This window comes from Mesoplodon densirostris, chromosome 2, assembly GCF_025265405.1.
Source record: "Mesoplodon densirostris isolate mMesDen1 chromosome 2, mMesDen1 primary haplotype, whole genome shotgun sequence".
NCBI lineage: Eukaryota > Metazoa > Chordata > Mammalia > Artiodactyla > Ziphiidae > Mesoplodon > Mesoplodon densirostris.
The window spans coordinates 26,221,365-26,292,446 of record NC_082662.1 but is presented as its reverse complement, the minus strand read 5'-3'; the positions used below and the strand labels follow the sequence as shown (position 1 = coordinate 26,292,446).

The window sequence follows — 71,082 nt, the reverse complement described above, 5'->3', positions numbered from 1 at the left end:
TGCCTGATTTGTAGGCTGTATTATTCCCATGTGATACCTGAGGAGACTGAGGTTTAGACTTGTCATCATTAAGCCTGGTGTCAAGGTCTCTGAGAGGCAAACCATATCAATGAAAGACAATGTAGCATGGTGGATAAGAGTTTGGGCTGGAGGGCTAGGCTAACTAGTCAGGTGACCTTGGGCATCCTTACCCCCACTCCCCACCCCTGAGTTCTTAAGATAATTTAACAAGATGATTGCGTATAGAACTGAAGACAATGCCTGGTACATAGTAAACACTAAACAGACAAGAGTTGGAAAACAGAATGGAACAAAACAAAACCCAGAAGGCTATTTGATGAACCAGGAATCAGGCCCTGGTTCAAGGGAGAAGAACTGTCCCAAGGATGACTCCTGCCGAGCTGAGGAAAAACCTCAGAAAGTATCTCTGCTCATAGCAGCACCCCCTCTCTGGCACCCACATCCCACGTACCTTCCAAATTCAGTACCCCTTGCCAGGAAGGAGCTGCAGGGACCATTGCAACAGTCAGCCTTCTGCCTGGAGACCCCAGATTCTCCTAAACCAGGGCCCTACATGTAGGTCCATCGTCGCCTGGGATTGCATTCAAACAAAGACTGTTGAGTCACCAAAATAAAAGCAATTGCCATTTTTACTGATGTGTCCTGAATAATGTAAAAGGGGTTCAATGAAGAAATCTCATACCTGAAGTGGCTTTCTCTCGCTCACACCTCCCAGTTGCCTTGAAGATTCAGCCCTTCACTCTCAACTCCCACCCTAGCTGGGTGAGCATCTTCTTTCTCCTTCCAGTCCTCCCACCCCCATTCCCTTCCTTCTCCACCCTGTGCCCACGCATGGCACCCAGCCCCCTACAGGACCTTCCCCAGCAAGGTATTTTGTCTTGGGCTCTGATCGCTCCTCCCACAAGAAGCAGCTATCCCTGGAATTTGTTGATGCTATCCTTTGGTGCCCTTGAGGATGATTTTTGTCTGCAGAGAAGACTATTAAGAAGGTTTATTTTTGTTTTTCAAAATGGAGTCAGTTTAGGGGCTTCCCTGGTGGCGCAGTGGTTGAGAGCCCGCCTGCTGATGCAGGGGACACGGGTTCGTGCCCCGGTCTGGGAAGATCCCACATGCCGCGGAGCGGCTGGGCCCGTGAGCCATGGCCATTGAGCCTGCGCGTCCAGAGCCTGTGCTCCGCAACGGGAGAGGCCACAACAGCGTGAGGCCCACATACCGCAAAAAAAAAAAAAAAATAAAAATAATAATGATAATAATAAAATGGAGTCAGTTTATTAAAATTACAAATTCACAAACTTTGGTTCCTTCTCAGGCTTATAAATCTTATTATTCTATTTATAAGCCTAATATATATATATATATATATATATATATATATATATATATATATATATATATTTTTTTTTTTTTTTGCTATACGCGGGCCTCTCACTGTCGTGGCCTCTCCCGTTGCGGAGCACAGGCTCTGGACGCGCAGGCTCAGCAGCCATGGCTCACGGGCCTAGCCGCTCCGCGGCATGTGGGATCTTCCCGGACCGGGGCACGAACCCATGTCCCCTGCATCGGCAGGTGGACTCTCAACCACTGCGCCACCATGGAAGCCCTAATTCTCACAATTCTTGACCACAAACTTCAAGTGGGCCCTGAAGGCTGCCTGGCAGTCACACTATATGGCAATGAATCCTTCACTTTCACATGCTTTCAAGTGACTATTTCATACATTCTTTCCAACCTCCCAACACCTCCTCCCCATCTCAGTCTCAGCCAGTGACCTGTCTCACAATGATTCGCTGGATTGTTCCCATCAGCAACAGACATACTGTGATTTCTCCCATCTTATAAAGTAAGATGAAATAAACCTTTTTTTTAAACCATATTTTCCCTGCGAGCTATCAACCCATTTAAAAAAGCTCAATTTTGCGGCCAAAATCCTCGAAAGCGTTCTTGTCCTTGCTCTCCATTCCTCTCCCCTCGTCTCCTCTAAACCTGCTCCAATGAGTCCTCCTCTCCCAGCGCTTCACCAAAACTGCCTTTGTTCATCTTGCCTGACCCATCAGCAGCAACTGACATGGCTGATCACTGTCTTCCTGGACACACCACTTCCAGGACCTCCCTCCCTCTGGCTTTTCCTCCTTCCTCACTGCTCTCTGTCTCCTTTGTGATTCTTCCTCTTTTCTCTTCTCTCATGTTGGACGCCCCAGTCTTGGGCTTTGCTGCTCCACTCTTTCCTGTGTACTTTCATTCCCTTGGTGTGCCTATCCAGGTCCATGGTCTTCAATATATTTATTTACATGCCTATGTTTCCCAAAATATATCACCCACCCAGAACTCTTTTCAACTCCATGCTCACGTATCCAACCACCTACTTACTCAACATCTGTACTTGGATGTCTAACAGACATCTCAAACTGAACATGTTCAAAACTGAATTCCTGATCTTCCTCCCATTCCCAAAGCCTGTTCCACCCAAAGTTCCCCCCACCTCAGTTGATGAGGCTCCTTCCAGTTGCTCAGATCAAAAACCGTGGATTCCTCTATTTCTCTCACATCCCATATTCCAAATGGGAAATTCACTGGTTCTGCCTTCAAAATATACCCAGAATTTGGCCATTGCTTACCACCTCCACTGCCATCACCCTTGTCTGAACCATGGTCTTTCGCTTGGATTGCTGCAATAGCTTCCTAGTTGGTCTCCCTGCTGCTACCTTGTCCACTCACATTCTGTTCTCCTCATAGTACTAGAGGGATCCTTTAAAATGTGAATCGGATAGTGTCAGTCCTCTGCTCAGAACCTTCAGTGGCTCCCCATGTCTCTCAGAGTAAAAGACAAAGTACTTACAGTGGCCTCTAGGGCCCTCCATGGTCCGGTTCCTTGTCCTACTCCTTTTCGCCTACTCAGCTCCAGCCACACTGGCCTCTGGTTGTTTCTCCAGCATCCCAAGCAAGCTCATGCCACCACCATATGGGCTTCACACCAGCTGTTTCCTGGGCCTGGAAAGCACTTTCTCCCAACACCTGCTTCCACTCATTCCTTCATCTCCTTCAGGTCCTCACTCAAATCTCACCATTTCCACGAGGCCAACTCCAAGCACCTTATCAATACAGCAACCTGCCCGCCCAGCCCTCGCTGCCTCTTACCCTGCTCTGCTTTTGTTCCCACAGCATTTATCACCTCCCAAAAGACATATAGCTTACTTACTGATTGTGCTTACTGTTTGCCCTGCTAGAGGCCAAGATGTTTGTTTTGTTCCCCAATGTCTCCTAAATGCCCAGAATGATGCCTGACATTTGGTAGGCACTCAATAAATATTTTTATATGAACAATTCCATTAGAGAAGTAGAATTTTAATTTGAATTTTATAGATGAGAAAGCTGAGGCACAGAGAACATAAGGAATTTGTCCCAGGTCACCCAGCCAATGAGTAGTGGAGTAGGATTTGAACTGACAATCCATGTGCCTAAAAACTACCCTAAACCACCTCTTTGAAACTTAAAAAATGGGAAGTTCCATGTAGGCTACTCCCTGGATTCAAGTTACTTATATTATCTAATTCTTTTTACTCAAAGAAGAGTGCACTCCTGGGAATTCCCTGGTGGTCCAGTGGTTAGGACTCCGTGCTTTCACTGGTGTGCCCCCCACCCCTGAAAAAAAAGTGCACTACCACTCAGGTTGGGACTGAATTTTGCTTTTTTATTTTTATCTTAAGTTGTGTAAACATGATTTTCTGTTTTACAGTAAAGACCTTTGACCTGGATGAGATCGCTCATTCTGTCATGTTCTTATGGTCACGTAACTCTAGGCACCAAACATAAGCTCCATGAAGACAGATATTCTTGGATACTCTGTACCTTTTGTTCCTTACTAATTCTCTAGTACCTAAAACAGTGCCTGGAGCAAGGTAGGCACTCCATAATTGTTTGTCAAATGTTGAATGGATGATATTTGAGATGATAACCAGTTAAATTTTAGCTATATTATATGGCTTTGTCTGACTCACAGTCACCATTCATCATGCCATACTCCAATTTATTGCACACACTACTTGTTCCTTCCTCTTTTCATTGTCTGAAAGTGCTAGAGTGCCTACTGTGGACTGTGATCCTCCACTGGTTTTACTTCCCTGGGTAACTCCTCCCAACTCCATGTGATCTGGGTGGAGTTATCAGTCATGGTGCCCAAACCATTAAGCCATGGATGGGTGAAGCATGGCCCAGCCCAGCCCAATCCTATGATTGACCCTGTTACTGAAGCAATCAGCTGGGAGTTTTTGTTATTGTTGTTATTATTACTACTATTATAATTAACAAGACGTTAAGGTACTCTTTCTTTAAAAAAATTTTATTTATTTATTTATTTATTTATTTATTTATTTTTGGCTGCGTTGGGTCTTCGTTGCTGTGTGCGGGCTTTCTCTAGTTGCAGTGAGCAGGGGCTACTGTTCGTTGCGCAGGCTTCTCATTGCGGTGGTTTCTCTTGTTGCGGAGTATGGGCTCTAGGTGCACGGGCTTTAGTAGTTATGTCTCGCGGGCTCAGTAGTTGTGGCACGTAGGCTGTAGAGTGCAGGCTCAGTAGTTGTCGCGCACGGGCGTAGTTGCTCTGTGGCATGTGGGATCTTCCCAGACCAAGCCTCGAACCTGTGTCCCCTTCATTGGCAGGCAGGTTCTTAACCACTGGTCCACGAGGGAAGCCCAAGGTACTCTTTCTTATGTTTCACAAGGGAATGAGGTGTAGGCTGTCAGTGAGGTTGCCCCTGAGGATACCAGTGGATCTTTTTCTGCTCACATAGAGACTGTGTGGCATGAGGGCATGGAGCCAACATACAAATAAAGGTAGAGAGATGGAGAGAGAAAGAGAAAGTGAGGAAGGGAGGGAGACAGAGAGACCTATGCCATGCTTTTTGTTTTTTAATATTTATTTATTTATTTAGGCTGTGCTGGGTCTTAGTTGTGGCACATGAGATCTTTAGTGACAACATGCATGTGGGCTTCTTAGTTGCGGCATCCATGTGGGATCTAATTCCCCAACCAGAGATCGAGCCCGGGCCCCCTGCATTGGGAGCATGGAGTCTTACCCACTGGAACACCAGGGAAGTCCCCTATGCCATGGGTTTTTTGTTGTTGTTTTTCGCGGGCCTCTTACTGCTGTGGCCTCTCCTGTTGCGAAGCACAGGCTCCAGACGCGCAGGCTCAGTGGCCATGGCTCACGGGCCCAGCCGCTCCGCGGCATGTGGGATCTTCCCAGACCGGGGCATGAACCCGTGTCCCATGCATCGGCAGGCGGACTCTCAACCACTGAGCCACCAGGGAAGCCCCCTATGCCATGTTTTAATGGTAGTTCTTCAATAGTCTTTAAAATCTTTTCTTTGATTATTGGTCTGTTCAACTTTTCTACTTCTACTTGAGACAATTTTGGTAATTTGTTTTGATAGATTATCATCTTCTTGTGGTTTTACACATTTGTTGCCATGGTGTTATCTTGTTATCTTTTAATTCCTTTAGCTACTTCTGTATCCATATATATATATATATGTTTTTATACTTAATTAGGCTTGCTAGTGGTTTTGTACTTTAAAAAAATGTTTTCAAAGAACCAACTTTAATTTATCCTTTTAACTGCTTTTTTAAATATATAAATTTATTTATTTAACCACTTAACCACTTTTTATTTCTTTCTTTTCTACTTCCTTAATTTCTTATTTTATTTTTATTAACCTTCTTCTACCTTTCTTCATTTTGTTATTTCTCTAGGTCTTAGGTTGCGTATTCAGTTCATTTGCTTTCAGCATTTTTTTAACAGTAAAATAATTTGAAGTTATAAATTCTCTTCTGAATAAAGATCACTATACCCCATATGTTTTGCTATAAAGTTTTCTCTTTTCCTTAATTTTATTATTATCATTTCTGTTTTTATTTCCTCTTTACTCAGGTATTCTCTTCCATCTACTTTTCCTGGCTAATTCTTACTTGTTCATCAGATTTCAGCTTAGGCATTATTCCCCAGGGAAGTCTTCCTGACCCTGCAAATCAGGTTAGAGCATCTTGTTATAAACTCTTACAGAATTGATACTTCTTCTTAATACACATCAGGAATGATTATTGGTGCAATCATCTGTTTACTCTCTCTTCCCTACTAGACTGAAAGCTCCTGGGTGCAAGGACCAGTTTATCTTGTTCTGTGTTTCAATATGTATTTACTGAATGAGTGACTGAAAAATGGTTATTAGGGAGAATGTGAAACAGTACAACTCTTTGGGTGGGGAACTTGAAAATACTTTTTAAAAATAAACGATTGCTTATACAATTACCCTTTGGCCCAGAAATCCCACTTCCAGTATTCTGACCTAAAGATATGCTGGGGGAAAAAAATGCTGCAATGATTTATGCGCAAGTTTATTCATTGTGGCATTATCTGAGATAACAAAAGGTTGGAACCAATCCAAATGCCCATCACTAAGACTGGCTGAATCAGCTGTGGTCCATTCACACAGTGGAATACTCTCCAGCTGTAAAAAGAAACGTGGAAGGTCACTGCAATGGAGTGATCTCCACGTATATTGTTAAGCAAAAAACACAAAGTGTAGAACGGAATATCTAGGATTCTATCTTCTGTGTAACAATGGGGAAGAAAAGGATATAAATATGTATACAAATTGTTTATATTTTCAAAAAGACAGAAGAATAAACCAAAATAATAAAAATGAAAATGATACCTTATGTGGGAAAGGACAGGGTACAGGGACAGCAATAGAAAGGAAATTTTCCACACATAGACTGTTATGTGGTTTCGACTTTGGAATCAGATAAATATTTTACACATTCAAAAATAACATTAAATCAGAAAGAAAGGAGAAAAAAGCAATCTCTAGAATTTGAAACAATCTGAAATGAAGAACCTTGAATGTGTATCAAGTTAGTGATATAACCAGTCAGTAAAAATGATTGTTTCAAGTGGCTTTACAGCACAGCATATCCACTACATCTTTTTTTTTAAAAATAGATCTTTATTGGAGTATAATTGCTTCACAATACTGTGTTAGTTTCTGTTGTACAACAAAGTGAAACAGCCATATGCATACATATATCCCCATATCCCCTCCCTCTTGAGCCTCCCTCCACCCTCCCTATCCCACGTCTCTAGGTCACCACAAAGTACCTAGCTGATCTCCCTGTGCTTTGCTGCTGCTTCCCACTAACTATTTTACATTGGTAGTATAAATATGTTGATGCTACTCTCACTTTGCCCCAGCTTCCCCCTCCCTGACCGTGTGCTCAAGTCCATTCTCTATGTCTATGCCTTTTTTTTTTTTTTTTGTGGTACGTGGGCCTCTCACTGTTGTGGCCTCTCCCGTTGCAGAGCACAGGCTCCGGACACGCAGACTCAGCAGCCATGGCTCACGGGCCCAGCCTCTCCGCGGCATGTGGGATCCTCCCGGACCGGGGCACGAACCCGTGTCCTCTGCATTGGCAGGCGGACTCTCAACCACTACGCCACCAGGGAAGCCCATATGTCTATGTCTTTATTCCTGCCCTGCCACTAAGTTCATCAGTACCTTTTCTTTTTTTTAGATTCCATATATATGTGTTAGCATATGGTATTTGTTTTTCTCTTTCTGACTTACTTCACTCTGTATGACAGACTCTAGGTCCATCCACCTCACTACAAATAACTCAATTTAGTTTCTTTTTATGGCTAATATTCCATTGTATATATGTGCCACATCTTCTTTGTCTATTCATCTATTGATGGACATGTAGGTTGGTTCCATGTCCTGGCTATTGTAAATAGTGCTGCAGTGAACATTGTGGTACATGTGTCTTTTTGAATTATGGTTTTTTCAGGAGATATGCTCAATACTGGGATTGCTGGGTCATATGGTAGCTCTATTTTTAGTTTTTTAAAGAACCTCCATACTGTTCTTCATAGTGGTTGTATCAGTTTACTTTCCCACCAACAGTGCAGGAAGGTTCCTTTTTCACCACATCCTTTCCAGCATTTACTGTTTCTAGATTTTTTGTTAATGGCCTTTCTGACTGGTGTGAGGTGGTGATACCTCATTGTAGTTTTTTGTTTTTTTTGTTTTATAAATTTATTTATTTATTTTTGGCTGTGTTAGGTCTTCGTTGCTGCACGTGGGCTTTCTCTAGTTGTGGCGAGTGGGGGTACTCTTTGTTGCAGTTCATGGGCTTCTCATTGTGGTGGCTTCTCTTGTTTTGGAGCACAGGCTCTAGGCGTGCGGGCTTCAGTAGTTGTGGCACGCGGGCTCAGTAGTTGTGGCTCATGGGCTCTAGAGTGCAGGCTCAGTAGTTGTGGTGCACGGGCTCAGTTGCTCCACAGCATGTGAGATCTTCCTGGACCAGGGCTCGAACCTGTGTCCCCTGCATTGGCAGGCAGATTCTTAACCACTGCGCCACTAGGGAAGCCTCTCATTGTAGCTTTACTTTGCATTTCTCTAATAATTAGTGATGTTGAGCATCTTCTCATGTACCTCTTGGCCATCAGTATGTCTTCTTTGGTGAAATGTCTATTTAAGTCTTCCACCCATTTTTTAACTGAATTGTTTGTTTTTTTGATATTGAGATCCATGAGCTGTTTATATATTTTGGAGATTAATCTTTTGTCTGTTTTTCATTTGCAAATATTTTCTCCCATTCTGAGGGTTGTCTTTTCATCTTGTTTATGGTTTCCTTTGCTGTGCAAAACTTTGAAGTTTAATTAGGTCCCATTTGTTTATTTTTGTTTTTATTTCCATTACTCTAGGAGGTGGGTCAAAAAAGATCTTGCTGTGGTTTATGTCAAAGAGTGTTTTTCCTATGTTTTCCTCTAAGAGTTTTTATAGTATCTGGTCTTACATTTAGGTCTTTAATCCATTTGGAGTTTATTTTTGTGTATGACGTTATGTAGTGTTCTAATTTCATTCTTTTACATGTAGCTGTCCAGTTACATGTAGTGGTGCCCATTTATTGAAGAGGCCTTCTTTTCTCCATTGTATGTTCTTGCCTCCTTTGTTGTAAATTAATTGACCATATGTGTGTGGGTTTATCTCTGGGCTTTCTATCCTGTACCATTGATCTATATTTCTGTTTTTGTGCCAGTACCATACTGTCTTGATTACTGTAGCTTTGTAGTATACTTTGAAGTTGGGGAGCCTCATTCCTCCAGCTCCGTTTTTCTTTCTCAAGATTGCTTTGGTTATTCGGGGTCTTTTGTGTTTCCATACGAATTGTAAAATTTTTTGTTTTAATTCTGTGAAGAATGCCATTGGTAGTTTGATAGGGATTCCATTGAATTTGTAGATTGCTTTGGGTAGTATAGTCATTTTCACAACATTGATTCTTCCAATTCAAGAACATGGTATATTTCTCCATCTATTTTATGTCATCTTTGATTTCTTTCACCAGTGTTTTATAGTTTTCTGAGTACAAGTCTTTTGCCTCCTTAAGTAAGCTTATTCCTAGGTATTTTATTCTTTTTGTTGTGATGGTAAATGAGATTGTTTCTTTAATTTCTCTTTGTGATTTTTCATTGTTAGTGTATAGGAATGCCAGAGATTTCTGTGCATTAATTTTGTATCCTGCAACCTTACCAAATTCATTGATTAGTTCTAGTAGTTTTCTGGTGGCATCTTTAGGATTTTCTATGTATAGTGTCATGTCATTGACAAACAATGACAGTTTTACTTCTTCTTTTCCAATTTGTATTCCTTTTCTTTCTTTTTCTTCTTTGATTGCCGTGGCTAGGACTTCCAAAACTATGTTGAATAAGAGTGGCTAGAGTGGACATGCTTGTCTTGTTCCTGATCTTAGTGGAAATGCTTTCAGTTTTTCACCTTGATGCTTGCTGTGGGTTTGTCATATATGAGCTTTATTATGTTGAGGTAGGTTCACTCTATGCCCATTTTCTGGAGAGTTTTTATCATAAATGGGTGTTGAATTTTGTCAAAAGCTTTTTCTGCATCTACTGAGATGATCATATGGTTTTTATTCCTTAATTTGTTAATATGGTGTATCACATTGATTGATTTGTGTATATTGGAGAATCCTTGCATCCCTGGGATAAATCCCACTTGATCATGGTGTATGATCCTTTTAATATGTTGTTGAATTCTCTTTGGTAGTATTTTGTTCAGGACTTTTACATCTATGTTCATCAGTGATGTTGGTCTATAATTTTCTTTTTTTGTTATTCTTTGTCTTGTTTTGGTATCAGGGCAGTGGTGGCTTTGTAGAATGAATTTGGGAGTGTTCCTCCATCTGCAATTTTTTGGAAGAGTTTGAGAAGGATCCGTGTTATCTCTTCTCTAAATGTTTGATAGAATTCGCCTGTGAAGCCATCTGATCCTGGACTTCTGTTTATTGGAAGATTTTTTTTTTGGCGGTACGCAGGCCTCTCACTGCTGTGGCCTCTCCCGTTGCGGAGCACAGGCTCCGGACACACAGGCTCAGCAGCCATGGCTCACGGGCCCTGCCGCTCTGCGGCATGTGGGATCTTCCTGGACCGGGGCACGAACCTGTGTCCCCTGCATCGGCAGGCGGACTCTCAACCACTGCACCACCAGGGAAGCCCATATTGGAAGATTTTAAATTACAGTTTCAATTTCATTACTTTTGGTAGGTCTGTTTATATATTCTAATTCTTCCTGGTTCAGTCTTGGAAAATTGTACCTTTCCAAGAATTTGTCCATTTCTTCATGCTTGTCCATTTTATTGGCATATAGTTATTTGTAGTAGTCTCTTATAATCATTTGTATTTCTGCAGGGTCAGTTGTGATTTCTCCTTTTTCATTTCTAATTTTATTGATTTGTGTTCTCCCTTTTTTTCTTGATGAGTCAGGCTAAGGGTTTATCAATTTTGTTTATCTTCTCAAAGAATCAGCTTTTAGTTTTATTGATCTTTGCTATTGTTTTCTTTGTTTCTATTTCATTTATTTCTGCTCTGATTTTATGGTTTCTTTCCTCCTACTGACTTTGGATTTTCTTTGTTCTTCTTTCTCTAGTTGCTTTAAGTGTAGGGTTAGATTGTTTATTTGAGATTTTTCTTGTTTCTTTAGGTGAGATTGAATTGCTATAAACTTCCCTCTTAGAGCTGCTTTTGCTGTGTCCCATAGGTTTTGGGTTGTTTTGTTTTCATTGTCATTTGTTTCTATGTATTTTTTTATTTCTTCTTTGATTTCTTCAGTGATCTCTTGGTTATTTAGTAGCGAACTATTTAGCCTCCATGTATTTGTGATTTTTACAGTTTTTTTTTTTCCTGTGATTGATTTCCAGTCTCATAGTGTTGTGGTCAGAAAAGATGCTTGATATGATTTCAATTTTCTTAAATTTACTGAGGCTTGATGTATGACCCAAGATGTTATCTATCCTGGAGAATATTCCATGTGCACTTGAGAAAAATGTGTATTATGCCACTTTTGGGTAGAATGTTATAAATATCAATTAAATCTATCTGGTCTATTGTGTCATTTAAAGCTTGTGTCTCCTTATTTATTTTCTGTTTGGATGATTTGTCCATTGGTGTAAGTGGGGTGTTAAAGTCCCCTACTATTATTGTGTTACTGTTGATTTCCCCTTTCATGGTTGTTAGCATTTGCCTTATGTATTGAGGTGCTCCTATGTGGGGTGCATAAACATTTATAATTGTTATATCTTTTTCTTTGATTGATCCCTTGATCATTATGTAGTGTCCTTCCTTTTCTCTTGTAACAGTCTTTATTTTAAAGTCTATTTTATCTGATTGGAGTATTGCTACTCCAGCTTTCTTTTGATTTCCATTTGCATGGAATATCTTTTTCCATCCCTTCACTTTCAGTCTGTATGTGCCCCTAGGTCTGAAATGGGTCTCTAGTAGACAGCATATGTATGGGTCTTGTTTTTGTATCCATTAGCCAGTCTGTGTCTTTTGCTTGGGGCATTTAATCCATTTATATTCAAGATTATTATTGATATGTATGTTCCTATTACCATTTTCTTAATTGTTTTGGGTTTGTTTTTGTGGTTTTTTTTCCTTCCCTTGTGTTTCCTACCTAGAGAAGTTTCTTTAGCATTTGTTGTAAAGCTGGACATCTTTTGTTTTTTTTTTAATTGAAAAAAAAATAAATTTATTTTATTCATTTATTTATTTGTTTTTGGCTGCATTAGGTCTTCGTTGCTGTGCGCAGGCTCTTCTCTGGTTGCAGCGAGCGGGGGCTGCTCTTTGTTGCGGTGCATGGGCTTCTCGTTGTGGTGGCTTCCCTTGTTGTGGAGCATGGGCTCTAGGCGTGCAGGCTTCTGTAGTTGTGTGGCACACAGGCTTAGTTGCTCCGCGGCATGTGGGATCTTCCTGGACCAGGGACCAAACTCGTGTCCCCTGCATTGGCAGGCGGATTCTTAACCACTGCGCTACCAGGGAAGCCCTAGCTGGACATCTTTAAAGAAACATTTTTCAGGGACAAAAGAACTGCAAAGAAATCTTAACACTTCATTTGGAAGTCTTATTGTTAGTAAAAATATTGGCATTATTTTTGAAACTATTTTATATAGATCACATGATAATGCAAATCAGTAATGATGTTAATACTGGAATCCAAGATCTTCAGTGTCTGAGAAAAGAGATATGAGGATAAGACCAAAGAAGTTAAATAAAAGCCTTGAATGTACATGTGAATTGGAAATATTAGCAGAAACTCATAATCCTTTTATTTTTCTGTTCAAAAGTATGTACTTCCCAGTTCTGTTCACTGAAAAATTTGGATGTAGTGACAACCCACTATCAATGAGCATACCTAGTGCCCTGATGTCTTTTCCAACTACCACGAACCACGGTTCCTTGGAGGATTGGCTAATTCCAGGTCTGGGGCAGGAAATAGAACCTGGGACATCTTGTTGGGTCAGAAAGCAAGGACATTTGTCAAAGAGTAATGGGATCACGTCCAAAGGAAATATAGAAGCCAAAAAGAAGAGACATCCACTGGTTAAAGATGGGAGAATTTGAATAGCAGAAAGAACAGTGACTGATAATGCTTGAAACACAATGAATATATAAACACTCATTTGTCCATATTGATGCTCAGAGAGAGAAAGCCGCAAATCAACCAAATATCATTAAATACCATTGAAGGTAACTAGAGCATAATTCCTCATCCTGAGGATTAGCAGTGAAAAGGAAAGAATTAAGACTTTATCCTGTCATTCTTCTACTATTTCATCTCAACCAAAAAGCCCTAGTTTATGAGAGAAAGTTCCTTATAAAAAATTCCAGCTAATAAATGTGGAAGGATTGATAGGATTAGAAAATCATCTTTTTTACAGCCCCTAATAAAATAATGGGTTCAGGCAATAATCACCAACGGATGAAATTATTATATGAAAAGTTGTTGGGGAGTTTTATCATGGGAGGGTCAGGCTGTCACCGCCTGAGCTCACTAGTTAATCTTAGCACCGCTATTTGTGTCTCCTGATGTGGTGTCATGTGACAGCCCCGCCTATCAAGTGTCTTCCTTTGCTTGGATTCCCTCAAAAAAGCAGACCCTAGGAAAAGGATTTGGGTTCAGGTAGTTTATTTGGGAGATGATCAGAGGAAGTACCTTTAAGGGAGTGGGGAGGTGAGGCAGGGAAGGTAGAAACCCAATAAAAATGAATTAATGAGTGGGATACCACTCAGACAGCTGGGACCCAGTTCTTCTGGGCACCCTCTGAAATGCTGTGCAGGACGTATGTTAGAAACCTCCTCTGAGAGGCAAGGAAGCTGGAAGTGTTGAGCCACCTGACCCCACCCTGCTCTGGTCAAAGATCGCTCCTGGGGTATTAATACCCTGGCTCCTCTCAGGACCAGAGAATGCCCTCAGGATGCAAGACTCAGAAGGGCACTGGGGGGACTCTGCACTTCCATTGCAGGGGACACTCGTTCGATCCTGCGTGCTGTGTGGTGTGGCCCCAAAGAAAAAAAGAAAAGAAAAAGAAAAAAAAAATGAAGGGCATTGGTACAGCCCATCTGCAAGTGGCCTCCAGGATTGGCCAAGAGGAGCTGGCCAGGCACCAATGCCAGCTGCTCTGGTGCCTTGCCAGAAGAGTTGACTTCTAGAGACAGGAAAACCTGGGGATGGAGGGACGAGGTGAATGATACACACAGAAGCAGGTAGACAAACCCAGAATGGAGGACATCCTACAGAACAAGTGATTTCTTCAACATGCTGTTCTCTGATCTGGTTACCACTGGGGGCAACAGGCCGGATCCCACTGGAGCCCCTCTGAGGACCCGCGAGGAGCAGGCCTTGGAGTTGTGCCTCTTAAGGCCAGAAGCTGAGGCGTTTATCCAGGACTCCCGTCCCCCACAGTGGAAGGTAGCTCCAGGGGTGTCAGCTTGATACATTTCCAAACTATGCCTGCTGGAAGGCTGAGAGTCCTTCCCCAGCTAAAGAGAAGGCCGAGGCAGAAAAGCCCAGGGAAACCACAGGGCGCATTTGAAGTGGGGGTCGGGGTGCGGGCAAGGTGCACAGAACCAGCCCCCTAGCTGCCAGGAGTCACTGGGCCAGTGGGATGTGGGGAGGGGCACCACCATGGTCTGTAAGCATCTTGGCAGATTCTCACGTGGGCTCACAAATGAAGAGCCAATGGCTAATGTGGCTCTTCAGCCAAGGTGGCCCCTGGTGCCCACTTAAGTGGCCCCAGAGCATCTACTGGTGACGGTCCAGTGCCCATAAAGCCCCCTGGTAGCGGTGATGGAGAGGGCTTAGCATTCTCTGGGCACTGACTCTCTTCCCTTCCTTGTGGTCCCACAGGTCCAGTTCCCTCATCCCAAGCCCCCCTGACCTCTTCCAAGGTCATGCCTCATCCTGATCCTTTTCCCTCTCCCAGCCCGGTGACCCCATTTACTTCCCAGGTGGCACATGGTGTGGGTCTTCTCTTTTCTCTTTTCAATCTATAGTTAAGGCATAAACTCTCTCTCCTGCTTCCTTCAGGACCTTCCCTTTTGATTTTCAATAGCATTTTCTTCTCTCGGCAAAAGCAGCCTCTTGAAAATCAAAGGCTCTGCCTTTCAAACGTGTGGTTTCTGATGTGAGCTTCAGCAGACTATCTGGGAAGTTAAAAAAACAATGACATCTGAACGTTGGCTGTTTCCCTCTCTTTATATTCCAGCTATAAAAGCACTAATTCTCCTGGAGATAAAGTGGAACCTCTGATTGACGTGAGGAAGTGGGGAAAATAAAAGCAAAATAGTTACTTTGAGATGTGCTTGTGTTACCTTCCTCCACGTCTATGGCAGGTTTGTTTCCCAGTCTGTTACATGTCTTTTAACTTTGCTCCTATAGTCTCCTGTCATTCAGAAGTGAAATGTTTCTATGTAGTCAAATCTATTCACCTGTCCCACTTTTCTTCTAATGGTTTATGAGGTTTTGTTTTTTTACATTTAGTTCTTTAAATCAAAGGTACTTTGTACGTGTGTCTGGTGTGAGGTAGAGTTCAAATTTTATATTTTTCAAATTGGACAGTCATTTGTCCTCATGCCATTGATTAAACAGTCTATATTTCCCTTGTGGATTTGAAATGCTACACTTATGATAGATAGATAAGATAATTTCTCTTGTTTTATAAGTATTTTTATTTCTGGATTGGCAGTTGTCCCTTAATTTTATTCATTAAATTATTTTTTCTTGTGGGGAAAGGGAGAGATGGTGAGCTATTGTTTAATAGGTACAGAGTTTCAGTTTGGGGTGATAAAATAGTTCTGGAGATGGATGGTGGTGATGGTCACATAACAATGTGACGGTACTTAACGCCACTGAACTATATACTTCAAAATGATTAAAATGGTAAATTTTATGTTATGTGTATTTTACCACAATAAAAAACTCTAAAATTGATTTCTACTTGTGTGTGTTTTCTATGTATCTTTTCTTCTAGTATAACTTGAGAATCAGCTTGTCAAATTCCATTTAAAAATACCTTCCAGGGCTTCCCTGGTGGTACAGTGGTTAAGAATCTGCCTGCCAATGCAGGGGGCACGTGTTCGAGTCCTGGACTGGGAAGATCCCACATGCCGCGGAGCAACTAAGCCCGTGCGCCACAACTACTGAGCCCGAGCTCTAAAGCCTGCAAGCCACAACTACCGTAGCCTGCGCGCCTAGAGCCCGTGCACCGCAACAAGAGAAGCCACCGCAATGAAGAGTAGCCCCTGCTCGCCGCAACTAGAGAAAGCCCACATGCAGCAAAGAAGACCCAATGCAGCCAAAAATAAATAAATAAATTTATTTTAAAAATTCCTTCGATATTTTGATTGAAATTTATAGGTTACTTAGGGGAGAAGTGACATCTTTATAATACCGGGTCTTTCCATCCAGGAACATGGTGCGTCTCTCCATTTATTCAGATCTCCTTTTATGTCCTTCAGTAAAGTTTTATAGCTTTACTCACATCAGCTTATTCCTAGATATATAGTGGCTTTAGTTGCCACTGTGACTGGAATCATGAGTGTAGCACAGGGCTGTCACTCAGGTCTGTCCCCAGCCCAGCCCCTGAGATGAGTGACAGCATCCAAAAGACACATGAGACAGGAAGAATTGCATGAGTCATTTCACCAAAAGCCTCTGCAATAGGCAGCAGGCAGATCCAAGAGAGCTGAGCCAAAGAGGTGGCAAGGGCAAGAGGAGGGACGACCCTCAGGATCAGAGAAACCTGAGTTTGTCATCAAAGGGGACAGAGGGGGCTTCCCTGGTGGTGCAGTGGTTGAGAGTCCGCCTGCCGATGCAGGGGACACGGGTTCGTGCCCCGGTCCGGGAGGATCCCACATGCCGCGGAGCGGCTGGGCCTGTGAGCCATGGCCGCTGAGCCTGCACATCCGGAGCCTGTGCTCCGCAACGGGAGAGGCCACAACAGTGAGAGGCCCGTGTACCGCAAAAAAAAAAAAAAAAATTAAAAAAAAATTTAAAAAGGGGTCAGAGGGAGAAACGGAGAAGCTGGAGGTTGGGACCGAAGCTCAACATTAATGCTGATGTAGTTAAAATGCCTCTTTTACTCTGCAGAGCAAATTGTGGCTTTGGAGCCAGGAGACCTGAGTTTGAACCCTGACTCTGTCACTCACTAGCTGTGTGGCCTTGGGCCAGTTGTTTAGCTTCTCAGAAGCTCAGTGTCCTTACGAGCAAAATAAGGGTGAATTCTAATTATATATTTAGCTGTTTAATTAATTGTCTCCCACTGGACTGTAACTCCACACGGGCAGGGTCCATATGGGTTTAATTCACCAATGTGCAGGGCTGCTGCTAGCCCATACGGTGCTTTCCAGGGAGTTCAAAAAAGGCATCCTTCTGAACAGACTCAGCTCTGTGAGCCCCCAACTTGGTGACTGGTTCATGTGCTGCAACTCAGCCCCCACTTGTCCCATACTGGGTGCCCTTGTGCAGTGGGTGACCTGCCCTGTGTGTATAGTCAGTGCTTAGCCTGGGCCTGGCACATGGGAGGCACTGAAGAAATTTATTGAATAAGTTGATGATTCGATGTGGGGTTTAGTGAGAAGGAGATGAGGAAGCCCCTGAGGGGTTCTCATTTGTGCTCAAAAAGAAGTTCTCTACAGGAGTTCTCTGGTGGTCTAGTGGTCAGGATTCAGCGCTTTCACTGCCATGGCCCGGGTTCAATCCCTGGTCAGGAAACTGAGATCCCACAAGCTGTGCAGTGCAGCCAAAAAAAAAAAAAAAAAAAGTTCTCTACTTTCAGGCACCAAATAACATGGAATTGTCCAAGTGCTTTACTTCCTGTATTTCTGCAGGGGCTTGGGATGGCGTCTCCTGGCACCCAGACTGGGACCCCTACAGGAATGGACCAATCTGATGACCTGGTGAGGTGGACAGCCCAGGGCTTCTTTGCATGAGGCCTAGGAAGCCTCCAAGAAACAGCCTCCCTAAGGGAGGAGGGAGCCTCACTTGGTAACAAAGCCTTGAGCAATCCAGGGAAGTAAAGATGAAGAGTAACTGGGGAAGCTCTCTGAGGAGGGGAATGAAGTGGTGACCTGAAGGATGAGGAGGTGCCAGGCACATGAAGAGCAGAGAAGAGCATTCTAGGCAAGAGGATGGCATGTGCAAAAGTCCTGAGGCTGGAGAGAGGTTGCTTGGTCCCTTTGGGGAGTTGAATATTGGCCAGAGTAGCTGGCCTTCCACCCATCTTTTTATAGAATCTTCACTGATTAGGTGCCCTTTGGGATTTCCTGCAACCATCCTCCTCTTCGTGAACTTGGTGAAGATCAAATGACTGAGTTACACCCTCACTACACCACCATCTCCCCAGTATGTATTCCTTCTCTGAGTACAGCCAGCCTAGGAGCTGAGAGTCATCCCATCAAGAGAGGTAAGACCCCAGCTCCACTGTGTATCAGCTGTGGACTTTGTCAACCCCTGCTTCTCCCTCTGTAAAATGCGGGTAAGATTATTGACCTGACTGAGTTGTTGGGAAAATTCTCAATAATAAAGGCAAGAACAAAGGAAAGATAATTTAAAATGCCAGGAAAAACATAAAGATGCAGAAGTAAGGAAATATACAAGCACACTCCTTGACTCAGCAATGAACAATATTTAGACGTTCACAGTAATCCTTAAGTTTTTACTTTTTTTCTTCTTTCTGTGCTGGCTGGAACTTTCAATACAACATAGAACAAAAACAGTAATAGTGGGCAATGTTGCCTTGTTCCTGACTTTCAAAAGAATGATTAGAATGTGCACCATCCGAGATGAATGCTAGAAAATGTGGGGATGGTGAAATCTGAGTCCTCACAGAACTTCTGATCCTTTACTTCTTGCAACTAAACAATGATTTTCATGCTTCAACCATTCCAGGATTCCACATTACCTATGGGGTAAAGTTTAAGCATTAAAAAACAAAAACAAAAGCCCAGCATTCGAGGCCTCTTACCCTTTCCCAATCCTATGTCTTCAGGGTTCACCCACTCTTCTCATTCCAAATGTCCGAACATTATAGAACACACCCTTGATGGTATCTTGAATTATATTTTATAATATTTGTTCTGTGCCTTTATGCCTGCCTGCCTTTGCATAATGCTCTTCCTTTTGCCTGGGATACCCTTCCTTTCATGTACTCCCACTCATCTTTCAAAGGCCAGCTCACCTCTCCAAGGATGCTTTCCTCCTACCCTCTCTAGCATTTGGTATAAGACTCTTTCACAGTCTGGGGCACAGGCCCCATCACATACAAGGGTCTGTAAGTGTCTGTTGAACATACACATAAATGAACCCTAAGACTCCAGGTCACCAAAAGGAAAAAAAAGTCCCATTCTTCCAACAAATCTAGGCCTCAGCCTCCAAACTCTCACATGTGTTCAAAAATGTTGTCTTCTGCCTTTATAGTGGATCAACAGTTTGGCTGAAAATAAAATTCTTGAGTCACACTTTCTCTCCTTGGCTGACATTGTAGGTGGTGCTCTATTGAATTCTAGTGCTGGATGCTGTCACGAAGAAGTCAGAGGCCAGCCTGGTGTCCCCGCCTTGTAAGTGACTTGTTCCCTTTCATGGAGTTGTCCAAAAGATTCTTTCTGAACTTTGAAATCTCATCACTTTATTAGAATATATTTGGTATGGATCATTTCAAGTCAGTTTCCCTGGGTCTCATTTACTTTTTAATGTCTCTTTTTTTTTCCTAAAACATTTTCGTGAATTATATCTTGTAATCATTGTTTGATGCCATTATTTTGGTTTACTTCTTCTGTTAGGTACATACGGTTTCTCTTTGTTATTTTCTTTCATCAGTTAAATTAAAAAGAAAAAAACCTTTTCAGTTCATTTTTCTCACTCTCCTTATTTCTCTCCCCTCTGTCCCTTATTGTGTTTCAGCAGAGTCTGTTTCTTTTGTGCTACTTTCACCTTGGCTTTCATTTCTGTGACACTGTAATTTCCCTGAACCCTGACAGCTTGTTTTATTTCCTTTTGTCATCTTGCTGTTATTTCCATGAGCTCTTAGATTTCTTCTCTGTACTCTTGTTTTGTAGAAATAAATGCTCATTGAGGATTTTTGTTTTGGTTTGGTTTTATTCTGGTGAATGTTCTTTGGTTTTTGTTTATTTGGTTCTTCATTTGATGCCTTTGCTTGCTCTTGTCCTCTTGTTTTTGTTTCTTGTATCTGGGTACTGCACTTGAAATGGTTCATTGTTGATTACTAATATTTGAGTGGTGCAAGTTTTCCCTGGACCAGCTGTTTGCAAGAGGTTTATGCTGGGGAGGGGCCAGGGCTGTTTCAGGATAGCAGGAGTTATTCTTTTGACTCAGGAGTGTGTATGAGTTCTTTGAGCCTTTATCAGGTTGCTAATCATGATAGGGCTTTTCACCGTTTAGAGTCCCTCCCCTGCCCCAAACCTCCTTTGTCTGTGTGATTCTTAATTCAGCCTCAACTTCTCTGTTTCATGAAACCCAAGCAGGTCCAGGGAAGCTCCTGATGTGGGCCTCTACCCACCCCATCCATTCCATTTCCCTGGTGGCGTGCCCCTCACCATCTCACTCTGAAAGATGAATTCTCTTCTTCCTCCTGAGCCCCTTTCCGACCTGCCCTGCAGTTATCTGCTTTTCCACCGAATTGTGATTCCATTGTCAGATTTCTCCTGGTTTCCTCAAAGATGGCCTTTGCATCTTTTCCCCCCTTTTTCTTGCTTTCTGGGAAGAGAAGTGGGGAAGGACCAACTTTATCATTTTCAAACAAGACGTTCCAACTGCATCATGAATACTTCCACTTCTCTCCTCTACGGTGGCTGCCCGTCGAGTCTGTGAGCTCTGCGGGATCGGCCTCTGTTGACCTCTCTGGTCTCGTTTTCATTGCCCTCCACTCTGTCCACAGTGCAGTCTTTCATTTCCTTGAAAGCCCAAGGTGTTTCCTGCCTCGGGGCTGTTACTCATCCTGCTCCCCCTTCCTTCTGCTCTTTACCTGGCTGACTCCTCCACATCCTCCAGATCTCAGCTGAAAGAGCCACCTCCCCAGGGAGCTCTCCCTGACTTCCCAGCTGGGGTTCCACAACCCTGTCAAATGCTCCAGTGCTCATCACCTTTCCTCCTGGTGCACAGTCAGGACACATCGTGATCTTTCCCCCCCACCATGCTGCTCTAATTCCATCCAAGCAGTGAAACTGGGCACTTCAGTAGCCCACGAGGCTTTGTTCAGGGTGAAAGCACAATTTCCATTTGGCCTTTTGAAATCCTGACAATAGTACTGGGATCCCCATTGCAGGGGTAGCCAGAGTTCCTGGGACTCCCAGGGATGGAAGGAGGGTCTTTGTGAAGAAAGGCCAGGCGCCTCCCCAGGAGTGTTTAATCCAAAGAAGAGGGACAGAAGATCCAGCAGGGTTGTTTCCTGGTATTGTTAGGGCGTCGGCCAGTGGCGGGGTGGGGCACTGGTCCACAGAACTCTCCGGAGGGAACAGGGCTAAGCTGCCTTCCTGAGACAGCTTCGGTTGTTCTTTTAATTGTGTTTTGATTGCACAAAGGGCCTTTAAACAGCACTAAAGGCAATGTTTAAAAAGAAAGAAAAGCCACTGGACCCCATCCATCTTACACATCTGATGTGCTGGAAAGAGGCCTGGGCTTGGAGTCCAGCACACCAGGCTTGGCAGCCCTCTTTGCCGATTCCTGGCTGTACCACCTCGGGCAGCCTGTTGCCCCCCTCTCTCTGCCTTAGTTGCCTAACCTGTAAAGGGGAACAGTTTCTACCTCATGGGGATTTGGGGACAGTTGGGGAAGTAAGTGCGATCACGTACGTGGAAGCCGTTTGGCATAGTGTCTGGTGTATGGTGGATACTTAGCAAAGCTTCTTTTTTTTTAAATCAAGGCAACTGTTTTCATTTTCTTGAAATTTTCAGAAAGCTTCTGCCAAGGCTTCATCAAGTCCAGATGAACGTTTTGCACTTGTGATCATGCTTTAAATTTAATTTTGCAGTCTGCTTGTACACTTACTGTAGCCTAAGCACTTGTTTCAACATTTTCATGATTATTTCATAGTGGACGTGCGACTGAATCAATGTGTCATTATTTATGTAGCCATTCTTCTGCAGTTGGACATTTTTCAGTGTTGTAAATAATTCCGTATCGAATTCTGTATACTATGTTATTGCTGCTTTCATTGGTATCTCATTTGTATTTCTCCTACTGAAGGTTGAATATTGTTGCATGTTTACTTATTCCTTCTATTTCCTCACCTGACTTGCCTGCTCATGACCTTTGTCCGGATTTCTCTTAGCAACTCAGATATTTTTTATTGCCGTGTATGAAATCTTTACATAATATAGACATTAACCATTTGCCATTTTCCCCACTCCATGGGGACAGTTTAATTTTAGTTGTTTTCTAATAGACAAACTTTAAGTGTTTCATCTATCAGTCTTTGTGTTTGTGATTTCCTTGGTTGAGTTCATTTTACCAACAAACACCATGTGTAAAAGAGGCACATGGAGAGGTGGGGGGAGGGAGTAAAGGACACCCCATCTCCTGATTTCCAGAAGGTCTCAAGTTGGGGATACAGACATGAACACAGTCACGATGTTGCCCAGTAAGTGCCAGACCAGTAAGGGTTGCACCAGCACCAGCAGTGGACTGAGCTTTCTCTCTGCGCCAGGCCCCCTTCTAAGAATTTGCATACACTCTCTCATTTAAGCCGCACAACAACTCTGTGACTCAAATACTGTTATTATCCCCATTTGATAGATGAGGAGAACGACCCTCAGAATGATTACAAGACTTATCCAAGCTCCAACAGCTAGTAAGAGCTGAAGCCAGTATTTGAAATCAGCCAGTCAGGCTGTAGAGCTTGCCTTCCTAACCACCAGACTAAACCAGCTCCCCAGGGCATCCCCAGAGTGGTGATGGTGGTGAGGACAGCAGTGGTAGGGATGGAGCTGTACATCAAGGAGGGCCTCTAGGAGGAGGTGTCGAAACTGAGAAATGAAAGATGAAGACAACTTCACCCTCAGGCAAGGGTCTGTGAGGAACGGGCATGCAATAAAGAAGGAGCAGCTTTTCCAAAGGCATGAAGCTGTGACTCCCCTGAGAGACTGTAATTTGGCCAGTAGCCTCAAAGTACAGGTGGTTCTTTCATTACCCACATTTTATTTATCTGTGTATTCATCACAGGCTCCATGTTAGGTGCTAGGGATACAGAGACGAACAGGACAGTCAAGATACCTGCCCCATGGAGCTTTCGTTCAAGGTGGGGGAAACAGACAAGAAAGACGTACTGAACATTTGTCATTCATCACTGCTTAACAGTTTAAAAAAATTCCCTTCTATATGTTGATGAACCCTTATATGTTGAGTTTCTCCTTTCCGAAGCAGAAGTCAGCCCCCCTTGAAGGGTACAGACGTGTGACCTACTTTCCTCAAATCACACTCACCCCCTGAGACCAACCAACCAGGAGATGGGCTATGTGTGGGAACAGCTACACGTGGGGCACACCTTTTGCTGGCCTGGGTGGTGGCCAAAGCAGTACTGGTTCCAGGGTCTGTGACAGCAGCAGCTCCCCCATCAGTCCAAGTTCTGCAACGTGCTTCTTGGAGATGCTCCTGAGCTGCATCTACAGCTCAGTTCTCCATTATCCAATGAGCCTAACATCCCTAAGTAAATTCTCTTTCTACTTAAATTGGCCAGAGTGGACTCCACTGTCTGCAAGCAAGAATACTGTGAATATGCCGACAAACAAATAAATATGCACACCGGGGAAACCAGGGGGTTTGCCCAGGGTTCCCCAGTGGTGGAGCCGAGATCCGAACCCAGGAGAGTGAGAATCCAGAGCAAGCATCTCCTCCTAGATGCCACTGGATCAGCGCCCCCTGCCTAGTGGGTTCAGTCCTACAGGGCTTGCTGGCCTTAGGTGACCATCCAGTCTTCCAACTTTCATGTAGAAGAACACGATTTCCTCTCCCCTTGTCAGGCGCACCGTTTGCGGGTGGCTGGGAAGGAAGCCTTTTCATGTGGCGCCCTGGTCCCAGGCTCTTGATCTCTTGCAGCGACTGCTGTACTATGTTCCTGCCCTGAGGACTGCAAGGCGATGGGATTGTGTATTTTCGTTAATGTTACTGTCACGCAATTCTATATCCATCTCATGGTCAGAAATAAGGGAGGGCTACAGGCTGACAGGGCCTGTCGCAGGAAGGGAAGAAGGGGAGAAACAACCCAGGTTGTGTGGCCTGGAGGTTGTGGGCCATCCGAGCCCCCCACGTCTGTGTCTTTGTGGAGAAGGAGGGCTCAATGCCCCTGGAAGCCAGCTGCTTGCCCTTGACCTCACTGTTAAGACTACTACTGCAGAAGGGAAAATGGAGACTCCTGCCCGCAATTCAGGATCTGCTTTAGTTAACTCAGCATCTTGTTCTGGGAGACAAGACAACTCGCCCAGAGCACTGAACTGACAGCGAGGGAAGTCGATTGCACACAAGTCGTCTATCCACGGCAGGGCCTGCCTGTTAGCAGCAAAAAACACGAGGTATTTTTCTCCTGGACGCATTTCTTTGCATTTTCCAAAGCTGGTGGATCAATAGCTACAGACAGCTCAAATGAATTTCTGTCTCAGCTCCTTATACCCTCAGGTGGGAAGATGCGCCATTAGATAACTCAGGTTCCCATCAGGTTCCACTGCTGTCAGCGACTGCTGGCCATGGCCTCTCTAGACCCTCATGACAGCCTTGTAGGGTCAGAACTACTGTGAGTATTTCAGAGATATGGAAACCGAGGCTCAGAGAGGGGAGTCATCACCCAAAGTCCTAGAGCTGGTCCTTGACTTCAATGCCCCTGTACATGTAAGCTGTTTGTTATTACCATTGTCAGTTTCCCGGGCTAGGAGTAATAATGATCCTCAGAGAGGGAAAGTTGCCATCCCAAGGTCACAGAGCCAGTGAATGTCAGCTCTGGAGTTAGAAGCCAGCTTGTGGGATTGCAGAACGCTCTGCTAGGAGAGCTCGTCATCCTGGGCTGGTCCAGCCTCCACATGCCTGCCCTGGGAATAAAGGAGAAAGGCCAGAGGCACTAAGATTTGTGTTTCTCTGAGCAGCCCCCAGAGGGAGAAGCTGTCTCCTTCCCCATCCACCGTACCAAGGGCATCAATTCCCAGCTCCAGAAGGACCTACTCCCCAAGGCTGCAGTTCTATTTTTAGCCTTGAATCCATCAATAAACAGAGCCCGGCAGAGCAGGCAACTTCTGGCTGCCTGATATTAGTAAGAAGAGAGACAGAGACCATTTATTAAGTATTTTCTGTGTGCTGGGCATTATGCGACATGCTTCACATGGATTATCTACTGAGATCTTTACAACATTCCTAGGAAATGACTACTATTATCATCATCATTTTATGAGTAAGGAAAATGAGGCTTGAAGAGGTTAGAGAATTCGCTTGAGGTCACATGGCTGATAAGCTGCAGAGTCAGGGTCCAAATGCAGATTACACCCAGGTCTGTGGGACTCGAAGTCCATGCTCTTTCCAACCTGGGAGTCTCCAGATAAGAAAGCCTGGCAGAGGGAACAGCACAGGCAAAGGCAGGGAAGTGTGAAGTGAAAGCCTCTTTGGGGAACAATGAATAGTCTAGTGAGATTTGGGTTGAGAAGGAAGATGAGCCCAAGGCCTAGAGCAAGGCAAGATTCTGTAAGATCTTGAATCCCAGGGGGTTCTGGATTCTGGATTCTGGAAAGATTGTGAATGGAAGAGTGATATTGTCATGTATGAGCTTTAGAAGTAGAGGATGGATTTGAGGGAGAGACTGGGACTACTCCCACTACTAATAGTGGTAATGGCTTCCATTTATTGAGCACCTACTATGTGTGTTAGGAGTATTAGGTGCATCTCATAAGTTATCACCTAATATACTTTGGGGGGCTCATTCAATGGTAGCTGTTTGGAGGCTATTATTATTTCTCTTTTATAGATGAGAAAACTGAGGTATTGAGAGGTCAAATAACTGCCCAGGGCCACTAGGATTGGAATCCGAGTCTGGTTGATTGCAGAGACCTTGATGCTACCCTGACCAGATGGGAGGGTGAGTAATAAAAACAGTTTTAGGCAAAAGGACATTTATCTAAAGTCCAGGAATGAAGAAGATAAGGTAGGTTGCAAAGATCATAGAGAGGCAGAATTTTTATTTTGTTTTGTTCTTTAAATAAGTTTATTCACACACACTGAGGACAGCAGTTACGTCACTACGGTTACAAAGTTTTCTGGGGCCGGAACTGGCAGACAGACTCAACCAGGGGAAAGGGCATTGTTTCTGCAGGGCAGTGGCTGGGGAAGGAGGAAAGGGCAGGGTCCAAAGTTCAGGTGTGTCCAGCAGCTTTGAGGTCCCCCATGGTCAGAGGTGCAGCCGGGGCTCTGGATGTGGAAGCCCAGTAGCAAGAGGCAGGGGTGAGTGAAGGGGGATGGGTCAGTCTGAGACTCAGCTGCATCTGATATCTGACATCAAAAGTCTCCAAGGAGATAGGAAATATACCCATCCCCTGACACACATACAATAATGGGGTACGTCAAATGTCAAAGGGACATAGGAGCCAATTGAAAGAGCTCCTGGTGACCAAAGCTGGACCAGTTTGAGTGACAAAAGAAATAAAGTAGCATTGGATTACAACCCAAAGTGTACAATAAATATCCATGGGTCCTTACTGATACAAATAAATGACTGAATAAATTATGTAAATAAATGATTAAGAAGAGACAAATGCCCCATGTGGAATTCCAAATAATTTATGTAGACATTCCGCCCTCAGGGAGGTGGAGCATAACTCCCCACGGCTTAAGTGTGGGCTACACACAGTGACTGCCTTCCTGAGTACAATGGTGGGGGGAAGGGGGGCACAGAGTAACTTTTTCAGCGGAGAAACCTGGCAAACGCAACCTCAGCCAGGTGATCAAGGTCGACAGTGCTAAGTAGTCATGTTGATACAACGTGTGTCCATCAGCAGTCTTGGGCAGGGTGCCAGCAGCTTTGCATAAAAACAGGCATGAGGGCTTCCCTGGTGGCGCAGTGGTTGAGAGTCCGCCTGCGGGTGCAGGGGACGCTGGTTCGTGCCCCGGTCCGGGAAGATCCCACATGCCACGGAGTGGCTGGGCACGTGAGCCATGGCCGCTGAGCCTGCGCGTCCGGAGCCTGTGCTCCGCAACGGGAGAGGCCACAACAGTGAGAGGCCCATGTACCACACACACACAAAAACAAACAAACAAACAAAACCAGGCATGCCCACCTGCAGCGGCCACAGCCCGGGGTTACTGCTGACTGCATCTGTCCCCGACCCTGTGGGATGGGGACCAGGAACCCTGGAGCATCTGGCCATTGATCGCCTCAGCTGCCGAGAGCTCAGAGGCACAGGAAATCCAGTCCCTTCAACCATGGCCCAGGTCTTAGAGGGGGAGCCGGGTTCAAGCAGCATCTTGGGAGGGCTCTGTCAGAGGCCCAGCAGTGCCCAGCAACCTTGACTGGGATCCCTGGCTATAGAGTTCACAGTGCCAGTGGCATGACCTTGAGTCAGAGGAGCAAAAGTGCCCAGAGGAGGCCCCTGGGGCTGGGGTCCAGGCAGCTGGCAGCCTCAGCAGAGTCCTGAGATCCAGTGGTGTATCTCCACCTTCAGACGAGACCAAGCCTCAGGACAAGGAGCTGCATCCTTGTGTCCTGGAGCCTCTTGCCTGGGGCCCAGAGGGTCTGCTTCTGGTTTTCCAGTTCATGAGTCAACAACCTGGAACATGTCCTTCAGCAAATCAGGGAACCTGGGAGGCGGAGCGACGTTGAGCCAGAGGCCCGTCCAGGCTGGGCTCGGTGGAGGGGACAGCATGGTGACCTACGAGCGAGCAGCCCCACTGCCTTCTGCTGAAGATCTCTGGGTCTGGGGCTTGCAGTGCACAGCAGTAGTGCTGCTGTTGGCCGGCAGGAGCTGGCTGGGAACTGGCCGTGCAGGGGGTGCCTCCCGGGAAGCTTAGTTCCCTGTGACTTCTGTTCTGCCTCCAGGGGCTCGCCTCCTGGCCGCTCAGTGTGGTCCAGCTCAGTCCCTTCATTCTCTGGGTTCCACAGCTTGTGAAGCCAGGTGGAAGAAAGTGCACAAAGGCATCCATGGAAAATGAACTTTGTCCTCTCTGGCCCTCCCCAGCTGCTGGAGAAGCCAATTTACAAAAATCAGCTCATCTCAGGGAGTGAAGACTGAGCTTCCCCCTAGATGAATCCATAGTGGAGTCCAGTGTGGTAGCCAGAGGGAAACAGCAGAGCCAAGGCCCAGCCTGTTGAGTAATTGACTGGAGGGAATCCTGCCATATGAGAGCTGCCTGGTGCCCCAGGAAGACCCCCAACCCTGGGAACTGCTGGGAAAAGCAGAGGGAGAGGTGGAATTGATAGACCTTTCAGCTGATGACAGGGAAGTCTGACTTCCAGGTTGCTGGCTGGGAGGACTCAGTGGATGGACCCCAGGACACTGGGAGGGGGAGGTAGGAGGAGCACCAGGCGGGGCAGGAACCCAGCATGGGTCACAGCAGCTGGCTAGAGGCTGGGAGTGGAGATGGCGCCTCTTGGACAGGGAGGACAAAGCCCTTTGTGTCAGGACTCCACATCTACTCACTCGGCTGGTGCCCAGCCAGGAAGGCCCAGCCCCGGAGCCCTCAATCAGTGGCAACTTCTCTGCCATACGAGCAGCACCTCAGCCTCCTCCATGAGCACCCTGTCTCTCCCTGATTCTCAGGAGCCCCTTTGTTTCTTCCCATCTGGGCTCCAGGCCTCAGCTCTCCCCATCCCCTTCCCTTCCTCCGATGCATGGAATTTCCAGCCCTCCAGCCACTCAGCCAAGTGTCACCTCCCAGCTTGCCAATCTAGACTGGGCCTCAGACACTTTGGGAGGGGGAAGGGAGGGAAAGAACCACCAAGTGTTGAGTAGCTACTGGTCTAGGTGCTCCTCACGTCACTCTGCCAGGTGCATTGCCGCCCTCTCACTAACGGCAGCCCTGGGATTTGAACCTACATCTGGCTGGCTCCAAAGTCAGTGCTCTTTGCGCAAGAGGAGAGAGCTGTACTGCCCACGTGCTCTAAACACTGAGGCAGCCCCTTGCTCCTGCATCTCCATCATCTCCTCTTCCCTGCTTCCTTCTCACTTGGCTGTAAACTCAATGCTCCCTTTTCTGGAAATCCTCTCCCCTTGACCTTGCAATCCTCTTTCCTTTTGCTATCAAACTGCCAGCTTGGTTCCCTCTGTCACCCCACCCCTTATCCCTCTGAGTTTTGGTCAACTCAACCCTCACCCCTTACCCGCACACCCAGCCCAGCCACTCCTGCTGGAGTCACCAATACCCCCCGGGCTTCACGATGGGCCCTTTCTTTTTTTTCTTTTCCCCATTATGGTTTATTACAGGATATTGAATATAGTTCCCTGTGCTATACAGTAGGGCCTGTTGTTTATTTTATATATAGTAGTTTATATCTGCTAATCCCAAACTCCTAATTTATCCCTCCCCCACCCCCTTTCCCCTTTGGTAACCATAAGTTTGTTTTCTATGTGTGTGTGAGTCTGTTTCTGTTTCGTAAATGAGTTCATTTGTGTCATACTTTCAATTCCACATACAAGTGATGTGCTGGGCCTTTTCTTAGTCTTTATATTTCCAGGTTCTTCTGTAGCAATTGACACTTTCTTTTTTAAAAATTATTATTTAGGGCCTCCCTGGTGGCGCAGTCGTTAAGAGTCCGCCTGCCGATGCAGGGGATACGGGTTCGTGCCCCGGTCTGGGAGGATCCCATATGCCGCGGAGCGGCTGGGCCCGTGAGCCATGGCCTCTGGGCCTGCGCATCCGGAGCCTGTGCTCCGCAACGGGAGAGGCCACAACAGTGAGAGGCCCGCATACCGCAAAAAGAAAAAAAAAAAAAAAAAAAAATTATTATTTATTTTGGGCTGCGCCGGGTCTTAGTTGTGGCATGCAGACTCTTAGTTGCAGCATGCATGCGGGATCTAGTTCCCTGACCAGGGATCAAACCCGGGCCTCCTGCATTGGGAGCTCAGAGTCTCACTCACTGGACTACCAGGGAAGTCCCAGGCAATTGACACTCTCAACAGATAAACTACTCCTTGAAAAAATAAAAGATTTGTTTTTCCTTAAAAATGTAAAGGAAATATATGACCCCCCCAAAAATATTTATTGCAGGAAAGAAGGAAGAAGGAGAGAGAGAGAGAGAGAGAGAGAGAGGCAGGCTACTAAGAATTAGGAAGTGGTCATTAACCGAAATGAACTTATCTATGAAATAGAAAGAGACTCACAGACATAGAGAACAGACTTGTGGTTGCCAAGGGGGAGGGTAGTGGGGGAGGGATGGATTGGGAGTTTGGGACTAGCAGATGCAAACTATTTTATATAGGATGGATAAACAACAAGGTTCTGTATAGCGCAGGGAACTATATCCAATATCCCGTGATAAAATATAATGGAAAAGAATATGAAAAAGAATGTATATATATGTATAACTGAGTCACTTTGCTGTACAGCAGAAATAAACGCAACATTGTAAATCAACTATACTTCAATAAAATAAAATAAAAGTAAAAGAAAAGAAAAAGAAAAAGAAAGTGGTCATTAAGAAGTGAGAAAATGGCACTGTTAGGATGCAGAGTCATTGGGTTTCTCCCACGTTGGTGGTGGGAGTGTAAGTTGGCACAACTACTTAGGAACACCGTCGAGCATTAGTGTGTAAACTCCAACATTCACCCATCCTATCTAGTAGTCGCCTCTGGTGCCAGTGTCACATCCCCTTAGTTCACCTTTAAGCCACAGCTGTAATCCGCCTCCGCCTAGCTCAGGACTCACGTGTGCTGACAGCTCCCCACACAGCATAAGTACACATTTTTCTGTTTTCTGCCCAGGGTTTTCTCCACTGGGTGGCTGGGGGCAGCAGCACTCAGCCCATCCACAAGCACAGCCTAGAAATGTAGGGAAGTTGACATCCCGGGGGCATCCCTTGATCAATGGGGCTCAGGAGCCTGCAGATAAATGCCCCTGCTGTCCATCCTTCAGGCCCACAATTCTGGGAACCAGCCCCCAGCAGTCACCTCAATACTTCTCCCTTATGTTGTATTTTCCTCCTTCGCTGTCTCACTCTCTCCTGCTTCCTGGCATGACTCCTCAAATAAATTATCAGCATCCCTTTTGTCTCAGGCTCTGCTTTAGGGGACCCAAACTAAGACAACTGTGACCCAGCAATTCCACTCCTAGCTCCACATTCAAGAGATAATCTTACCAGGTACATCAGGAGATACAAGAATGTTCCTGTTGGCACAAAAGCACTGGCAGGAGAACAGAAATTCTAGAATAACACACAATGGAGTATTATACAGCAGTCAAAATGAATGCAGTAAGGTTAAGTGCAAGTCTGCATGGAATTTAGCAACATAATTTTGAGTGATAAAAGTATATCACCAGGGCTTCCCTGGTGGCGCAGTGGTTGAGAGTCCGCCTGCTGATGCAGGGGACACGGGTTCGTGACCCGGTCTGGGAAGATCCCACGTGCCAAGGAGCGGCTGGGCCCATGAGCCATGGTCGCTGAGCCTGCGCGTCCAGAGCCTGTGCTCCACAACGGGAGAGGCCACAACAGTGAGAGGTCTGCGTACTGCAAAAAAAAAAAAAAGAAAAGAAAAGTATATCACCAGGGGGACTTCCCTGGTGACACAGTGGTTAAGAATCTGCCTGCCAATGCAGGGGACACGGGTTCGAGCCCTGGTCAGGGAAGATCCCACATGCCATGGAGCAACTAAGCCCGTGTGCCACAACTACTGAGCCTGAGCTCTAGATCCCAAGAGCTACAACTACTGAGCTTGCATGCCACAACTACTGAAGCCCGTGCACCTAGAGCCCATGCTCCACAACAAAGAGAAGCCACCACATTGAGAAGCCCAAGCACCACAACGAAGAACAGCCTCCACTCACCGCAACTAGAGAAAGCCCGTGCGTGGCAACGAAGACCCAACCCAGCCAAAAATAAATAAATAAAAGAAAGAAATTTATATTAAAAAAAAAGTATATCACCAGGGGCTTCCCTTGTGGCGCAGTGGTTAAGAATACGCCTGCCAGTGCAGGGGACACAGGTTCGAGCCCTGGTCTGGGAAGATCCCACATGCTGTGGAGCAACTAAGCCAGTGTGCTACAACTACTGACCCCACTTGCCACAACTACGGAAGCCCACACCCTAGAGCCCGTGCTCCATAACAAGAGAAGCCACCGCAGTGAGAAGCCCGTGCACCGCAATGAAGAGTAGCCCTCACTCACTGTAGCTAGAGAAAGCCCGTGAGCAGCAACGAAGACCCAACTCTGCCAAAAATAACTAAATAAATAAATAAGTTAATTAATTAATTAAAATAAAAGTATATCACCAAATATCACACTCAACTGGTACCCTTTTTATAAAAATTGAATACTAGAAAAAATATACTTTTGGGAAATAGATATAGATTTGATAAAACTACATAAAAAAGAAATCAAGAGAACACTGAACACAAGATTCAAATTCACTTTGGGTGGATTGAAGTGTGGAGGACCAGACTGTAGATGCAAGTTCTTATCAGTGTTTTATTTTTCATATTGGGCAGTGACTCCATGGATTGTTTTATATTATTAAAATAAATACATAAATTCATAAGCAATTTAAGGGAGGCCTTGTATGGACCAGTGATGAGAATGTGTACTATATACCCAATGACTATGATAAACCTAATTATGTATTGTATTATGTTTGTAACTTTTCTGGGAGCCTAAAATTATTCCAAGAGAAATGACTTACTAGTAGGGGGAAAAAGACCTCACAGAAACCAAAATACTCTTTCCTTGGAGTTGGGCTTGAGGTTGAACTACCAGCTCTACTTCTCTTCACATCTTGCATGATCCTAGGGAAGTTACTTCACCTACTTGAACCTCAGCTTTCCTCTTCTGTAAAAAGTGAATAATGATGCCTTATAGTGCTGATGAGAATATTAAATGAGATAATATACAGAAAGTCTTGACCCATAGCAAATGTTCAGTAGGTATTTTCTAAAGAAACCATCTGACGCCTGCATCCTGTCTGCATCCTCCCATGTGGTTACTCCATCTCTAGTTTCACTTCTATGGGTTTAATGCAAGAAGCATCTGAGAGGGAAAAAAAAGTAAATCCTGGTGATAAATTGAAGTAAGTATTGACTGTAAAATTTAAAGAATAATGTTATATGTCTTAAAAGAAAGGGAAAAAAGGGTGAAATTAAGATAGCAAAGAAATGGAGATGTTTTAGGAGGGATGAAATCATGTTAAAGGAAATTGTCTTACTCGGGAGAAGAACAAAAATGTCAGTGTAGACTTTCTTGGATAAATATAAATGAAAGTTCATATGTTATAAATTTAAGGGTAACTGTTAAAGATTAGAAATAGGAAAATATAATTTCCAATCTTGTGGAGGAAAATAAAGGGGGTAAGTATAATTTGACAAAGTCCTAAAGAAGGCAAAAGGAATAAAAAGAAAGCAGAGAATTCGTGATAAGAAAGCATGAAGAGCAATGGTAGAAATAAGACCAAATATATCAGTCGTCCCAACCATAATAGGTAAAACACACTAATGGGAGACAAAGAGGCTCTGATTGGATTTCTAAAGCCTAACTATATGCCGTTTACAAGACAAATAGTGAAAAGCAAAACTACACATAAAGGTTGAAAATAATAGAAAAATTACACCAGGTAAATACTGACTGAAAGGCAGAAATGTATTCATATTAATATCAGAAAAACTGAATTAAAGCAAAATAACATTAATAAGAAGAAAGAAGAACATTTGGCATTGATGAAAGTTATAATGTACCAAAAAGATTTAAAATTATTTATGAATTTGTATGCACTTTAAAAAGTGTTTTGAGGGGCTTCCCTGATGGAGCAGTGGTTGAGAGTCCGCCTGCCGATGCAGGGGACGTGGGTTCGTGCCCCGGTCCGGGAAGATCCCACATGCTGCGGAGCGGCTGGGCCCGTGAGCCATGGCCGCTGAGCCTGCGCGTCCGGAGCCTGTGCTCCGCAATGGGAGAGGCCACAACAGTGAGAGGTCCGCGTACCGCAAAAAAAAAAAAAAAAAAAAAAAAAGTGTTTTGAGGTATATACAGCAGGAACGTACTGAAGTAAAGAGAGAAATTGACAAGTCCACAATAATGGTGTGAGATTTAAAAACACACCTCTCAGAAGTTGATAGATCAAGTAGATGAAAAATTAATATATTATAGAGGAAAATGTGGTAGGACTCACTCGGCATCTATTCCCACACCCTAGTGTACAGAGGATGGAAAGCTAAAAACTGTTTCCCAGAGTCTCTTACAGCTAGTGTTCCAGATGTGGATTAGTTTCCACCACTTGGTGCCACAGTGCAAGATCTAGAAGGTGGATGAGAGGCAGAGATCATTGTCCTTTTCCTTGGGCTGTTATTGCTTACAAGCACAATCCTAGAGCCATCGAGTTTTTCTGTGTCAATGACTGGCCTCTGGTTTTGTGAATGTTAGGAAGCAGTGTCAGTGTTGGCAGTGCTTGTGTTCCACTCTTTGGCTTGTTACAACAGTGTATCATAAACGTGGCTCTAGGGATAGATAGCATCCCAGAGACCCAACCTCAAGTGCACTCCTACAGCCCTTCCAATGACTCTGTAAAAACTTAATGCTCATTTTGCTTAAACTACCTGGAGTGGTTTCTGTCTTGTGCACTGAACGCTGATTTCTACAGATTCAGATTACTATAGATTACTATGGATTTGAAAATGTGGTTATAAACCTTTAATATATAAAGAGGCAAGAAAAGCTTACACCATTAAACTGAGAATTTACATTATTTCAAGCACACAAATATTTTCAAAATTTATTTTATTTTTATTTATTTGTTTATTTTTGGTTGCGTTGGGTCTTTGTTTAGGTGCGTGGGCTTCGCATTGCGGTGGCTTCTCTTGCTTCGGAGCATGGGCTCTAGGTGTGTGGGCTTCAGTAGTTGTGGCACTCAGGCTCAGTAGTTGAAGCACACAACAAATATTAACGGCTCACAAAGGAAATCTTAAACATATCTCAAAGTCAACGTTATATACCATTTTATCTCATCACAATGCAGTAAAATTACATTTATTTTCAATAATAACAGGTAGTTTTAATTTTTTTCATTTATTTGAACCCTAAATGCACACATAAACTTCTAAATTATCCATGAATAAGAGAGTAAATTATAACAAATTATAAAATACTTATAGCTGAATGATGATAAAAGCATCACCAGTACCTATGAGGGCTTGTAGGATGCAGCTAAAGAAGTACTTAGAGAAGAATGTATAGCATTAAATGAATTAATTATGAATAAAAATAGTTTTTAAAATGAGCTGAAGGTTCAGGTTAAGAAGGAGTTAAAAGAACAATAGTAAACCAAACGAAGTTGAAGAAATCAAGTAATGAAAGAAAGAGCAGAAGATAAGGAAGTAGAAAATATAATGACAATGGAAATTCCCTGGCTGTCCAGTGGTTAGGACTCGGCACTTTCACTGCTGGGACCCAGGTTCAATCCCTGGTTGGGGAACTAAGATCCCACAAGCTGTGTGGTGCGGCCAAAAAAAATATCTATCTATCTATCTATCTATATATATATATGTATATATATAATGACAACAACAAAAAAAAAACAGAGATAACAAACAAAACAAAAGTCTAATTCTTTGAAAAACACCCTAGAAAGACTGATCAGGAGAGAGAGAAAGAGAACAAGCCCAAATAAACATTATTAGGAATGAAAAGGGGAATATAACTCTGATACAACAGAGATCTTTTGAATCATGGAATACTATGGACAACTTTGTGCCATTACATTTGAAAAGCTTGATAAAATGGACAAATTTTAGGAAAATATAAATTGCTAAAATTGTTTCAAAAACAAATAGAACTGAACAAACCAATAGTCATTTAATAAATCAACGTAGTAGTAAAATGTCTCATTCACCAAATGGCACCATATAATTTTCCAATGAATTTCACCAAACGTTATAAGGAGTAGAAAACCTAGGGACTTCCCTGGTGGCACAGTGGTTACGAATCCGCCTGCCAATGCAGGGGACATGGGTTCGAGCCCTGGTCCGGGAAGATCCCACATGCCGCGGAGCAACTAAGCCTATGCGTCACTACTGAGCCTGCACTCTAGAACCCGCGAGCCACAACTACTGAAGCCTGCGCGCCTAGAGCCCGTGCTCCGCAAAAAGAGAAGCCACCGCAATGAGAAGCCTGCGCACCGCAACGAAGACCCAATGCAGCCAAAAATAAAATAAATAATAAAAATAAATACATTTAAAAAAATGAAATAGGGATAATAACAGTATCTTAGACTTGGTGTAAGAATTAATATAGGTAAATTAAAAGAGATAAACATAGGATTCATATAGGTTAAGGATTTAGACCAGTCCCTGGCTTGAAGTAGCACCATTTGTATTAGCCACCATTGTCCTTTTATCCTCTATGCCACGTGGTACCTTCATTCCCCCTTTCTTTGCCCAGTGGTGGGAGACATCCATTATCTGAATGGACCAGAATAACAGTCCACTTGGTCTTAGGGGCCCTGGTCCATGTCTCTGCTATTATGGCCAGGACACTCCATAGTGGGAGGTCATCTCACTCCAAAAATTCTTTTCTTTAGAGCAGTAATTGTGGTCATTGGTGACATCCAGTCTCAACTCTTACCTCATTTGTGACCCTGGCAGCCATATCATGAGAGTTTTCAATATGGATCACGCTACAACTTCCTTTTTTTTTTAATTAAAATTTATTTTCTAGAAGAGTTTTAGATTTAAAGAAAAATATTGAAGATTAGTATAGAGAGTTTCCATATACCCAGCACTCAGTTTCCCTCACTAACATTTGCTTTTTTAATTCAACATTATGTCTTTGAGATACATCCATGTTAATCTACATATATCTAAATGTATTAATTCTAACTGGGTGTAGTAATTCATTGACCTGGAAGCTTCTCAGCCTCACATGTCACAGGTTTAGTGCTGGGGAATTCCATCTCCCTCTCAGTGAGGTCTATCAAATCCCTGGTTCTGAAATGAAAGTATTTACATAGTCATTATGTTATAAATGTCATTTGATTTTCAATGTTAAGAAATACATACAGGCAAAGTATAGCAAACTGAATTATGTTTACAAGAGAGAATGTACATGCTAACAACCTTAAAGCAAAAGTTAAGGTTGAGTTGATGGAGGAAGGCAGAAGCGGGGAGGGGAAATCAAGGGAAATTATTCATTTCACACAGGAGAGTCAAGAGATACAATCTAAAGAAGAAACAGACATTTAAGACTATTATTTAAACTGATACAGTTGACCCTCCATATGTTCTGGTTCCAGATCTGGATTCAACCAACCTCAGATGGAAAATATTTTTTAAAAATTTTCAAGAAAGTCCCCAAAAGCAAAAATTGAATTTGCTGGGCACATGCGAAATATTTACACAGCATTTACATTCTATGAGGTATTATAAATAATCTAGAGATGACAAAGTATTTGGGAAGAGGTACATATGTTATATACAAATGCTGTGCCATTTGATATAAGTGACTTGAGCATTCGGGAATTTTGGTACGCCTGGGGGCTGGGGAACCGAATCCCCCATACAGAGAGAAGACTGTAACAGCAACCAATGGAAAAAAAAAAAAAAAGATAAATATAAAAACAAAAACTGGGAGGAGAAAGGGGGAAAGGTTGATTAATGAAATCACACAGCAGGTAGTCAATAGATACTGTTAACAATAATAAACCAAGTAATAGAAGCATGAGTATATTATTCATAGTTATATGAATTTTTTAAAAAGAGAGAGAAAGAAAGGAAGAAAGAAAGAAAGAAAGGAAGGAAGGAAGAAAGGAAGGAAGGAAGGTTGCTCCCAAGAGTTGGGGAGTGAGATGACATTTTTAGCTTTTTATTTCTAATCTCTCTGTTGGGCATTGCATCGGGTGTGCATTTTCATCTATATGAATTATATTTGAGATAACAATAATTAAAATAAATAATTGAGCAAAAATCTAGATCTGATTCTGACATTCCTCTAGAGGTTCAGGCACTTTCAGGAACTCCCCATCGCCTTAGGAACAAGTTTAAACTCTCAGGCAGGCAGGCAAGCAGGCAGGCAGGCATTCAAGGTCCTTCGTCACCAGGCACCTCCTCCGGGAAGCCCTCGGTGGGGGAGAGCGTCCTCTGCTGGAACAGGGACGCCAGCACGCCTGGGGTACCGCCCTTTGCGTATCAACAGACTCCGCCCCCATCCCTCCCTCAGGGCTGCCCGCCTCACGTGTTCTCAGGCCCTTTACAGTTGGGGGTGGAACCCCGAGAGGTGGAGCCCAGAGACCCCAGGTGAGAGCATGTGGGCCGGTGGGGGACTGCCGGGTCAGGCCTGGGAACCTGACTGGAGTGTCTGTCAGACCCAGCTCGATGTGAGGCGGGGACGTTCAGGGTGATGGGAATTAACCTCATTACGGGTCTGCTTGGTTCAGAGTGGTTTAGGGCTGGGCTTTCTGTTGGGGCTTTCTGTTGGGGAGAGAAGCCGGGATTCTTATCTGCGCGTGTCCTTGGGCGAGTCACTGAATATCAGTTTCCTCACCTGTGGCTGCCAGCATGCAATGAAATAATGCACAGAAGTAACTAATTAATAAATGATAACTGCTGTTATTATGGCCCATTTAAGCAAAAGTGTGAACTCTCAGAGAGGGGAAGACCTTAAAGGTGGCCGTAGCTCAACCCTGCTTGGAGACAGGCCTCCCCTCCCTCACCTGGGGTGCTTACATCAGTGGTACCTGGAGGTGCCACCTGTAAGGGAGGCTGCCTCCCAGGTTCCCACTGGCCTGGTGTCCTGAGTGGGCTGGCGGGTCAGACCCTCCGTGATGAAGTCCCTTTCTGTCTCCTCACAGGGCCTGCCTTCTGCTTTGGGCCCCTGTCGGTGGGCAGACATGTCTCAGGAGGCAGCTGCAGAGGGTTCCAGCACAGAGGACCCCGTTCTCAGTCTCCACAACAGCTGTGGGCTTTTCCAGGAGGATATGGAAGAAACCAGCTCCATGGTAGGCCTGGCACCAGACCTGCCAGGAGAGAGTTCTGGGGCCCCAGTTTGGGTGGGCAGCAGGAAGAGGGTCCTCAGGGAAGAGGCTCATCAAGGTGCCAGCTCCCAGGTAGTGGGTGCTCCTGGGACTAGCCTGGAGGCCAAGGCCCACGTGGTGGTCCTGGGGCTGCAAGCTATGGGAGAGAGCCAGGATTCGGTGCCCGGCCCCAGGCTCCACATCCAGCCGCCCACAGTGCCTGCCCACGGGAGGGCTCAGGCCTCCAAGAGGCTCCAGGTTACAATGCACGACATCTTAGCTGGAAGCTGGCCCAGGAATCTTTGTAGTGTGTCCGTGGGAACAAGACAGAAAAGCAGGAGGTCTGAGGCCCCCTCAGAGGATGAGGAGGGGGCTGATGACTTCTTGTGGCTTGGTCAGAGCCCTGGTGGGGACAAGCTCCAGTCTGTGGGAGACTCCCCCCCAAGGTGCTGACGTGGAGTCCTTGGGAGGCCCTTGCAGTCCTCTCTCTTGCAAGGACACTGGGTGTGGGCCTGGAGATCCAGGTGGAAGTTGGATGAACTGTGCCTCAGGGATTGAGAAGTTTGAATATTTGCCCACTGCAGAGGGCGGGACCCAGACAGGCAGCCCCTGTGACCCTGTCAGGTCCCTACTGCCCAGTGGAGGCGAGTCCCTTCAGCCAGCTGCCCGGGATCCTCCACAGAGCCCTGTACTGTGCCTGGGAGTGTCCAGAAAGGTTTCCACAGAGCAGCAAGAAGCCAGACACATCGTGGGGCCTGGCGGTGGTGATGGCCTTGCCACCTCACACAACCAGGAGGAGTTGGAGGTCAAGGCTCAGCCAGTGTCTGGGGGGATGCCAGGACAGGGACTCGCTGCTGCCCTGCAGCCTGTAGCCAGCAAGGCTAGCTCAGGCCCATCCATGGGGCAGAGAAGATCCGAGTGTGCTAAACAGTTGAGAAGGGGCCCGGTGCCCCATGCCCAGGACCAGGGCACTGACAGATGCCCAGACGACTCCAACCAGGACCAGTCAGAGGAATCCAGCTCAGGAGACTGCCCCAAACTGGTAGATTGAGTCTGAAAGGTTGAGATAGGAAGGGAGGGCATCATTATCTTTTGGAGTCAGTGAGTCCTGGTTTGAAATCTTATCTCTGCCCACTTCCTTGTTGAGTGACCCTGGAATATTTTTTAACCTGTTTCCTCATCTGTAAAAAGGGAATACTAATTCCAATTTAATGGATTTTTTTCATAATATTTGCATATAACCTACACACATCCACATCCTATACTTTATTTTATTTTTTAAATTTATTTTATTATTATTTTTTGCCTGTGTTGGGTCTTTGTTGCTCCACGCGGACTTTCTCTACCTGCAGTGTGGGGGCTACTCTTCGTTGAGGTGAGCGGGCTTCTCATTGTGGTGGCTTCTCTTGTTGCGGAGCACAGGCTCTAGACACGTGGGCTTCATTAGTTGCAGCGCGGGGGCTCAGTAGCTGTGGCTCACGGGCTCTAGAGCGCAGGCTCAGCAGTTGTGGCGCACGGGCTTAGTTGCTCCATGGCATGTGGGATCTTCCCAGAGCAGGTCTGGAACCCGTGTCCCCTGCACTGGCAGGCAGATTCTTAACCACTGTGCCACCAGGGAAGCCCCAATGGGGTTGTTTTGAGCAGGAGTCCCTAACCTTTCTGGCACCAGGGACCAGTTACATGGAAGACAATTTTTCCACGGACCGGGGTCAGGGGATGGTTTTGGAATAATTCAAGTGCATTACATTTATTGTGCACTTCATTTCTATTAGTATTACATTGTAATATATAATGAAATAATTATACAACTCACCATAATGCAGAATCAGTGGGAGCCCTTAGCTTGTTTTCACTTGCCACTCACTGATAGGGTTTTGATATGAGTCTGCAAGAAATTGAGTTATTATGGTCTCTGTGCAGTCAGACTTCTCTGCTAATGATAATCTGTGTCTGTAGCCGCTCCCCAGTGCTAGCATCACTGCCTCAGCTCCACCTCAGATAATCAGGCATTAGATTCTCATGAGGAGTGCGCAACCTAGATCCCTCGCATGCGCAGTTCACAGTAGGGCTCACGCTCCTATGAGAATCTAATGCCACCGCTGATCTGACAGGAGGCGGAGCTCAGGCGGTAATGTGAGCAATGGGGAGCGGCTGTAAATACAGATGAAGCTTCGCTCGCTCAGCCGCAGTTCACCTTCTGCTGTTCAGCCTGGTTCCTAACAGGCCACAGACCAGTACCTGTCTGTGCCCGGGGGATGAGGACCCCTGGTTTTGAGGGTTAAATAAGATGATGGTGTAAACTAACGTGCCTAGCATAAGGCACAAGGTAAATCCATTTATGTTAAATTTGCTTTTCCTTGAGTGTTATAATAGCCTTATGAGCCAGGCATCAGCCCCGTATTTCCAGATGGGGAAACTGAGGCTCAGAGAAGTTATCAAACTTCTCTAAGCTCACACAGCAAGGGAGGCAGTGCCTGGCTGTGTTCCCTGTATTCACTGCTTCCCTTTCCATTGTTCTTTTACTGATAGTAATATTTGTCATTTTATAAATAATCACAGCTAACATGTTTGTACACCAAAGGTAGAAGATGGCATTACCTGTGTTTGATGTATATTTCTCACATAGTTGAATTTTTTTTATTTAAGTATTTGATTTACAATATCATGTTAGTTTCAAGTGTACAGCATAGCAATTCAGTGATATATATATATATATATACATATATATGTGTATATATATATTGTTTTTCAGATTCTTTCCCCTTATAGGTTATTACAAAATATTGAGTATAGTTAGTTCCCTGTGCTATACAGTAGGTCCTTGTTGGTTATCTATTTTATATATAGTAGTCACATAGTTAAATTTTTATCACATTGATTGAATATGTACTATGTGCTAAGTGCTTTTGGTTTAGTCTTCACCTGAAGCCCAGAGAGGTAAGGTTATAGGCCCAAGGTCCCACAGCTGGTAAATGACAGAGCCAGGATGCAGACCCAGGCAGTCTGTCTGGAGAGCTTGCTCTACTGCTTGCTTGTGCACATTCCCCGCTAGCATCACAGCAGTAATAGCAGCTGGCCTGCCTACCATGAGCTGGGTATATTCCCGAGCTCTTTATCTTCCATCTTCCTAACAACCATACGAGGTAGATGATAATGATGTATACCCATTTTAATGTTGTGGGCACTGAGGCTCAGACAGGTAAAGTGACTATGTCAAGACCAAACAGCAAATTAGTAGAACTGGGATAGGAACCAATGAGCTGCCTGTGTGATTTACCACCATTTGGTACTATAATTAGATTAGAAGTGCTGTTACATTGTCTTTGCAAACATCACTCAAAAACATTAATTTTTAATAAAAAAAACTAATATGTGTTTATCGTAGAAAATAAGGAAGAAATAAAAATCCCCATAATGCCAACATTCACAGCTATCTCCTGTTGACATTTTTTTTTGTAATTGCAACAAGTTTTATTAATAATGTCAAAATTCTATTAGAACCTAGTATATGTTATAAGATACAGTTAATATTCTTTTTTTTTAACATCTTTATTGGAGTATAATTGCTTTACAGTGGTGTGTTAGTTTCTGCTTTATAACAAAGTGAATCAGCTATACATATACATACATCCCCATATCCCCTCCCTCTTGCGTCTCCCTCCCACCCTCCCTATTCCACCCCTCTAGGTGGTCACAAAGCACTGAGCTGATCTCCCTGTGCTATGCAGCTGCTTCCCACTAGCTAGCTATTTTACATTTGGTAGTGTATATAAGTCCATGCCACTCTCTCACTTCGTCCCAGCTTACCCTTCCCCCTCCCTGTGTCCTCACTCAAGTCCATTCTCTACGTCTGTGTCTTTATTCCTGTCCTGCCCCTAGGTTCTTCAGAACCTTTTTTTTTCTTTAGATTCCATATATATGTTAGCATACGGTATTTGTTTTTCTCTTTCTGACTTACTTCACTCTGTATGACAGCCTCGAGTTCCATCCACCTCACTACAAATAACTCAATTTCGTTTCTTTTTATGGCTGAGTAATATTCCATGGTATATATGTGCCACATCTTCCTTATCCATTCATCTGTCGATGGACACTTAGGTTGCTTCCATGTCCTGGCTATTGTAAATAGAGCTGCAGTGAACATTGTGGTACATGACTCTTTTTGAACTGTGGTTTTCTCAGGGTATATGCCCAGTAGTGGGATTGCTGGGTCGTATGGTAGTTCTATTTTTAGTTTCTTAAGGAACCTCCATACTGTTTTCCATAGTGGCTGTATCAATTTACATTCCCACCAACAGTGCAAGAGGGTTCCCTTTTCTCCACACCCTCTCCAGCATTTATTGTTTGTAGATTTTTTGATGATGGCCATTCTGACTGGTGTGAGGTGATATCTCATTGTAGTTTTGATTTGCATTTCTTTAATGATTAGTGATGTTGAGCATCTTTTCATGTGTTTATTGGCAATCTGTATTTCTTCTTTAGAGAAATGTCTATTTAGGCCTTCTGCCCATTTTTGGATTGGGTGGTTTGTTTTTTTGTTATTGAGCTGCATGAGCTGCTTGTAAATTTTGAGATTAATCCTTTGTCAGTTGCTTCATTTGCAAATATTTTCTCCCATTCTGAGGGTTGTCTTTTTGTCTTGCTTATGGTTTCCTTTGCTGTGCAAAAGCTTTGAAGTTTCATTAGGTCCCATTTGTTTATTTTTGTTTTTATCTCCATTCCTCTAGGAGTTGGGTCAAAAAGGATCTTGCTGTGATTTATGTCATAGAGTGTCTGCCTATGTTTTCCTCTGAGAGTTTTATAGTGTCTGGCCTTACATTGAGGTCTTTAATCCATTTTGAGTTTATTTTTGTGTATGGTGTTAGGGAGTGTTCTAATTTCATTCTTTTACATGTAGCTGTCCAGTTTTCCCAGTACCACTTATTGAAGAGGCTGTCTTTTCTCCATTGTATATTCTTGACTCCTTTATCAAAAATAAGGTGACCATATGTGCATGGGTTTATCTCTGGGCTTTCTATTCTGTTCCATCCTGTTGACATTTTGATATATGTCCTTTCTTCCATTTTTTTCCTATGCATATATGTCTTTTCTTTGCCTAGAAAGGGGATCATGCATGTCACAATTTAAAAAAATTTTTTTAAAGTAATTAATCTATTTGTTTTTATTTTTGGCTGTGTTGGGTCTTCGTTGCTGTGCGTGGGCTTTCTCTAGTTGTGGTGAGCAGGGGCTACTCTTCATTGTGGTGCACAGGCTTCTCATTTTCGTGGCTTCTCTCATTGCGGAGCACGGACTCTAGGCGTGCGGGCTTCAGTAGTTGTGGAACGTGGGCTCAGTAGTTGTGACGCACAGGCTTAGTTGCTCGACAGCATGTGGGATCTTCCCAGGCCAGGGCTCGAACCCATGTCCCTTGAATTGGCAGGCAGATTCTTAACTACTGCGCCACCAGGGAAGCCCCATGTCACAATTTATAACTTGATAGTTTAGGTATTAAAAAAATTGTTTTACAATGAATTTGTTAACACAGAGTGAGGAAATCCCTTTTAATGCCTCCCGCCCAACTGCCCTTTGTCTGCTGTTAATGGTTAGCATCCTTCCAGTCTCCTTTTTATAACTTCTATACATATATGAACATCTGTATATTGAAGGCACCTTTTTATATATAAGTAGGCTCATGCCATGCCTCATTGTTCTGGGACTTATACTTTAGTTTTCAAGTGCTTTAGTATTTGAAGGTGTTTCCCAGTTGGTACATACAATTTTGCCAAATTTGTGCTTTCCCCGAACCCTGCATCATAGCGGTCTACAGGCACTGCCAGGACCGGAGGATGGGCTGGGTCTTCCTCTTCTCATTTCCGACCACTGTCATGTAAGTTAAGAGCACAAAGCTCAGAGGCTGACAGACAGGCATTCAGTCCTGGCTTTGCCGCTCTCTGAATGTGACCTAGGCAAGCGGCCTCACCTTTCTGAGTATAATTTCCTCATCTGCAAAACGGGGGTATTAAAAGTACTTACCTCATAGGGCGGTGTGAGGAGCAAATGAGATGACACATAACGTGTGTTCAGTATTTAGCATAGTGCCTGGTACAAGAAGAAACTAAAAAATGTTACCTGTTATTGATGTATACAATTTTGTCCTGCTTTAAGGACTGCCGGGGTGAACACCCCTGTGCATCTGGCTTCTCCCCATTTCAGATTATTTATTTGGGCCAGATGCCTGGAATTGGAATCCCTGGGTCTGCAGTGTTTTGAGGGGGTATTTGAGCTTCGTGGTGGAGCCAGGTTCCTGCCCACCTTGACTGAAAGCAGCCCACAGTTGCTCTCTCCTCCAGGCCCCATCCTTGACTCTGCGGCACAGCCCATCATCCCACAGCTTCCCAAACAACCTGTTGCCACGGCAACTGGTGCCAGCTGCAGGAGAAGAATTGAGGCTGGGCTGTGACAGGGACGGGCAGGTGGTTGAGGACAGGGCTGAGTGGGGCGTGGGCAAGCATGGGCATAGTGCCCAGCTGGTCTGCATCCCCTTTGAGGGCCCTGCACCTTCTCCTGGAGGCAGTTTGGCTCGTGTCAGAGGCAGATAGACAGGTTCAAGGTCAGGCTTTTCTTCTTAACAACGGAGTGACTTTAGACGAGAGATGTCTCTTATCTGAATCTTAGTTGCCTCCTCTATGAAATGTGGGAATCAGCTGGGCCCCAGAACTGCTGGGAATCTGGTATGAGAGGCTGGCTGTGTTGTATTCTTTTAGTATGAGATAGAGACTCTTAGAGGGGGGTGGGGAAGTTGGTTGAAGTGCCATTTTCTTCTCTATTTGATCCCCACGGTGGTCAGTTAGGTCTGGAGCCACTCAGTGGATGGCATAGCGGGGACATGGGGAGGGCAGCTCTGGCAGTGTCCCCCGTTCTGCCTGTCACAGCTCGGGAGGCACACAGCTCCTCCGGCCCCACCTAGGCTCCCACACTCAGGTACCCCGTCTGCAGCTACGAAGCATCAGGAGTTGTGTGAGGGAGGAGCGTGTCTCCAGCAGATAGACAGCCTAAGAATAGCTCTTTAAGTGCTTACTGTATACCAGGAGCTTCACATAGGTCATCATCTCATGTTTAATCCTCACAATAGCATGAAAAGTCAGTGTTAATACCCTTGTTTTGCTGATTAAGAAAACTGGGATTCCGAGAAGCTAAGTGACTCACTCAAGGTCACGCAGTAAGTAAGTGGTGGAGTCAGGATTTGAATCCAGGCCTGTTCAATTCCACTCTGTGCACTGAGCCAGGATGCTAAAGGCCTGGCTAAGGGATTCAGATTTTTATGGGGCTTTATTTGTTCAGCAAACAGGGGGTGCTCCTCCAGGATCTCAAAGTCCAGTGTGGGGAGACAAACAAGTAACCAGAGTTGAGATTCAGATTGACACCTAGCAGATTCTGGATACCCAGAGAGCAGTTGAGTCTTCCCTAGGGAGGGGTGTGTGGGAGGGCTTGGAGGTAGGGTAGGGCACAGGAGGGGGCTTTGGGAGCTGGATCTGGGCAAAGGAAGTGGGTGTGCAGTAGGCAGAGAAGGTAGGAAGGGCATACTAGGAAGAACGCAGAGCACATGTAAAAGTACAGAGACAGGAAGCAGCTTGGAGCATTACAGGAGCAGAACAGTACGGGGGGTAGGGTCAAGAGGGGAGGAGGAAGGCGGGAAAGATCATCGAGGACAACATTGCTTAAAGGGAAATGGAGAGACTGAAGTCTGGTCAGGTACCAGGAGGGACTCTCTCAGGGGCAGGAGCCAAGGAAACTTAACAACATCAGAGTTTATAGAGAGAGCTTGCTGAGTTCCAGGCACTGTTCTAAGAGCCTTGAATAATGATAATGATCCTTGCATTAACACTATGAGGTTGATACTTGTATTATCCCCATTTTACTGATGAGAAAACTGAGGCACAGAGGTTAAGTAACTTTCCCAAGATCACACATATCCTAGGTATTGGCAGTAAGTATCCTACTGCACGAATATACCACAGTTTATTTATTCCTTGACTCCACGTGGACATTTGAGTTATTTGCAGTTTTTTACTATTACATATGGTGCTGCTATGATGAACAGTTTTGTATGTTTCTTGGTACATATGGGCAAGAGTGGCTCCATGGAATATTCCTGGGAGTGGAATTGCTGGGTTATAGGGTATACACATATTCAACTTAAACAGTGCCAGATGTTTTCTAAAATGGTTGAAAATAGTTTGTACTCCCACCAGCAGTGCAAAATTCCAGTAGCTCCACATCTTTACCAACACTTGATATTATCAGACTTCAATTTTTGCCAAAATAGGGATACTCTATGGTGTCTCAATGTTGTTTTAATTTTCATTTCCCTATTACTAAGAAGAATCTTTACATGCATTCTAGTCATTTCTGGTTAAGTCTTGCCAAAAAAATTTTTTTGGTTTTAACTTTTCCTTACTGATCTGTAGGAGTTCTTTATGTATTCTAGATACTCTTCCTTTGTCAGCTATATGTTTTGCAAATATATTCTCCCAAAGTGTGGTTCATATTTTGCTTTCCTTATGGTGTCTGTTGATGGATAGAAATTCTTAATTATTAAAAATTGTTTTATTGTGGTAAAATATACATCACATAAAATATACCTTTTAAACCATGTTTAAGTGTACAGTTCAGTGACATTAAGTACATTCACGTTGTTGTGCAGTCATCACCACCATCCATCTCCAGAACTTTTTCATTTTCCCAAATTGAAATTCTGTACCCATTAAGCAATAACTCCCCATTCTCCCCTTCCCCCAGCCTTTGATAACCACTATTCTACTTTCTGTTTCTATGATTTTTTTTTTTTTTTTTTTTTTTTTTTCTGTACGCGGGCCTCTCACTGTTGTGGCCTCTCCTGTTGCGGAGCACAGGCTCCGGACGCACAGGCTCAGCGACCATGGCTCACGGGCCCAGCCGCTCCGCGGCATGTGGGATCCTCCCGGACTGGGGCACGAACCCGTGTCCCTTGCATCGGCAGGCAGACTCTCAACCACTGCGCCACCAGGGAAGCCCTGTTTCTATGAATTTGACTACTCTTGGTACCTCATATAATTGAAATTGTGCAATATTTGTCCTTTTGTGACTGACTTATTTCACTTAGCATAATGTCTCCAAGGTTCATGTTGTAGCATGCGTCAGAATTTCACTCCTTGGGCCTCCCTGGTGGCGCAAGTGGTTGAGAGTCCGCCTGCCGATGCAGGGGATACGGGTTCGTGCCCCGGTCTGGGAGGATCCCATATGCCGCGGAGCGGCTGGGCCCGTGAGCCATGGCCGCTGAGCCTGCGCGTCCGGAGCCTGCGCGTCCGGAGCCTGTGCCCCGCAACGGGGGAGGCCACAACAGTGAGAGGCCCGCATACCGCAAAAAAAAAAAAAAAAAGAATTTCACTCCTTTTTAAGGCTGAATAACATTCCATTGTATGCCTTTACCACATATTGTTTATCCATTCATCTGTTGATGGACATTTAGGTTATTTCCACCATTTTAGCCATTGTAACTAATGCTGCTGTGAACATTGGTATACAAATATTCAAGTCCCTGCTTTCAGTTCTTTTGTGTCTATACCCAGAAGTGGAAGTTGAATTGAATTGGAATTGAAAAGAGGTAGAATTGCTGGAGAAATTCTTAATTGTAATATATCCTAATTTATATGTATCCTAATAGGTATAATCTTTTTAAGGAATCTCTTTCCTATCTCAAGGTCATGAAGATGTTCTTTTATGTAGTGTTGTGTTTCCTTTTATACTTAGGTCTGTAATCTGCCTGGAATTGATTTTTGTGAGTGATATGGGGTATATCACTTTTTTATATGGATACCCAATTGTTTCAACACCATTTACTGAAAATTCTGTCCTTCTCCAGTTATATGCAATGCCAGCCCTGTCATAAATCAAGTCTCCATATATGTGGGATTGGTTTTGTTCTCCCTATGCTCATCTTGTTTAAAATTTCTTTCCTTATGCATATATTTTATATTAATTATAATAATTATTAATAATTCTTGATATCTAGCAAGAAAAGTCTCCCAATTTTGTTATTTTCAGGAGGATCTTTACTCTTACTTTTTTTTTCTCCTTCACATAAATATTACAATCAGCTTGTCAATTTCCACACTTGAAAAAACCTGTTGAGATTTTAATGGGAAATATACTGAACCTGTAAAATCATTTTAAACAGAACTAACATTTTTACAATATTGAGTCTTCCAATCCATGAACATAGTATATTCCTCCATTTATTTTGATCATCTTTATTGTTTTTCAATAAAGTTTTTTTTTTTTTTCTTTTTTTTCAGTAGGGGCAGAAACTTTTTATATTAGCCACTTTGAGCAAGTATATTAAAAACATTGTACTTGACATGTAAACGTTTTATAAACATTGTTTTTCACTTCATCAGCAGGAGTTTTTAGAAGTGCAGGTGGAACCCTCACCCTCTAGCCCGCCTGAATCCCGCTGTTGCTGATGGTCACCAGTGGACATGGCTGCATAGGACCTGCCCTCCCTCTGGGAGGCTCAGCTCACCCCAGAATCTCATACTTGTATAAATCGCTGCAGGTTTATACAATTAGAATTTTTTTTCACTTGCAGACTTTCAATTCCCAGAAATCAGGAGTGGAGTCCTCGTCTGCAACTGCAAAAGTGAGCTAAACCTTTACCCTTTTCTTTAGGCTTAAGTCTGTCCCCGAACATAATTACTTGTAAAAGTAAAGTTCTTAACTCGCTTTAAAATCCTTAAAACAATTGTAGGTGAAAGGCATGCTGGCTGTGCATTTCTCGCTGGACTCTGCTCTGATGGGCTCCACTAATTTTCAGAGGAAACAGTGGTAATGAAGGTCTTCACTTTATCTTAATTTTATGGTTAATGTTCAGGAAGATCACCTGCAGAGTCGGCCTCTGCATCGTTGTTTATGTGCTCTTGTCCCTACTTACAATCAGCCTTGGTTTGATCTGGACAGAAGGTACTGAGAGAACTTTCAATTTGTACCAAATATGGACAGAGGTTGTGCATGGAAAACACTGCTGAGCAAAATTCATATTTTCCAAATAAACAATTCAAAATTGAAATTGATAGCTGTGGGTAGTTCTATACCATTTGGGGAATTTTACTTCTGTGCTCAACCTCTGGGGAAGAAAAAAGGTAAGCCTAGTAGTGGTATATCTAGCATACATTCTTGTCCAGAAAACAGAAGGTTCAGATCAATGTCAACAAAGAAAATCCACGTATTAAAAAGAAAAATTGCCTTTCAAACCTTGGGTAATTATTTCAAGCATTGCCACCGTTGTGTAACATTTTCTAGCCACTCCTCAAACATAAATAGTGCAAACATCAGAGGAGTGGACTGAAGGAGAGTAAACGGTTTGCAGGGGGATAATACTGCTGTTCCATAAACTGTATTAATCATCAGTTTAACTAACGTTAGCTGTTAACAGGTAACGCATTTCCAATGGAAGATCTAGAAAGGCAACTTGTATTTGCATTTTTTCTCTGACAAATATTTACTGAGCATGTGCCCTCTTCTGGGCACTGAGCTCCTGGGAGGCAACTGTGAACTGGACACAACCCTCGTCCTCGGCTACAACTCCAAACCGCATGGCTGTCAAAGCACGTGCAGGTGTCCACAGCCACCCGTACACGGGATGCGGCAGAGGCCAAGGTCCTGGGCAATCACTAAGCCGCCTGTACTACTTCTGCTCTTTACCTGCGTTAAGATGGCTTCTATGACTTCTTCCAAATAGAATTCCACTGGTTCAAGCTGGCAAAAGCATCCCAAGCTCTAGGGATGCCCTCACTAAGGAAATCACAACAAGATGCTGTCCTCTTCATCTTGAAAGTTAGGCCGGGGAGAGCCCCAGTTTGTGAGGGAGGAGGGGAGGTCGTAGCTTTTCAATCTACTAAGAAAATAAAAAGAGGAAATGTCACATGGGTCCTTTACTACATTGTATTACCAGCTGCGTTCACAGTTCACGGTCCAGCCCAGAATCGTAATTCACGTAACAGCGGAATTTGTTTCCCAGGGTTCGAGTGTGTTTCGGAATAAACGCGCTCGTCTTCACTCCAAGAAGTTGTGCTGCCTCTTCCTCCATGACGGCACCTGTGCACAGCAGAATCTTGCCCCGGGTCAGGTACTTGATGGTTTCCGACGTTTTTCTGAGACATTCCTCGGAGAGATAGGGGGGATCTGCTATTACAATGTCAAAACTGTGTGCAGCAATTTTCTCAGGTAAATCCACTGGGTTATTGTTATCATAGAAGATAAACTCCTCTCCATAGATGGCAAACCTGTGGTCATATTCGAAGATGCAGATAGAAAAGTCTTCTCTGTGCAGCTCTCTCAGCTTCTGGTAAACGCTGGGGGCACTCACACACGCTATTCTGCCACCTTCCCCAGCAGCTGCCACGGCTTCCTCTGCGAGGCGCAGGGCGGTCTCCGGAGTGTACCAAAACTGGCTCAGCCAGTTCTCTTCTATTATTCCAATGTTGTACTTGTCATCGCCACCGAGGTCGGTGTACTGTTTCTGCTCAGCATAAAATTCCTGCAGAGCTGCAAGGGCATGGGAAGAGAGCTGGGGGAGGTCCTCATCTTCAGAGCTGCTCATTTCACACCAACGCGCCCCACTCGCCTCCGCCGCCGCCTCCCCTCGCCGGCCCGGACCTCAATAAAGTTTTAATACGTTCTCCATAAAAGAATTGCATATCTTTTTCAGATTTATTCCTAAATACTGTATCTATATATAATTTTTTGTTATGGAAAATTTCACATATATGTAAAAGTAGATTGAATTTTAAGCAGGGGTTGGCAAGTTATCACCCACGCTTTGGTCACCTCAGCTGGTTTAGTAAATAAAGTTTTATCGGAGCACAGGCACAACTATTTGTTAACATATTGTCCATGGCTGATTTCCTACTACAATGGCAGAGTTGAGTGATTGCAATGGAGACTGTATAGCCAGCAAGCCTAAAGTATTTTCTCTCTGGCTCTTTACGGAAAAAAATTACCAGCCCCTGGAATGAAATCTCTTGTACTCATCACCCAACTCTAGCAACCACGCATTATTTTCTCTAAAGGTTGACCATAATTCCTTAATATCAAATATTTGTTTAATATCCAAATTTCCAACAGTTTCATAAAGATGATAATTTATTTTTTTTTTTTTTTTTTTTTTTTTTTTTTTTTTTTTTTTTTTGCTGTACGCGGGCCTCTCACTGCTGTGGCCTCTCCCGTTGCGGAGCACAGGCTCCGGACACACAGGCTCCGCGGCCATGGCTCGCGGGCCCAGCCGCTCCGCGGCATGTGGGATCTTCCGGGATCGGGGCACGAACCCGTGTCCCCTGCATCGGCAGGCGGACTCTCAACCACTGCGCCACCAGGGAAGCCCCTATACTTTGTCTTTTTAAAGTCAGGATCTAAGTAAAATCTACATGTTGCAGTTGGTTGATATGCCTTGTAAGCCTCTTTTAACATATAGGTCTGTTTCCAATCTTGTTTTTCTTGCAGTCATTTTTGAAGAAACTAGGCTGTTTTTCCCGTAGCTTATTGCATTGCTGTGGTATAGTGAAACCTGTTCCTCTGTCTTCTGTATTTTCTGTGAACTGGTGGTTAAACCTGGAGCTTTGATTAGATTTGGATTCAAAGTTTTGGAGCCAACTGCTTTTTAGGTGGTGGTGTGGTCTTTCCATCAGAAAGCACATACCGTCTGATTTTATTTCTTTATGTTTTTATGTATTATAAAATGGTAACTTTTAAAAATTGCTGTTTCTAACTATTGATGGCGTATAACATGCAGTTGATTTTGCAGAAATCTTTTATTAATTTATATAATTTACCTATTAGGATTTTTTTTTTGTTTTCTATGTAGATAGTCATATAACCTGCAAATAATGAGAGTTTTGTTATTTCCTTTCCAATTCTTACATCTCCCCCACCCCCTTTCCTTACTGTGCTAGCTAAGACCTTTAGTATAATATTGAATAGAAGTAGTAATAGGGTAACAGGGAACTTTGTCTTGTCCTGGATTTCAAAGGGAATGTGGTCATCATTTCACCATGAGTGTGATGTTTGGTGTGTTTTTATATAGATACTTTATCAAGTTAAGGAAGCTCCCTTCTATTCCTGATTTGCTTGTTATTCTGAATGGACAGTACATTTTAAGAAGTATATTTTCTGCATTTTTGGATATAATATGATTTTTATTCTCTTACTAATGTTAATTTAATGAGTTGGGTTTTTAAAATATTAAGTCAATCTTGCATTTCTGGAATAAACCCCAAATTGATCATGTTATATCTTTTTTATGTTTTCTGAATTCATGTTGATAATATTTGGTTTGGAAATTTTGTATTTCTGTTGATGAGTTAACTGGCCTGAAATGATTTATTCTTATAGTGTCCTTGTGAGGTTTTGGTATTCAGTTTTGCAGCCTCATAGAATGAATTGTAGACCGTTTTCCCTTTTTCCATTTGCTGCAGTAATTTGTATAAAGTTGGAATTATTTGCTCTTTGAACATTTCAGTAGCATCACTGGTTAAAAAAAAGAAGTCTTGACTGGTGTTTTCTTTAGGGAAGATGATTCCTTCCCTACTGATTCAATTAATTCTATGCTTATAGGTTTATTCAGTTAAAAATTTTTTTCCCTTGAGTCAATTTTGGTAAGTTACATTTTTCTAGAAATGTATCCATTTAATCTGAGTTTTCAGATCTACTTGCATGTTGGCATAAAGTATTTCACAATAGCCTCTTCTCTTTTTAATATCTGTGCACTCATGATTACTCATTCTAAATATTGTCTGGTTGTCCCTTCCCTCTTTTCCTTAATCTTGGCAGAGAATTGTTTGTTTTTTTAGTCTTTTCAAAGACCTGATTTTTGGTTTTGTGGATCCTCTCCATTATATGTTTGTTTTCAGTATCATCTTTCTTTTCATTTATTCTCTTATTTTTATAATATTTTAAGAATGATGCTTAGTTTATTAATTTTCTATCTTTTTCCTTTCTAATAGTCATTTAAAGTTATAAAGGAACCTCTAATGATGATGTTAGCTTCATCCACACACTCTAATATATGTCTTTCTTATTATCATTCAATTCTCAGTATTTCATAACTTTTATTACAATTTTTCCTTTGGCCTATGTATTATTTATTTATTGTATATTTATTTATTTTATTTATCTTTTGGCTGCATCGGGTCTTAGTTTCGGCACACAGGATCTTCGTTGAGGCATGCGGGATCTTTCCTTGTGGCACATGGGCTTCTCCCTAGTTGAGGTGCGCAAGCTCAGTAGTTGTGGCACGTGGGCTTAGTTGCCCCTCGGCTGTGGGATCTTAGTTCCCCAACCAAGGATCAAACCCACGTCCCCTACATTGGAAGGTGGATTCTTTACCACTGGATCACCAGGGAAGTCCCTGGCCTATGTGTTATTTAGAAGTGTATTTCTTAATTTCCATTCATATGAGTTTCTTTCTTTACTTTCTTTCTCTATGTTTTTCTTTTTGTTATTGCTTTTTAACTTAATCACATTGTGGTCTGAGAAAGTGATCTTTATCTGAGTCGTCTGATGTGGTAGCCACTAGCCACTTGTGTCTACTGAGTACTTGAAAGTTGGCCAGGGGACTTCCCTGGTGGTCCAGTGGTTAAAACGCCATGCTTCCAATGCAGGGGGTGTGGGTTCAATCCCTGGGAATTAAGATCCCACATGCTGCGTGGCACGGCAAAAAAAAAAGAAAGCTGGCCAGTCCAAATTGAGATGTACTCTAAATGTAAAATACATACTGGATTTCAGTGACTTAGTCACTGAAAAAAAGAAATTAAAATTTCATTAATAATGTTTTTTATTGATTACAAGCTAAAATGATAATATTTTGTTTATTTTGAGTTAAGTAAAATATAAAATGAGTTTCACTTGTTTCTTTTTACCTTTTTTTAATGTGGCTAGAAAACTTAAAAATACACCTGTGGCTCACATTTGTAATTAATTGGGCAGTGTTGGTCTAAAAAATACTAGTCTTTTGAAATTTGTTGAGATTTGCTTTATGGCTCAGGTTGTGCTTAATTTTCATGTATGTTACATGTATATTTGAAAAGAATGTGTATATTAAGAACAGTGTTCTATATATTACACAGGTTAAGCTTCTTCATTGTTTTCATTCAATCTTTTTTATCCTTACTGATTATTTTGTCAGCTAGATTTAGCAATAGTTAGAGAAATACATTAAAATTTCATGCTATAGTGGTGGTTTTGTCTTTTTCCACATAGCTTTGTCAATTTTTACTTTATGTTTTTTGAGATTATGTTATTAGACGCTTATACATTTAGAGTTGTTATAGCTTTCTGGTGAAATTGCTAATCATTATGTAATGAGGTCTTTGCCTCTATTTTTTGCCTTAAAGTCCGTTTTGTCTGAGACTAGTATAGCTACAAAACTTTATTTTTGTTAGTATTTGCCCACTCACATATTACTCCATTTTTTTCCCTTAACCTTTTTGCATTGTTTGTTTCAGAAATAGGTTTTATAAGTGTCTTATAATTTGATTTCCTTTCTTTAAAGTTCTGATAATTTTTGCATTAATCTGAAATATTAGTCCATTTACATTTGTTGTAGTTATGATTTATTTGACTATTCCTACTGTCTTATTTTGTGCTTTGCATATATCCTGCATTTTCTTATACACTTTCTCCCTTTTATTACCTCCTTTTAGATTGATTACTTTTTCTTATTCCTTTTTATCCCTCTATGCCCTGTTTGTATTCTTTTGGTGGCTGTTGTAGAAATGTTAACACAAATACCTGACCTATCAAAGTATAAAGGAAGTTACTGTCTTTATCTTCCTCTGAAGTAATACGATGATCTGGGAATGCTTTAGTTCCAAGCATGCACCTTCCCAATTTATGTGCTGTTGTTATCTAGTAAGTTGGTCCTAAGTTATTTTTTTAATCCCACAAATTACACAAATATTATAGTTTCATATAATTAGTGTTTTTTTAGATTTAACAACATAGTTATCATTTTCTTTGCTCAGAATTCCTCTCTACATCTCAGCTTTTATATCTGGGATCATTTTTCCTTCCTTCTGCCTCAAGTTCATCCTTTAACATTTTGTTTATTGAGAAAAATAAAACTATCAAGAAAAACAATAACTCTCTTTGTTTTCTCTATGATATCTTTATTTTTTATTTTAAACCATTTTTAAAATTGAAGTATAATTTACAATATTTCAGGTGTACAGCAAAGTGATTCAGTTCACTGAATCTGTTCTTTTTCAGATTCTTTTCCATTATAGGTTATTACAAGATACTGAATATAGTTCCCTGAGTTACCCAGTAGGTCCTTATTGTTTATCTATTTTATATGTAGTAGTGGGTATATGTAAATCCCAAACTCCTAATTTATCCTTCCCCGCCCCCGCTATCCCCTTTGGTAACCATAACTTTATTTTCTATGTCTGTGAGTCTATTTCTGTTTTGTAAATAAGTTATAATATCTTTATTTTATCTTCATTCTCAAAAAATGTTTTGTGTGGGTGCACAATTGATATTTTCTTTAAGCATATGAAAATATTATTCTACTATGTTTTGCTTCCATATTACTATTGACAAGTTAGCTGTTAGTCTAACTACCATTCCTTTGTAGGTAGAATGTCTTTTTGTGAGAGGCAGGCATTATAGCATTAGCGGTTAAAGGTGTGGCCTCTGGAATCAGACTGCCAGGATTTAAATCTTAGATCTTTGGTTTACTAGCTGTATGACACTGGGCAAGCTGATTAACCTCTCTGTGCCTCAGTTTCCTCTTCTGTAGAATGGAGGCAATAATGGTACCAGTACCTAACTCACAGGGTTGTGATGAGGATTAAGTGAACTAACAAGGAAAGCATTCAGAACAGTGGTAGCACATTTTCAGTGCTATTAAAGTGTTAGATTTTTTTTCCCCTCTCTCAATGCTTTTAGGATCTCCTTTTTTTAAAAATAAATTTATTTATTTTATTTATTGTTTTTGGCTGTGTTGGGTCTTCGTTGATGCACGTGGGCTTTCTCTAGTTGCGGTGAGCGGGGGCTACTCTTCATTGCAGTGCGCGGGCTTCTCACTGCAGTGGCTTCTCTTGTTGCGGAGCATGGGCTCTAGGTGTGCGGGCTTCAGTAATTGTGGCTCACGGGCTTCAGTAGTTGTGGCTCGCGGGCTGTAGAGGGCAGGCTCAGTAGTTGTGGCACAAGGGCTTAGTTGCTCCGCGGCATGTGGGATCTTCCCAGACCAGGGCTCGAACCAGTATCTCCTGCATTGGCAGGCGGATTCTTAACCACTACGCCACCAGGGAAGCCCAGGATCTCCTTATCACTGGTATGGAGCAGTTTCACTATGATGTGTCTAGGTGTGGATTTACTTTTACTTAAACTTTTTGAAATTCACTGAGCTTTTTGAATCTGTAAATTGTCGTCCTGTATCAAGTCCAGAAAATTCTTAGCCGTCTATCTTCAAATACTCCCTCTGCTCAATTCTCTCCTCTCTCTTTCTGGAACTTTAGTTTCAGAGTGATATTAGTCCTTTCGCTCTAGCCTTTGTGTCTCTTTGATTGTGTTTCACGGTCTCTGTGCTGTAAATATTTTGGATAATTTCTTTAAGTCTATTTTCTAGTTCACTAGCTTTTTCAGCTGTGTCTAATATGCTATTAAAACTATATATTGACTTTAAAATTTTAATAGTTATTATTATCATATTTTTATTTCCAGAAGTCGTGTTTTGTCCCCAATCAAATCTGCCCTTCAGATTTTATATATATACATAATATTTTTAGTACATATTTTTTCCCTTCACTCATATGTTCGACATTGCCTTTTATTTCTTTAAACATATCATACATACATATGTTGTATTCTTGTCTGATAAGTCCAGTATCTAAAGTCTTTGCTGGTCTGATTCTGCTGCCTATTGTTTTGGAGCCTCATAACATTGGTATGTGGACCCCTGAGAACAGGGGCCAGTCAAAAGGTTTTAAACTGTGAAGGACCATTCTTAATCTCTTTCCTGTTTTCCTTCCCAGATGTCCCCTGTTTTCTCACTGCCACCCCCCCCCATCTCAATTTACTTTTTTGAAAGGCTGATTCATTCCCATGGTTAAAAAAAAAAAAAAAAAGTGAAAAGTCTCCTTCCCAACTCCCAGTCCCTTTCCTATTGGAAGCCTCTGTTATCAGGTTCTTGTGGATACTTCCAGAGATATTTCTTGCAGATTCAAGCAAATACAATGAAAAAATCTTTCTCTTTTTAAAGCAAATGGTAGCACACTACACACATTGTTCTGGACTTGTCTTTTAATTTGAAAAGTATGTTTGTGCTTATAAAAGAGACACATGCTTATTCTGAGTAACATAAATACTCAAGTGTCTACAAGTAGAAAGTGAAAATCCCCCTGGAATTTCATTCCCCAGAGATAACTTCTATTATGCATCTATAAATATATATTTACATAAATGGGCTTATGCCACACATACTGCTCCATAACCTATTTTTTTCTTTTTCTCCAAACAATACAGCTTGACATCTTTCCATTAATCTTACCATGTCTGTCAGTGCTCTCCACATAGCCCAGCAGTTAAATGCCTGGGCTTTGGAGTCAGACAGAACTAGGTTCTAATCCTAGCTCTGTCACTTAGTAGCTATGGGACTTTTCAGAGCCTCTCTGAGCCTCAGTTTCCTCATCTGTAAAATGGGGATGGAAATAGTACATAGTTCATAGTGTTGTTCTGAGACCTTAATAAGATCATGTATGACATGCTTCTTCCAGGGTCAGCTGCTTTATAAGCCCTTGATGAATGGTAGTTTTTTTATTACTACTCACTCTTTTTAATGGCCACTTAGAATCCACAGTATGATATGTAACCATTTATTAACCATTACCCTTTTGATGGACACTGGATTGTACCCAATTTTTTTGTTGTTGTTATAAATGCCAACCCAGTGAACACTGAATGTACATCTTTCAACTTTGTGTGTATTTTCTTGTGAATTCCCTGCAGTGGGGTCACTGGGTCCTCTGAATTCTAATGTCTGTTTTCTCTTTCTCTCCAAGGAGGCAATGAAAATAGCCCATGGGGTGAAGCATGTGTGTTACGTAGGTTTTTCCTTCTTATTACTGCTGTTTTTCCTCTCTCTCCTGAGGTGTGGTGGGGTGGGAGGGGTCCTCCCCAGAGACGATCCCAGCCCCCTGCCCCAGCCTGCCCTCCTCTGGAGCTTCCTAGTACTCCCCACTTCCTATGATGTGAATCTCAGACCTCTATTTTTCCCCAAACCTTGGAACCTGACCATTCATGATCATTCATTCAAGGATTAGTTTTTAGACCTATCTACTTTCAAAACAATTCCCTGAGGTTTGTAATAAATTAAAATAATCAAAATACACTCAAATGGGTTAAAGTCTAAAGAAAGCAAGAAAAGGGAAAGGAGAAGGGGAAATCTTGTTACAACACCCGCCCCCAATCCTGGGAAGGTACATCGTCTAGGCTTAAAGTTAATACTAAGCTTCCTGGCAGCCAATGCAAAAAGGGGAGCAGGAGAGATTCTATAGCTCATTAGAAGACCCAGAACCACTCTGCATCTTGAAATGGTCATGAAGGGCTTCCTCTCAGGGGCAATAGAGGGGTGATCAGCAGTCTTTCAGAGGGGGTAGTGGACGTGTTCGCCACATGGCTGTTTCAGGGCAAAAGGCAAGTCAGTGACCCTGGAAAAGGGGCATGACAGAGCTTTGAGGAAGAGAAGGTGGGCTCAGAACAGGATATGGCTCCCTGGTAAGATGCATCTCTGGTCAGAAGGGTGAGAAGGGTCTCAGTACAGGGTTCACGTAACTCTGAACGTGGCTGGGAGTGAGAGGGGAAGCCGAGAGGATGGGAATGAAGACAGACTTCTCTCCTGGGATGGAGGCCAGGCAGTCAGCAAACATTTATAGAGCCCTCCTCTGTGCCAGCCTTTTCTGGGCATTGGGAATACAGTGGGGGCTAAGACATACATGCTCCCTGTCCTCAAGCAGCTTACAGTTCAGTGGGAAAGAGTGAGGACAGTAAACAATGGCAGGTGAGGTTAGTGCTCTGAAGGGCTCTTCTCCCCTGGCAGGTTGGTTCTGGGGCAGTGATCCACCTCCTGGGGGCCATCGGCTATGGCCAGGCAGGGGGGCTCCTGCCTCCAAAGCTGGAAGTTCTGGAGAACATGATGGAGGACAACTCAGCCTCACCTGTCCCGAGGCCCAGAAGGAAGGAAAGGCCCATGGCCCGGGACCCCGCGGGGTGCCAGGTACAGAAGATGTTCTTTACACTGACAGGTCTCTTCATCCTGTTGGGAGAGGCACATGCACACCTGATTCACAGAGATGGTGCTGCAGCCCAGAGAGACGCCGTGACTTGCACGTGGTCACACAGAACGTAATAGCCAGAGGCAGGGTTAGACCTCTGCCGGCTGGCCGCCCCCGGGCGGTGGTCTGTGCATTCCTTCTCCTGCACTGCTGAGTTCAGGAGCTTGACCAGAGCAGAGGAGGAAGGGAGGGGCTGGGCCTCCATGCATTTGGGGAGAGAGCAGTTGTTGACCTTTGTGCCTGGCCGCCCTCATGTCCTGCCATCCCAAGATCCTCTAGCCGCCTCCCTCAGGGGGGACAGCATGGGGCTCTGGTGGCCTCTCTGACCCCTTCCACCATCCGAGGAGTCATTCCTTTCCACCCAGGGGCTCCACCTTCTTCTCCACATCCTCATTCTGTTGCAGGAGGGGGTTCCCATTCAGGAGGCTGGTGCTGAGTGTCCGGGGGTGAGTGCTTCTGCCCTGGCCATGCGGCATCCCTCCCTGGAGCACGGGTAGGGGGAATGTGGGACTGGGGAGGTGACTGGGGAAGCAGGGTCCCCCTGGGGCTGGGAGGCTGCACCCGGGGACAAGGCCTCGGTTCCTCACCCCTCCCCTACAGTGTGGCCCAGTGGAGGCTGAAGAGGAGGAGCCTGGTGAGCAAGTGCGGGGAGAGGACTCAGGTGAGGGTGCCCCTCAGCAGCCGTCTGTCTTCTAGGGACTACTGAGCACGAAGGGGGCTCCCACCCAGCTCTGGGCCCCAGCCCCTGCTAAGACTCCTCTCCTCTCCCATCCCCAATCAGCCTGTAGTCCTTCCCCAAAGGGGTGGGGACCGCTGGCTGCCTGGACTCGGCTCCCAGACAGACATCCTAGACGCCCTGGGTCCCTGAGGGTGGGACCCCTCCCTTGCCTGCCTAAGCCCCTCAGGATTGAGTCACCCCCTCCCCTTGCCCCTGAGCATCCACTAGGCGCCAGAGACTCTGTTTCCCCACAGCTCAGCTTCAGCCCCAACAGGAGAAGCTACCCCTGGATACTGGGGTACGGGGCACTGTGGTCCGTGCCATGCGGGAGGCGCTGTGGAGTCGGTAAGGCCTTGTTCCTCGTTCCCTGACATCCAGGACATCCTGAAGGGCTGCCTTCACACACACCACCTTCCAGGGCTGTACCGTGTTCTAAGGGCTTCTGTGTGTATGACTAACCCCATTTTATCCTGTGAGGTCATTTGCCCACACGTTTGAACCTGGGTCTCTCTGGCTTCAGGGTTGTGCTTTCTCATTAAGCTGCTGCAGCTCTCAGTGTCTGCTCAGGTCCTCGTGGACGTCGCCCACAGCAAATGCTTTCAGACATAGTGAGACTATCACAATTGGGACTATCTCAGAGATCTGAGCACAGAGCTGTCATTTTACTAATGGTGAGACCAAGGCCCAGAGAGGACAGGGTTTTGCAAAGGTCACACAGCAAGTCAGTAGCAGATTCAGGGTTACATCCAGGGTCAGGGCTCCATCCCCTCCCCTGACCAATGCCTTACCCTCCCCCCACCAGGCTTCCTCCCCTCCCTCCATACCCCAGTTCACTGGCCAGGGATCGAGCAGGGGCTGAGCAATCCGATCTTACTTTTCTACTCCTCGTGTGGCCTCAGGCAAGCCCCTTATCTTCTGTGAGCCTCAGTCACCCCATCTGTAAATGGAGAATGATAATACCTCTTCTTCACGGAGTTGGGGGGAGAATAAATGGGTTCATGGAGGAAAATGTTCAGAATAGAAACCAGAGTTGGCCCAGACCCTGCTCTCCACCCATGTCTCCCTCTCGGGCTCGGTGCCCTGTCCCTGTCCTTGTGCCCCACAGCCTTCAGGAGCGCCCAGACCTGGTGCTGAGTGAGGAGGCGGTGGAGGGCATTGCTGCCGGCATTGAGGCAGCCCTCTTCGACCTGACACAAGCCACCAACGGCCGCTACAAGAACAAGTACCGCAGCCTGCTGTTCAACCTGCGGGACCCCAGGAACCCGGTGAGTGGGGCTCTGGGCTGGGCTGGGTCCCCCTCAGAGGTGGGAAGCCCTGGCAGGATGTTGGGTGGGGCTCTCCAAGCGGTGTCGTGCAGCCCCTGCCCCTGCAGGACCTGTTTCTCAAAGTGCTTCACAGAGACGTCAGCCCCCACAGCCTGGTGCGGATGAGCTCGGTCCAGCTGGCCCCCCAAGAGCTGGCCCGCTGGCGGGACCAGGAGGAAAAGAGGGTGAGCTGTTGGGTCAAGTCAGGACATGGAGAAGGGGTTTGGGGAGGGGGAGGCCCGAGGATGGAACGGGAGAAACAGAGACAAAGAGTGAGGAGGAAGGTGATGAGACAGGGGAGCACAGGACAGACAGAAACAGAAACGAGGGAACAGAAAGATCAGGCAGACAGGGGGAGAGTCAGAGAGACTCTCCCCACCAAAAAAAAGGGAAAAGAGGCAGAAATGAAGGGGATTGGAGATGGAGAGCTCAGTAGAGAGGTGACGCCCCCGGGGGTGTCGTCTTCCACTTGCTTTTCTATGGAGCTGGGCTGAGGGGTGGGGGGACTGGGGATGTTGGCCCAGAGTCTGGAATCCAGGATTGTCATCCGCCATCCATGGGGCACAGACCCAGTGTGATGCCCCTGCTCCAGTCCAGCCCCAGAGGTTCCAGAAAAGGCTGGAAGTCTTCCTAGTGCCCCAGGCTGAGTGAGGAACCCCACAGCCTCCAGCAGTTCACAGATACACCCCATACACCCTGCGTCCGTGGGTCTCTCTCTCCCAGGGAACTGCACAGGGGCAGGGACGGGGTGGGCACTGAGCCAGTTTCAGGAGATGCTTGCATAATGTTTGTTGGTGTCCCAGTTAGAAAGGGAGGGACTGATCGAGGGAGCAGGGCCTGTGGGATGGGCTGGGGCACTAAGGCCCTTGTTCTGACAGACACTGGGCTGGTTAGAATTAATAACTGGAATCCATTAGGAGCATCTGTCCACTCTGAGCTTCTATCCGGGCACTGTGGGTGACCAGGACCAGCTATGTAAATTGTGGAGCCTGTGCAGAATGAAAATGCGGATGCTTTGTTCAATGACTAAGAATTTCAGGGACTTCCCTGGCGGACCAGTGGTTAAGACTCTGTGCTTCCACTGCAGGGGGCACTTGTTCGATTCCTGGTCGGGGAAGTAAAATCTTGCATGCCGGCAGCGTGGCTAAGAAAAAAAAAAAAAAGAATTTCAAGATGACGGCAGTATTTAGCATGGGGCCCTTCAAGGCGCAGGGCCCTGGGCTACTGCATGGAGCCCATGCCCACGAAGCCAACCCTGCTGGGAGGACAGGGCTTCTGTCCTCCAGGGGTTGTTAGAAAGGAAGAGACAGGCTTTCAGGAATCGTTTCAGATAGGATGACACTTATCAACAATAAGAATCACAAGTAGCATTTACTGTGAGCCAGGCTCCAGGCTAAGCACTCAACATAAGCTGTTTAATATGATGCTCTTAATTTCATTTCTAGAGAACAGATCAACTAAGGCTTAGAGCAATGAAGGGCTTGCCCAGGGCCACACCATCTTGTGGGTCTTTATTAATGACAGCTGGTGCTCTAGCGCCTGTGCTCTTTTCGACTACCCCACACTCTTCCCAGGGCAGAGGGTGGGTGGGATACAGTCAGGGGCAGATTTGACTCGTGCGAGAAGGTGAAGTTCAAGAAGGCTTCCTGGGGGAGGCCGTGTTTGAGTTGGAGGGTGAATGAGTGGAAAATGGAGAGGTAAGGCGGATGGTGGGGGGTCTCCAGGTGAGGGACTGGCAGAAGCAGAGACGTGGAGGAAGGGAAAGGGCTGGCACGGAAGGGGAGCCACAGCGGAGGGGCCTCAAGGGAGGAAAGGGGGCACTTGGGCTCTTGGTGGCCAAAGTCCTCCAACCCTGGCTGAGCTGGGGCTGCCCCGCCCCTCAGGGCCTGGAGATCATTGAGCAGCTACAGAAGGAGCCGTGCAGCCTCCTGGCCTCCAAACTGACCCACAAGGGGGAAGTCGAGATCCTGCAGGACATGGACCAGACGCTGACCCTGGAGGATCAGGTGGTAAGTGGGAGCCTGATGTGGTACCAGGCAGGGCCTGTGCCCTCGGATCCCACCCCTCACCTCACCAGCTGTGTGGCCTTGGGCAAGTCATCTGACTACACTGAGGCCCACGGTCTTCATCGTAAATAGGGGAATGATGGTCGCCGCACAGGGTCTGGGTGAGCACAGGGTGAGACAAACGCTGGCACCGGGCCTGTCCGCACGTTCTCAGTGCTGCTCCCCTCCTTTTGGCCTAACCCCAAGGCACCTCATGTGAGTAGTAGTGAGTCCTATCTCCGCAGTTCCCCCCAACCTCAGACAATCCGACCAGATCCCAGGTTGGGAAGCAGGAGGGACACACTGTTTGAGGCAGGGACTTTTTGGATGTAAGGAGCAGAGACTTGCTCTATTCAGCAGGAGGACTTAGGGATGTGCCGGCAGGGCACCACCTGGAGTCCAGAGCAGCCTGTGCAGAGTGTCCTTTTCTTTGTGGGGGATCTGCCCCATCCTCCTGTCCATCCTGCTTCTTCCTCCCCCTTGGCTCCTCCTCCTTGCACATAGCTCAACAGGATGGCTCAGCAGCCCTCGAATCAATGAACCCATCCCCTCAGCCTTCTGCAGCCAATCAGAGCGCCCCCTTGGCTCACTTCAGTCGCTCTCAGGAGAAGGCTGCTCTGGCTTTGGTTGGATGTCCCGTGGGTCAGATGTTCACCCCGGTCTAATCAGCTGTGTGTCCAGGATGGGGGAGCGCAGGGTCCCTTGAGCCATGTTCGTTCGCTGGGGAAATGGCAGTGACCTTGACCGACAAAAACCCCTGCTCTCCCTCATCAGTATCCAGGCCAACAACCAGACCTCCCGGCTGTGCGGAGAGGAGACCTAAGAGGGCGTGGCTGCTCCCCAACCCAAACCAACCTGTATTCCCTGAGTAAATTGAATGTAAATGTAGGGGGAGGAGCCAGAGAGAGAGGGAAGAGAGAGCGGGCGGCAAAGTAGGGGAGGGGAAGATAACACAGAATAGCAACATTTCCTCCGATTGAACACCTACTGTGTGCCACTTTTACAAACAATGCCTCATTCAAACCTCACGATATAACCTACGAGATGGGTGATGCCAGTTTCCTGGGTGAGGCACCTGAAACCGTTTGTCCAAGGTCACTTAGTTGGCAGTGGGGGAGACTGGAACCCAGGCTCTCTGACTCCAAAGCCTGTGCCTTGTCACTGCTCTGGAGGTGGTTTTAAGGCAAGAGTGAGAGTTTCAAGATCTTTTCAAATCTTCCTGAAGCAATCAATGTTAGTTGTGTGTTTAAAGCTGTTTCTATTATGAGGAAAAAGGGTGATTTGGCATTGGGCATCAAGGTTCTTAAAAACGTTCATTCTCCCCAATTCTGTCATCTGCTTCTAAGAACTCGTCCTAAGGAGATAATTGAAAGTTTAGGAAAATACTTTCAGCATAAGGATGTCCTCAGTGTTATTTGTTACAGCGAAAGCCTGGGAACGACCTGATTGTCTAGCAGCAGAGGTTATGCGTACACTCCAGCCCACCCCATCAGTGCAATGTCTACAGGGACGGTATAACACGGCAGATACCTTTGCTCTGGTTCATGGACACATGAGCCACAAAAGGACCCCCAAAACTCTGTGTATAGATAAACTATTATAAAGAAATACCCAGAGTATCAACAGTTGTTTCTGAGTGGTAGGACAAGGGGTGATTTTTTTTTAAAATTTTCAAATTTTCTGTATTTTCTAAATTTTCTGTAACAAGTTCACGATACTTTTGTAATTAAAGAATATATTATTTAGAAAAATAAAACCACAGCCCTGAGGGCCCCCTGCTCATGGAGGGCTGCTGACCTCCCCAGCCGCCTTCCCAGCCCACCCCTCTCTCCTCCTTTGCCTCCCAGGGACCCAAGGTGTCCATAGACTGCGGCCCACTGGCCCCGCCTGCCACGTCAAAGGGCACCACGGAGCAGCACGAGGACACCACAGAGCAGCACAAGCATCACTTCCTAGACCCCAGCTGCCACATCTGCATGGGTGGGAGGGAGACACAGGAGGGGCACAGGGGTGGTGGGTAGGCCAGGGCTGAGTGTGGGCTTCACTGGCAACAGGGATTCATGGCTTGGGGAGAAGGTGGTGGGGCGGGGGTACCTGTGTTCCAGGTCACCTCAAAAAGGACCTGGTTCAAACTCCATTTCTAATGCCCTGGGCTGGCTTCAGCCTAGCTGCCGGCCCCCTTTTCAGCTCCTGCCTCTGCTCTTTGCAGACTGGAAGCCCTTGTATGAGCGGCCAGCCTCCTTCATAGCCACCAGGAGGATGGGGGATGATGCTTTCCAGAGAGCCCCAAGCCTAGCCCCTATGTCCTCTCCAGAGATGCCCCAAACCAAGGAGAAGCCTCCCACAGAGCCCAAGGACAGGTATGGGGCAGTGGGCAAGGATGTGGGCAACTGGCAGGGTTGGTGGGGGAGGCCACCTGCTGGGGCAGCAGACACAGGCTGGGTTTTTCCATATGGCCTTAGGCAAATCCTGCCTCTTGTGTGGGCCTCGGTTTCCCCATCTGTGCAATGGAACTAATCATCCCTGCCTACTGGTCTCTACCACATAAGGCCATGTTTGGACCAGTGTTCCGGCACCCACAGTGGGGACACAGGACCTTCTCTGAAAACTAAGGAGCTGCTGGGGAAGCCCTGGTGACCAGTTCACCTGGCCCTGTTCTCTCTGTCCTTCCCTCTAGGCTCCAGATGCCTGCTGGGTCCACAAAAGCCCTGCCCAGCCAGCCACCCTGGGAGGGGTCTCTGGACATGTTCTCCATTAAGCAGTTCCGGGTCAAGGCCCAGCTGGTCTCGGGGCACAGCTCTTGGCTCATCCGGGTACTCCTGCCCGGCTCGCCGAAGACTCCCTTGCACACTGACCAGCCCAGTCAGCTACACATACCCCCGTTCATTCATTCACCCACTCACTCCTTCTGAAACAAGTCATTGGCTCCCTCTCTGTGCTTGGCCCTGTGCTAGGCTAGATGCAGCCCCACTTCTGCAGAGACACATGCACAAAGGACTCCCTATAACCCAAGGCATAAAGCAGGAAGGACCCAGGAAAAGGGTCTGGTGCATCCTGGCCCAGAGGAGGGTTTTAGGAGTTATTGTTGAGTGAGTGAATGATCAGCCAAGTGTTGGATGAGGGTAGGGGGTTAGAGGAGGGAGTGAGGGGCTTCTGAGAAGTGGAGGAGATTGGCCCGGACAGGCTGTAGGCCTCCAGGGGTAGTTAGGGCTTTCCAGCAGCCACTGGGGCTCCTGATATACTGCCTGTCAATCCTCTTGGCCACAGGCTGTGGCTTCCAGGTAGCCAGTATTGAGTCTGCCTAAAGTGGGCGGGAAGCTGGGAGGCTGACTTGGCCTCCTACCTGTCCCCAGGCCCTGCCCCAGGTGATCCGCTCCGCAGGCTGCATCCCCCCCAGTGCTGTCTGGGACTTTCTGGCCAGCATCTGCCCAGCCGAGGCCAAGGTAACCACCCACCCTTGGGCACCACCTCTCCTCCTAGCACCATATCCCCAGCCCTGAGCTCTCTTTCGCTCCAGCTCTGGAGCAGAGGCCTGGTTTAAGATATCCGGGTCCAGTTCCCACTGTGACTGCAGACTCACTGTGTGACCCTGGGCAAGTCCTTCTGTTTCCACCTCTGGAAAATGGGGCCACTCTTCCTCACAGGGTTCTCAGAGGTTCAGATGAGACCAGGGGTGTTCACAGGAGCAAAGAATGACTGTCCCTAAACCTGCTCTCCTTCCTGCAACCTCAGGACGTCTGCGTGGTCAGCCTGTGCCCACAGGGCTCTCGGGACACCCAGAATTGCCACCTGCTTTATTCCTACCTCAACAACAAGCAGCGCCATGGCCTGGCAGCTGTGGAACAGATGGGGGTGGTCCTGCTGCCCCTGCCTGCCTTCCAGCCCCTGCCCTCCAGGCTGCGCCTTCTTGGAGGCCCAGGTGAGTGCCCGATGCCCATCCCAGGCCCTGTCTCCCCTCACTTGGTGACCAGACAGGCTTTGTAGACACAGTCACCCCTGTCTCCATGGAGGCAGACACATCTCAGAAGGGAAATTCTGAGATGGGCAAACGTGAGAACAAAAACAAGAAGAGCTCAGACTTGTATATTGTTTACTATGCGCCAGACAACATTCTGAAAGCTTCACTTACATTAATTCAGTTAGTCCTCAAAATAACCCCTTCAGGATGGTGCTATTAATTTTTTCACTTCATAGATGAGGAAACTGAGGTAGGGAGAAAGCAAGTGACATGTCCAGAGTCACAGAGCCAGGCAGTAGCAGAAACTGGCCTCCTAACCACCACACATACAGCCTCTCCAATCAGGCACCTTGATGAGAAACTCACCAGTCACATTTGACCCCAGCATAGCAGAACAGAGGCAGGAACCACCAACTGGCTGAAATTAGGACCTAAATAAAAGAGGAAGGAGAGATGTTTTCACCACAGCTATCCTGGGCCAAGCTTGGCTTTTGTTCCTGGATAGTCTCCAGGGCGTGGATCCAGGAAAGCATGGGAGGGGGCTGGAGGGGGTATCAAGGGGTGGACTGTACCTGTTGCTGAGTAGTGTTTGATCTCTCTGGGCTGCCTGTCTGGGGACAGTGTGGTAGAATGAATCATACGGTCTTGAGATTAAACCATCCATGCCCCAGTCTCAGCCAAGTGAACCCTTTCACACACTGTGAGAGCAAATCTTACACCCTCCTACTTACTTTCCCAGCATCTCATGGGCCCCATCTCACTACTGGAAAGCTCTTCTTGGGGTCTAACCTCCAGACCTCTTGCCACAGCCAGAATGCAGCTTCTGGGGGCTATGAGTTCTCTCCATCCAAGCCTTTGGTCTCTTTCCCCCTCTTTCTCCAGGCCTGGAAGCCACTCACTCAAACCTGTTGCTGGCTGTGCTGCTCCCCAAGGCAGGGCTTCTGGCCACAGCAGAGTCCAGCCCCTTGTGGGGGAAGGTTCGCAAAATGCTCCCCTTCAACAGAAAAGCGGAGATGAGGTGCTACCAGCCAGAGGCCACGGGGCCAGACGTGGCCCTGAAGGGATCCCCTCCCCCGGTGGGTGCCCTGCAGCAGGGCCAGGGCAAGGGCAGCCTGGCTCCAAGGGGAATCTGTGCTTGGCAGAGGCCTCCCAGAGGCAGGGGGAGACTGTGGGGAGAGTGTGAGACCTGGCAGGGTCCTGGGCGAGGGCAACGGCCTCCAAACCCAGGCTGGCATCAGTCCTGGCATCCCTATTCAGCTTCACCAGCTGGCCATGACCAGCACCTCCACAGGGCTTCCTGTCACCGCCAAGCCCTGCTCCAGCATCTCAAATCCCTGGTGGCCATAAGCCACCTGTTCCAAGCCTCACTGAGGTCCCTAGGCCAGGAGCAACTTCCCCGACCTCCTGCCCAGCCTCCTGCAGCCCCTGGGATTCTTGGCCTCCTCTGCCAGTCCCCTGCAGCTCCAGAGCCCCCTGGCCCATCCCTTGACTCCTCTTTGGGGTCTACAGATGGAGCCGGCTCTGAGTGTCCCCTTCCTGCAGAGACCTGACCCTCATTACCCACCAAAAGAGGGGCTTTAATTCCCTAACCAGTGCTGAACCCTAAGGTGCTCCAGAAAGAGCAACAGGGGCAGAGGAAGGGGACGGTTAGCTGTTTGAATTTCCTGTTCTGCAGTTTGCTTGGTGTTAATTTTTGGTTTAATAAAGAATTTGGCAAAGTTGAGACTGCATCTGCTGGCTGGACAGGAGGGACCCTGGGCCTGGCCATGTGTGGGTTGGCGTGGGTGTGTCTGGGAGTTTCTGTGCACAGATATAGCAGAGCTAACGTGTTAGGGATGGAGGGGGCAGCCTTGCCAGCTGCTTGTCTGAGGTCCTTAACCATCACTGTGCGCCAGGGTTCAGCTGTTGCCATGGTGGGCTCTGGAAGCATTTTGCAAGTATTTTGAACTGGGTGGAAGAAGTGATGGGAGAGAAGGCAGCACTCGGTTGCGGGGAGAGAGAGAAAAATGAGGCTTTTGAAGGGGCATAGACACTTAGAGATTGTTAGAGAGGAAAAGGAGAGCAAGTTGCAATGGATTTAAAAATTTTCAGTTACCAAGACTTTTTCCTTTGGATAGTCGGGGGTTACCGCTGTAATCCCTACGTGTCTCTGTGTGTATCTGAGGGTCTCTGTGTGTGCGCATGCCTGTGACCATATGTCTGTGTGGGTCTCTGTTGAGGAAGTTGGGAGGTCCAAATAGGATGTCTCCTCTCTGTTCCTCTTGCCAGCTCCTGGGGACTGATACTGGAGAAAGCCAAGGGTCTTGGCCTGGGGGTGGGGGTGGACATTCAGGATGTGGTTGGAGGCTGGTGTTATAGGGCAGGATGGTGCTGCTTTGCCTGGGGCCTGGAGTGAGCTCTTAACAGCAGCTACAATTGTAAGGCATCTCAGTGTGTGTGTACCTCCGGAGAGCTGAGTCTAGGCATTGCCATGGGAACTAACTGCCTCCTCGCTACCTAACCCAGGGTCCAGAAGCAGGGCCTGGCTTGGAGGAGAGAACTTGTGGCAGGACCCCACCGTTCACCGCTGCCCCGGCCTGAAGGGGTGTATCTCTTCCCACCCCTTCTCTGAAGTCTGCCCATGTACCAGCCTCACCCTGGGCTGGGAAAGATGGGGCAATAGTTGGGGGAGTCC

General features: G+C 45.3%; 2 protein-coding genes across 2 annotated transcripts; one reads left to right on the top strand and one right to left on the bottom strand.

Annotated features, from left to right (window-relative positions):
* The first annotated feature begins 38,916 nt into the window (after positions 1-38,916).
* On the top strand, positions 38,917-69,958 carry SPOCD1 (SPOC domain containing 1). The gene is made up of 16 exons (XM_060081663.1): positions 38,917-39,024; positions 39,722-40,081; positions 59,115-59,153; positions 60,149-60,325; positions 60,788-60,829; positions 60,984-61,044; positions 61,356-61,446; positions 62,207-62,366; positions 62,474-62,590; positions 64,289-64,414; positions 66,298-66,430; positions 66,660-66,810; positions 67,128-67,263; positions 67,804-67,893; positions 68,183-68,369; positions 69,291-69,958. Exons 1-16 carry the CDS (start codon positions 38,917-38,919, stop codon positions 69,956-69,958), a joined length of 2,646 nt encoding a protein of 881 aa, XP_059937646.1.
* On the bottom strand, positions 50,984-51,705 carry LOC132478484 (EEF1A lysine methyltransferase 1-like). The gene has a single exon (XM_060081651.1). It carries the CDS (start codon positions 51,653-51,655, stop codon positions 51,014-51,016), a length of 642 nt encoding a protein of 213 aa, XP_059937634.1. The 5' UTR covers positions 51,656-51,705; the 3' UTR covers positions 50,984-51,013.
* Positions 69,959-71,082: the final 1,124 nt, after the last annotated feature.

Bases quoted from the DNA above. Each gene is read 5' to 3' on its own strand.
- SPOCD1 (XM_060081663.1), top strand. From the start codon at position 38,917: ATGTCTCAGGAGGCAGCTGCAGAGGGTTCCAGCACAGAGGACCCCGTT. The intron at 61,447-62,206 runs GTAAGGCCTTGT...TGTGCCCCACAG, and splicing joins CGGGAGGCGCTGTGGAGTCG to CCTTCAGGAGCGCCCAGACC. The intron at 68,370-69,290 runs GTGAGTGCCCGA...CTCTTTCTCCAG, and splicing joins GCGCCTTCTTGGAGGCCCAG to GCCTGGAAGCCACTCACTCA.
- LOC132478484 (XM_060081651.1), bottom strand. From the start codon at position 51,655: ATGAGCAGCTCTGAAGATGAGGACCTCCCCCAGCTCTCTTCCCATGCC.